This window comes from Arachis hypogaea, chromosome 13 (genome assembly GCF_003086295.3).
Source record: "Arachis hypogaea cultivar Tifrunner chromosome 13, arahy.Tifrunner.gnm2.J5K5, whole genome shotgun sequence".
Taxonomy (NCBI): domain Eukaryota; kingdom Viridiplantae; phylum Streptophyta; class Magnoliopsida; order Fabales; family Fabaceae; genus Arachis; species Arachis hypogaea.
Genome location: NC_092048.1, coordinates 19,286,947 through 19,359,035, shown reverse-complemented (window position 1 = coordinate 19,359,035; position 72,089 = coordinate 19,286,947). Strand labels below are relative to the sequence as shown.

Sequence of the window (72,089 nt, the reverse complement as noted above, 5' to 3'; positions counted from 1 at the left end):
GATTAGAGGATGTTGCAGCAATCGTCTGTTTTGTGGACCTCCATGATATAGCTGTACCACCATATGTGAACAGGTATCCTGTTTGAGATCTCCCTTTGTGTGGATCAGACAAGTATCCAGCATCTGCATAGCCAATTAGTTGTGACTTGGATCCATATGAATAAAACAATTCCATATCAACTGTTCCATGAAGATATCGAAAGATTTGCTTGATTCCACTCCAATGTCTTCTGGTTGGAGAGGAACTATATCTTGCTAGTAAATTCACAGCAAATGATATATCAGGTCGTGTATTATTAGCAAGATAGATTAGCACTCCAATGGCACTAAGATATGGTACTTCAGGACCAAGGATATCTTCATTTTCTTCTTTAGGACGGAATTGATCCTTCTCCACATTGATAAACCCCATTTTTAGGGTTTATCTTGTATTGAATTTAGAGTATTTTGATGACCTTTTCTTGCATTTAACCTATGAATTAGCATGGTTTTGTTATCTCTCCCGTATTTGTGCTTAGGTGTAAAAACATGCTTTTTAGGCCTTATTTTGATGAATTTTGATTTCTCCTTGATTCCATAAGAGGCCTTGATGTGTTTGCTAGTAATTCCAGGATTGAAATAGGCCAGACATGGATCAAAGGAAGCAAGGAAGGAAGCATGCAAGTGGAGAGAAGCACAAAAAGCCAAAGAATTGATTACGGCCAAGCACGCGCACGCGCACAAGGCGCTCGCGCGCACATTGCGGAATCAGCCAGGGACGCGCACGCGTCGATGTCTGCACATGACTTCATTAAGGCAACACGTGCCTGGCGATTTTGAGGGGTTTCTGAACCCATTTTTGGCGCCAATTGCTGATAGAAAGGAATAAAAGGATCAAGGCCTAAAGGGGAGACATAACAATTGGAGAAGAAGGAAGTGATAGCTTTAGTTTAAAAGTAGTTTTAGAGAGAGAAGCTCTCACTTCTCTCTAGGATTAGGATTAGGTTTAGGTTAATATTTCCTCTTAGATCTAGGGTTAATTCATGCCTTAATTCAATTCTCCTTTGCCAATTCTTAATCTTCTCCTCTCCCTCTCTTTAGTTATGTACTTTAATTCTTGTAATTCTTCACTTTGTTTTGGATAGATTGTTGTTTCTTTTATTCCCTTTTAATAATGCAATTTGAGGTAATTCATGATAATTGTGATTTCCTTGATTGTTGTTGTTAATTCTTTACATTCAATTGTAGTTAGAATTCATTCTTGTTGTGATTGACTATACTTTTCTTTTGTGCCTTCCAAGTGTTTGATTAAATGCTTGGTTGGATTTTTGTATAGATTTTATTCCTCTTGGCCTAGGTAGAGTGATTAGTGACTCTTGAGTTATCTAATTCCTTTGTTGATTGATAATTAGAGATTGCTAATTGATTTGAATGCCTCTAAAGCTAGTCTCTCCTTTAGGAGTTAATTAGGACTTGAGGAATCAAATTGATTCATCTACTTGACTTTCCTCCATAGTTAGAGGTTAACTAAGTGGGAGCAATGAACAATTCTCATCACAATTGAGAAGGATAACTAGGATAGGATTTCTAGTTCTCATATCTTGCCAAGAGCTTTTATAGTAGTTAGTTTATTTTCATTGCCATTTACTTTTCATGCTTCTTATCCAAAACCCCAAAATAACTCATAACCAATAACAAGACACTATATCGTAATTTCTAGGGAGAACGACCCGAGGTTTGAATACTTCGGTTTATAAATTTTAGGGGTTTGTTTTAGTGACAAACAACTTTTTGTATGAAAGGATTAGTGATTGGTTTAGAAACTATACTTGCAACGAGGTTTCATTTGTGAAATTCTAAACCGTCGAAAACCCAATCATCACACATCCAAAGATCTTATGATCATTGGGGTACTCAAGGGATGTGACGTATCCATATAAAATCTTTTCAAGATCTTCTCTGTGTATGTTGTTTGATGAATAAAGATTCTATTTTTTATATGCTCGATCTGCAGGCCGAGACAAAATTTAGTCCTTCCAATATCTTTCATCTCAAACTCTTCTTTTAGAGTTTTTATAATTGTTGGAATCTCTTCAGGAGTCCCAATGATATTTAAATCATCAACGTACACAGCAATTACAATGAATCCAGATGCGGATTTCTTTATGAAAACGCATGGACAGATATCATCATTCTTGAATCCATTTTTGGCAAGATACTCAGTAAGACGATTATACCACATTCGTCCAGATTGCTTTAGACCATATAAAGATCTTTGCAATTTGACTGAGTATAACCCTTGTGAATATTCATTGGATGGTTTAGATATCTTTAGTCCTTCAGGGACTTTCATATAGATATCCCGATCTAATGAGCCGTATAAATAGGCTGTTACCCATCCATTAAATGCATATGTAGTTTATGATATGCAGATAAACTGACCAAATAACGCAATGTTATCGCATCCAATACAGGGGAATACGTTTCTTCATAATCTATACCGGGCCTTTGTGAAAAACCTTGTGCCACAAGTCGGGCTTTATAGCGCACAACTTCATTTTCTCATTTCATTTTCTCACAAATATCCATCGGTATCCAACAGGTTTTACATCTTCAGGTGTACGGACTACAGGTCCAAAGACTTCACGTTTTGCAAGTGAGTCTAATTCAGCCTTCATGACTTCTTTCCATTTTGGCCAATCATTCCTTTGTCGACATTCTTCAACTAATCTTGATCAAGATCCTTACTTTCATGCATGATATTTAATGCCACATTATATGCAAATATTTCATTGACAATTGTCTTATTTCGGTTCCATTTCTTTCCTGTAAAGACATAATTTATCGAGATCTCGTCATTTTCACAATTTTCAGGTACCTGAACGTCTTCTGGCGTTAAAATTATATCAGAATTTTGGACAACTGCATGTGTCTTTACTATGTCTTTTTCAACAGGAATAGTATTTGCCTCTTTTCTCTTTCGAGGATTTTTATCTTTGGAACCGACAGGCCTGCCACGCTTCTAGCGTGTATTTGCTTCGGTAGCTATTTGTCCTACTGGGACATCAATTCGAATTGGGGCATTTTTCGCCATGCCACACTTCTGGCGTGAATTTGCTTCAGTGGCTACTTGTCCTATTGGGACATCAATTCGAATTGGGACATTTTCCACTGGTATATAAGATTTAGTTATCCTCTTTGTATCAGAAAATGCATCAGATAATTCATTTGCTATTCTTTGCAAATGTATAATCTTTTGAACTTCTAGTTTACATTGCCCTGATCGAGGATCTAAATGCATCAACGATGATGCATTCCAATTAAGTTCCTTTTCAGGAAGCTTATTCTCTCCCCCTAATGTTGGAAATTTTGATTCATCAAAATGACAATCCGCAAACCGGACTTTAAATACATCTCCAGTTTGTATCTCAAGATACCTCACTATAGAGGGAGAATCATATCCAACATATATCCCCAATTTTTTTTGGGATCCCATTTTGGTGCGATTAGGTGGTGCAATGGGAACATATATCGTACACCCGAATATTCTTAAATGGGAAACATTTGGCTGCTGGCCAAAAGCTAATTGCATAGGAGAGAACTTATGGTAACTCATTGGTAGGGGTGGAAAAAGGCCAGGCGGCCTGCCAGGGGCCTGTATTTGGCCTGGCCTAGCCTGGCCTGTAATAAAATAGGCACAGGCTCAGGCTGTTATAAAGGCCTTATTATGTTAACAGGCCAGGCCCAGGTTCACTAATTAGCTTGGCCTGGCCTGTCAGGTCTGTCTGGGCCTTTTAATACATAATTATATATATCAATAATTTTTTTATTATTAACAAAATAATGAGATATTTTAAATTTACTATATTTAATTATAAATAATTTTGTATATTTTAAATACTTTAAAGTTTAAAAATTCTTATAAATATTAAATATGACATATTTATATAAATATGTTTATTAAAAAATATATTTTTTTAAAATAATATTTTTATTTTTATAAAAAAAATTAGCAGGCTTTTTAACAGGCTTTAGGCCAGGCCAGGCTGAATAACAGGCCAGGTTTAGTACTTTGAAAAAAGCCTATAACAGGCTGCAGGCCAGGCTCAGGCCAATCAACTACATGATAGGCCAGGCCTGTTAAGAGCAAAGTCTGGCCTGACCTGGCCTGTTTCCACCCCTACTCGTTGGCCTCAATCGAATAAGTGCTGCGGCATGTAAAATAGCATGACCCCAAACCGAAGTTGGGAGATTTGTTCTCATAAGCAAGGGTCTAGCAATTAATTAGAGGCGCTTAATAAGTGATTCTGCTAACCCATTTTGTGTGTGAACATAAGCTACTGAATGTTCAACACTTATTCCATTAGCCATACAATAAGCATCAAAAGCTTAAGAAGTAAATTCACCAGCATTATCAAGACGAATTGCTTTGATTGGATTTTCTAAAAATTGTGCTTTTAATAGAATAATTTGAGCTAGTAATCTTGTAAACACCAGGTTGTGAGAAGATAATAAGCACACATGTGACCATCTCGAAGATGCGTCTATCAGGACCATAAAATATCTAAAAGATCCACATGGTGGATGAATAGGTCCACATATATCACCTTGAATCCTTTCTAGGAATTCAGGGGACTCAAATCCAATCTTTACTGGTGATGGCCTTAAAATTAACTTTCCTTGAGAACATGCATCACAACAAAATTCACTAGTTTTAAGAATCTTCTGGTTCTTTAGTGAATGTCCATTGGAGTCTTCAATAATTCTCCTCATCATGGTTGTTCTCGTATGACTCAATCGGTCGTGCCAAGTTATGAATTCATTTGGACTAGTAAACTTCTGGTTTACAATAGCATGTGATTCAATTGCACTAATCTTGGTATAATACAACCCAGATGAAAGTGAGGGTAACTTTTCTAATATAACCTTTTTATTTAAATCATGAGTTGTGATATATAAATACTCATGATTTCCCTCATTCATAGTCTCAATATGATATCCATTTCGGCGAATATCTTTGAAACTCAACAAGTTCCTCAGAGACTTGGTAGATAATAGTGCATTATTTATTACAAATTTTGTTCCTCCAGGAAACAAAATTATAGTTCTTTCGGAGCCTTCTATCACATTGCCTGAGCCAAAAATAGTATTAACATATTCATCTTTTTGCACAAGATGGGTAAAATATATATCACTTTTAAGAATGGTGTGCGAACTTGTACTATCCGCAAGGCAAATATCTTCAGAATATGTCCTTGCCATTTTTCTTCAAAAACAAATGATAATAATAATAAAATGAGTAGAAGTACATGCACAGTAAAATTATTCACATGAATACGTAACAAACACATACATATATCAAACTATTCCATCATTGATCAAATAGCCAATATTTCTTTCAGAATCTTTAAAGAAATTAGATACATCATAATGAGTGGTGGAATTTTCCTCATTTGAAACAAAATTTATTTCCTTTCCTTTGTCATCCTTTTTCAAGGATGCTTGATAAAGATCAACTAGGTGCCTTGGGGTATGACAGGTACGTGACCAATGGCCCTTTCCACCACAACGGAAGTATTTATCCTCAATTGATATACTTTGACCATTGTTTCTTTCTTTATCCCACTTCTGGTGAGATATTTTCTTGTGAACATAATTTTTCTTGTTATCAAAATCTTTCCATTTACCTCTTTTGGGGTTATAATTTGTCGCCTTTGCTTCAGGAAATGGGGTGGCGCCAGCTGGACGCGCTTCATGATTTCTTAAGAGCAACTTATTGTTGCGTTTAGCAACAAGAAAGTAAGAAATTAGCTCAACAAAAAAAATTTTAAATCCTTTTTCTCGATTGCTACTGCAGGAGCACATTCGAGGCATGGAAGGTCGATAAAATTTTCTCTAACATATCGGGTTTGAGTAGGTATCATCGTCTTTTGATGATTGTACCTTTCTTCAAGGTCTTTCCACAGATCTGCAGGATCTTTTAATGTGGGATATTCATTTTTCAATCATACGTCAAGATGACGACGAAAGAAAATTATAGCTTTGGCTATATCCTTCTGAGATGTATTATTTTCAGCCTTAATGGTATTTCCAAGATCCATTGAATCAAGATAAATTTTAACATCTAGTATCCATAATACATAATTATTTTCACATATATCAAAAGTATTATATTCAAGATGAAAGAGATTCGCATAATAAAAATTTGTTACCTGAAGTCTTCCTAAAATTTCGTTAGAGTTTCGTGCTGATAACGTGTTATAAAATAACTAAATAAGGAAGAGGTAACAAATAAAATAAAGAAATATAAAGAGAGAGATATTAATAGTGTAGAAAGAAAGAAGAGAATGTTTATTGTTACTGTGTATTTTTATTCAGAGGCTTAAGCCTCTATTTATAGGTACACATGATGACATTTTTCAAATTACAATAAATGGAGTCATCCTTGATAAACCAAGCAACATTGGAAATGAGCATCTACATAAGGTCTTATCACAACAATTATAAGACTATAAGTTAATATTTTATATTTAAAATACATAAAATTTTAGACTAATGCATAATCTTATGTTATTTGTATTGATTTAAATATTTGGTGTTATTAGATAATATTAGTATTGATTATAGTTATGCTTTAATTTTAGGGAATAGTTGGTTCTTGTTATATTTTTCTAGGTGAATTTTACCATGTCAAATAAGGGTTGAAGTCTTGAAAATTTGGATATTTTCACATGCTAGCTTATAAGAAGGTATTAAGGTAATGTAATATTAACGGTTCGATTTTTACCTGATTTTTATCCAATATAATCATAGTCCGAAAGTGTATAAGTTTCATTGGGTATAAGGTCGAGTTCGGATCTAATAAATAGACTCAGTATATATTTCGGATCAAATCTGAATCATATCAAACCCAATTTTACCCGATCCATGTGCAATCCTAGTTGTACTGTTGGTTGCGGGAGATGAAGGCAGTCAAGGGCTCAAGGCACCACAATATAGAATGGAACGAATAACGGAACACACACGGTGGCAAGCAAGGGAAGGAAATTAAGCGCTTAATGCTAAGTAGCAGAATTTATTTATTTTTGCTAGTATTTTTAGTTATTTATTTAATTTTTTTAGTTTAATAATTTAATAATATAATTTTGATTTATATTTTTAAAATATTAATAATTAAATATTAGTTAAAAATAAAAAATTATTACCCTCTAATATTTTTTTAATTTAATATATTAATTGTAAAAATCAATTATTATGTGTATTTAACTATATTTATATTTATATATATTATTTTAAATATTCTTTTAGTATTCAATAACTAAAATATCTAAACCTTTTACAACACGATAATTAAAATTTTAAAAATATTGAAATTCATGTACTTATGTACTCTTTATTCATAATTTAATAATAAATATAATATAATTTGATTCTATTATTTTGAAAATTTAATTATAAATATGGATTTTGTTATTTATTAAGTTTAACTATAAAAAATATAGAAAATTAATTTTTAGTTAGTCAATATTAATTAATTTTATAATTTAATTATATAATTTAGAATTTATGATTTAAGATTTATAAAGTAAAATAAATAAAATATTTTAAAAAATTAGTTGATAATGACTTAAAAAAATTACAACAAACAACAACAACAAAGCCTTGTCCCACTAAGTGGGGTCGGCTACATGAATCAAACGACGCCATTGTGCTCTGTCATGTATCATGTCTACAGAGAGACCGTTTATATGTAGGTCTCGTTTGACCACTTCATGGATAGTCTTCTTAGGTCTTCCTCTGCTTTTCGCCCTTTGGCCATCTTCCATCTCATCCACCCTCCTGACTGGATGTTCTATCGGTCTTCTTCTCACATGTCCAAACCACCTGAGACGCGATTCAACCATCTTTTCCACAATGGGTGCTACTCCAACTCTCTCCCTTATATCTTCATTCCTTATTTTATCCAATCGCGTATGACCACTCATCCATCTCAACATCTTCATCTCTGCCACACTCAGCTTATGTTCGTGCTCCCCTTTAGCCGCCCAACACTCCGTACCATACAGCATAGCCGGTCTTATAGCGGTGCAATAGAATTTACCTTTAAGTTTTAAAGGCACTTTTTTGTCGCATATAAAACCAGATGCACTCTGCCATTTTGACCAACCTGCTTGGATCCTATGATTTACATCCTGTTCAATCTCTCCATTTTCCTGTATGATGCACCCAAGATACTTAAAACTTTTAACTTTTCGTAGGGTGTTTTCTCCAATATTCACCTCTATATTGGGATTTTCCCTTCTCAGACTGAACTTACATTCCATATATTCCGTCTTGCTACGGCTTATGCGCAGACCATACACTTCTAGAGCTTCTCTCCATAACTCCAACTTCTTATTTAGGTCTTTCCTTGACTCTCCCATAAGGACGATATCATCGGCAAAAAGCATGCACCATGGCACAGACTCTTGGATGTGCTCTGTGAGTACTTCCAAGACTAATGTGAAAAGGTATGCACTTAAGGATGATCCCTGGTGTAATCCTATACCAATAGGGAATTCCTCTGTCATACCACCTTGGGTCTTCACACTAGTTGTGACCCCATCATACATGTCTTTAATTGCCCGAATATATGCGATCCTTACTCTCCTCTTTTCTAAAACCTTCCATAAGACCTCCCTTGGTACCCTATCATACGCTTTTTCCAAATCAATAAACACCATATGTAGATCCCTTTTATTACTACGATACCTCTCCATCATCCTTCTTAATAGGTATATCGCTTCAGTGGTAGATCTGCCTGGCATAAATCCAAATTGGTTCTCTGTTACTTGTGTCTCTTTTCTCAACCTCCGTTCTATCACCCTTTCCCACAACTTCATAGTATGACTCATAAGCTTAATCCCTCTATAGTTTTCGCAACTTTGTACACCCCCTTATTCTTGTAGATAGGTACCAAGGTGCTCTTTCTCCACTCATCAGGCATCTTCTTTGACCTTAAAATCTCATTAAAAAGCATGGTTAACCAGTTGATGCCTTTTTCTCCAAGACCCTTCCAAACCTCAATCGGGATATTATCAGGTCCTACTGCCTTGCCATTTTTAATCTGCTTTAGAGCCTCTTTTACCTCGAAGTCTCGAATCCTTCGATAGTAGTCAAAGTTTTGATCTTCTTCCCTTGTGCATAATCGACCAAGGCTCGGAAGAGTCTTCTGTCCCTCATTAAATAACTCGTAGAAGTAACTCTTCCACCTTTCATTAATCTTCTCCTCTTGAGCCAACACCTCTCCATCCTTATCCTTTATGCACTTAACTTGATCCAAATCTCTCGTTCTTCTTTTCCGGCTCTTTGCGATTCTATATATACCTTTTTCTCCTTCTTTCGTGCCCAAAGACTGGTAGAGACCCTCATATGCTCTTGTTCTTGCTTCACTTACAGCCACTTTTGTCTCTTTCTTAGCCGCCTTATATTTTTCCCAGTTATCTGCATTGCGGCATAAAGACCACTCTTTAAAGCATTCCCTTTTTATCTTTATCTTTTTTTGTATGTTCGCATTCCACCACCAGGACTCCTTGTCTCTTGGTCCTATTCCTTTAGATTCACCAAAACTTTCTTTTGCTGTTCTTCTAATAACTTCTGCCATCTCCCTCCACATCTCTTCCGCGCTTCCATTTCCATCCCACTTTGCCTCTTCTCCTACCCATCTTAGGAAGCTTCTTTGTTCCTCACCTTTCATCCGCCACCACCTCGTCCTTGGGTTCTTCGTATGATGTCTTTTCCTCAACTTTTGCTCAACGCGAAAATCCATGACGAGCACCCTATGTTGTGTTGTCAAACTCTCTCCCGGGATAATTTTACAGTTAATGCAAAATTTCTGGTCGACTCTCCTCAACAAGAAGAAGTCGATTTGAGAGCTTGTCATGCCACTCTTATAGGTTATAAGATGCTCCTCTCTCTTTTTAAAACATGTATTTGCGATGAGAAGATCAAAGGTTGAGGAAAAGTCCAAAATAGTTTTACCCTCGGCATTGATCACCCCGAAACCATGGCCTCCGTGAATACTCTCATATCCAGTCACTTCTCTCCCAACATGGCCATTTAAATCTCCTCCTAAGAAAATCTTATCTCCCAAAGGTATGCCTTGAACCAAACTCTCTAGATCCTCCCAAAACCTTATCTTGTGTTGTTCGTCCGAACCTACTTGCGGTGCATAGGCGCTAATCACATGGAAAGCACCTCCCTCCACCACAAGTTTGATAGAGATGATCCGATCTCCCACCCTCTTGACATCCACTACGTCCTTCTTCCACTGCTTATCCACAATTATTCCAACCCCATTCCTATTCTTCACCTTTCCTGTATACCAAAGTTTGAAACCAGAAGTATCTAACTCCCTAGCCTTTGCACCAACCCATTTCGTTTCTTGTAGGCACATAATGTTAATCTTCCCCCTTGTCATGGTGTCCACCACCTCCATGGACTTTTCTGTTAGAGTGCCTATGTTCCATGTCCCAAATCTCAACCTTCTGTCGCTTCGACCTTTACCTTTTACTTTGTGAACTAGCTTATTTACCCTCGTCCGTTCACAAAAACGCGAGAACCCTTGCTCATTTAACACTACATCCGGGCACCGATGCAGCGGCTCTTGCTTTGACACCGTACTCGAGTCATACGGCGCGTTGCTTCCGGGCAACGACCTAGCTTTAGCGCAATAATGTCTTTGATTCATGTCATGGGGGTTCGGCTATATTTTTATGTTGGTTGCCGAAGACCTAACACAACCCTCCTCCTTTATCCGGGCTTGGGACCGGCTATGTACCGCAAGTGTAACATAGGCGGAGTTGACTTAAAAAAATTAATTCCCTATTATTTTCTTTAACTATATATATATGTGTGTGTGTGTGTGTCTTTAGGACACTCTACTGTACAGATTTGAGTGATATAAAAAGAGAATATATTTTTTTATAGTTATTTTTTATTATTTTATTATTATTCAAAATGTGGATTCTACTTTTATTAATCTCTCTCTCATTCTATTAAAAGAAAAATCTGTAAACTTACATCTTTACCATATAATTCACTTATAATAATAATAATAATAATAATAATAATAATAAATGTACATCCATACTTGATGGTATACCAAATAAAATATATATGTTACATGAAAAAAAAAGGAATCAACTACGACACGTGTATATTAAAATATGGATTGATCATATACATATTTATATTTATAATTAAAGTCTATAAATATTATAATCAAATTAGATTTATATTCATAATTAAAATATGGATAAAACTTTAAAAATTTAATTATTTTACTGATCAATAATCAATTTGCTAAAAAATATATAAAATATACAAACATTTAATATCTGATTTAGAAAATATTTTTATACTTATAAAATATTTTTAATACAAAAAATACAAATATAGTTCCTTTTAATTTATTATATGTTATTACATTAAGAGAATATTTGATACCTTTATCAAATATTTATACAAATATATATTACATTGAAATAAAAGAAAAATTAAATGCTTTTATTATTTTAATATTTTTATACTCTTACAACAGTATGTTTATATATTCATATAATATCTATCTTCATTACCCAATGATAACATGACGATGACGATGACGATGATGATGATTTTCTTTAACAGCTATAATATTAATAAGGAGGGCACTTATATAAAGATATAAAAAATGTCTTTTTTTTAAGACATGTATATGTGTCATAATATGATTGGACATCTTTATTAAATCGGTTAATAAGCTATTTTTTTAATAAATCACAGTAAAATCGGTTTATTATAACAAAAATAATAAACCTAATTGTCCGTATTATAATTATTAGATTCAATTTGTTCCTATCAATTTAGACAATATAAACCGAATTATATTTTAATTTTTTTATAAAAAAATAAATATATCCTTAATTTTTTATTTTGCAGACATTTAAATTTCTAATAATTTAAAAATACAATTATATCCCTAAAAAAATTATAACCCTAATCCCTTATCTCTGCCCAAACCCAAATCCAAGTTTAATCTTTCACTAATCTATCAAATTGACCCGAAAATTAAAAAATTAAAAAATCTAGCCCTAACATCTTCTTCCTCTCTCTTTTCTCACTAAAGCTCAAGCTCTCATCTCTTTGTTCACTGGCTCAATCTCGTCCTTGCTTGTATGATTGTTGACGACGAAGAAATCGATTAATGAGTACCTATTAGCTTCTTCTCTCATTTTCTTCCGCTCCTTCCACTTCCTCTCTTAAATTCCATAATTTTTCATTTTCTTTTTGGTTAAATTATGATTACGATGGCTCTGTAATCTAGAACGATGAATAATTTCGGATTATGATACCAAGTTTTTTGTTTCAAGCACTTGCTCAAGTATTTCATCAAAATAAAGAGCCCCTGTTCATGACACAGGATTTTTAGTTTTTCAAACCTATGTCCCATCCTTTTGTTTTTCAATTCATAATTGACTGGCTTTTGTTCATCCTTTTTTTTACTTATCAAGGTTTGAGATTTGAGTGAACTGAAAATAAAGTCTCTAGAAAAATGGTATTTTCTATTTTTATTTTTTTATGTAACTATATGATTGTAACTTTCAAATACAAATTTGACTTCTTCTTTAGCCTCCAATTTTTACCGGTGAGATTTAACTATAGTGAATGCATGATTGTTGAGTTGCGATAGATATGAACAAAACAAGTGACTTTTATTATAATTAGAAGTAATACACCTTAGCTACATGTATCTATTTCTTCCATTGTGGTGGTTGTTCACTGTGATTGGATTGGACAATTGGGGTTGGAAGTATAGTTATTGAAGTTGTGGGGATAATTTAAGAATGATGAGACGAGTATGGATCTGAATTTTCTATTTCTTCTCGTGCTCGCATGGCCGTCACGACCGTCGTTGGTTTCGCAATTCTTCATATTTGTTTGGTGCTTTTCTCAAAAAATAATTATTCCTTGTCTTAGGAGCTTTGTGCAATATTAGTTTAAAATTGTTTTACATAGAAGGTATATCAAAATTAAATTATTTTTGTTTTGTATAAAGAAAGATCAACATTGTTATTTTGAGAAATCTATCCATGCTTATATTATTACTAGTGTATGTTCCCGTACCCTGTACAGGGTAATACATAAAATTATATAAATTTTTTTATTAAAATTTAAATAAAAAATATATATAGTAATTATTATTATAAATATTTTACCACTTAAAAGTATTAAAAATAATTAATATTTGTTTTAATCAACTTGGATTGGTTGAATGATTATCTTATTTGTTCGATTAAGCAAATATTTGGAGTTCGAATCTCGTCTTATATGTATAAATAATCCATTAGTTATCGACAAATTCTTAATAAATAGAGCATCAATATGTGGTGGATTAGTCATCCTCGACTTGCTGAGTTAGAAATCCGTAGAAAAAAAAATTGTATTTGTCTTTAAAATAGATTAATTTTACATTAATAGCAATAGTTATGGACTTTTGTCTTTGTTGAAATTTACTTGGAACAATTTTATTCGTTGGTATCATTGACGAACGGATTTTTGCTAGTAAAGAAATCCACAAATAATATCTCGTTGCTAGTATAGTTTCTAAACCAACAAAGAATCTTTTCGTACAAAAAAATTGTTTGTCACTAAAGCAAACCCAGTAAAATTTATAACCAAAGTATTTAAATCTCGGGTCGTCTCTCAAGGAATTGCAGGGAAGTATGATTTATTATTGGTTATGGAAAAAGTATCTTCTTAGGTTTTTGAAATAGAGAGCAGGAAAATAAACTGGCAATAAAGTAAATTAATTATCATGAAAACTATTGCAAGGTATAAGAACTGGAAATCCCATCCTAGTTATCCTTATCAGGTGTGATGAGAATTGTTTATTGCTCCCACTTAGTTAACCCTTACTAAATAAAGGAAAGTCAAGTGGACTAATCAATTTGATTCCTCAAGTTCTAGTCAACTCCTATGGAAAGACTGGCTTTAGAGGGATCCAAATCAATCAGCAAATTCCAATTTTCAATCAACAGTTGAGTTTGATAACTCAGGTGTCACCAATTACTTAACCAAAGCAAAGGGGGAAAATCTAAATTAAATTAAAAGCATCAATAATATGAATAAAAGAAAGCAATCTTAAATCAAAAATACCTCAAATTATATTAAATAGAAAATCAAATTAAACATAGGAATTCATAAACCAATTTGGGAAAATAAACAAACTAAAGTAATAGAATAATTAAAAGTAGAAGAGAACATAAATTAAAGGAACATGGAACCTGGAATTGAGAAGAAACAATCCTAAAACTAAGAGAAATCCTAAATCCTAAAATCTAGAGAGAGGAGAGAGCCTCTCTCTCTCTAGAAAACTACATCTAAAACCTAAAATTGTGAATAATGAATGTTGTTCTTCATGAATGGATGGATTCTCTCACTTTATAGCCTCTAATCTATATTTTCTGGGCCAAAAACTGGATCAAAAACAGCTCAGAAATCGTCCCCAGCGATTTCTGATACGTCCAGCACTTGGCAAAGTCACGCGTATGCGTGGATTGAATTTTTTCCAGGTCACGTGTACGCGTAATCCACGCTTGCGCGTCACCTATCTTCGGGGCAACTATGGCAAATTATATATCGTTGCGAAGCCCCGGATGTTAGCTTTTTAACGCAACTGGAACTGCCTCATTTGGACCTCTATAGCTCAAGTTATGGTCGATTTAGTGCGAAGAGGTCAGGCTAGACAACTTTAGCAATTCCTTCAGTTTCTTGTATTCCTTCCACTTTTGCATGTTTCCTTTCCATCATCTAAGCCATTCCTGCCCTATAAACCTTGAAATCACTTAACACACATATCAAGGTATTGAATGGTAATAAGAAAGGATTAAAATTGGTAAAATTTAAGAGCAACGAAGCATGTTTTCAATCATAGCACAGAACTAGGAAGGAATTGTAAAATCATGCAAATCATATGAATAAGTGGGTAAGGACTTGATAAAAACCACTCAAATAAGCACAAGATAAACTATAAAATAGTGGTTTATTATCATCCCCACACTTAAATATTAGCATGTCCTTACGCTAAACTCAAGAGAAGCTATAAGAGTGAAGAGGAATGGTAGAATGTACGAAATGTAACCTATCTGTATGAATGCAGCTAAATGCAAAATGCTTTTACATACTTGGTGAAAAGTAAATAAATCTTTCAAAACCAAATATGAACTGGATTTCACTAATTCAAATCGTAAAAATGAAGTACAAATAGACTTGCAAGAAGAAAATAGCCCATGAAAGCCGGGAACAAGGAATCGAGTATCGAACCCTTACTGGAAATGCATACACTCTAATTGCTCAGGTGTTTGAGGTTCGATTCTCTCAATTCTCTACTAATCTTGCTTTCTAAGGCTTGATCTTCTTCTACCAATCAACAAAAGTTTAATGCACAAATACACAAATGAAGATGTCTTTTAAGGGTTGTAATGGGGTTAGGGTCAAGGTAGGATCTGAATCCTTAATTAACCTAAACTTCTCACCTAACTTAGGACAATCCATGTAATCATAATATAAAGTCTAACTACCCATTAATTATGTTTTCCACATATTCATGCATCCGAATTTGAGTACAACTTATATGCAATGCTTTCACCATTTACTTTGGGGCATTTTGTCCCCTTTTACTTATTTGCTCTTTTTCTTTTCTTTTTCTCTTTATATATATATATATATATATATATATATATATATATATATATATATATATATATTCTTTTATTTTTCTCAATGCATATGGTTAAATTATTGAATGCATGAACATGTCCTAAATATTTTTTTCATATTTTCATAAAGATGTACAACACCCAATTCTTAAACCAAATATTGGCAAACCCAACTTCCAAACACTTAAATCATGCATACTCTCACTAGTCTAAGCTAACCAAGGATTCAAATTAAGGACATTATTATTTTCTGCTTAGAGTTAATGATGTGCTAAAGTAAAGAACAAAGGGGTATAATAGGCTCAACATTGATTTACAAAAGATAATGAAAGGGTAAGGCCATATGGGTATGTAAGCTTAGTGAAACAAGGTCTCAATCATGTAAGTGCATGCATACATCAAACCATGGAAATATAGAATTAAACAAGACAAAGATCACAATTTTAGAGAGAAAAATACACACCAAAATAAAATATTGGTTGGTAAAATGCAACCAATCAAATAAGCTCAAAATCTCACTGATTTTGTGTGTTCGAGCTCTAAACCATGTTCCAAAATAAATTTCTTCAAGCAAGTTTATCAAAAAATTTTCAATTTAAATTCGTGAAATATTATAAAACAATTTCTTGGAAAAGAATCCATCACTTCAACCAAGTAGTTGGTAAAATATGCACAAAATGTAACAAACATGCAATCAAACATGCAAATGCAACAACTAATTTCAAAGAAAATTTAAATATTGGTGTTGAGACAGGAAGGTACTAACCCATGGAGATCGGTATCGACCTCCCCACACTTAAAGATTGCACCGTCCTCGGTGCATGCTGAGATGTGCAAGTGGACGGGTTGCTCCAACTGATACTTTTCTCCAAAGATTGTGCAGATGGACTTGTTTGTTGCCCTTTTGAGAAGATTTTCCTTTTCCTTCTTCGGTGGCCATCCTGAAAGAAGAGAAAAATGAAGAAAGGTAATCCAAAAAATAAAGATAGAAAATAAATAAAATATGGTTGGGTCAATGCCAAATAATGAGAGTCTCAATTACATGGTAACTACAACATGTACGTGAGAAAACAATAGAAGTACATGGCATATCAATAGTGCAAAAAGTGTAACAATAGGGAAGAGATAGTAGGTAATGAAGGATAGTATAAATTCATGTCAATGCAAAAGGATTACAAGTATTATAAAGGATTGGCATTGACAGATAAGTAATATCACCCAACAGTGTAAAACAAGTCACTAAGCACCAAAATAATACCAGAAAAGGCACAACAGTTGAATAAGAATATATGACACCAATGTAGAAAGAATAACTTTAGAAAAGAAAATAAAAATATGCACAAAATTAAAATGCAATGAATGAAAGTATGCAAATTAAGTAAAATAGAATGAAAGTGAAGAAGGATGAGAAGTTAAAAAGATGAAGAAGAAGAAGAAAGTAAGAAAGGAGGAAGAAGGAAGGAGAAAGGATAGAAGAAAGAAGTAAGAATTTAAAAACGGGGCGCGACGCGTACGCGTGAAAACTGAGTTGGCCGTTCGACGTGTAAGCGTCGCCCACGCGTACGCATAGGTGGTCTGGAAGCGAAATGACGCGGACGCGTCAGGGACACATACGCGTGGGTGATTTTGTGCCTCTAGCACAGTTCCATCGCAAGGGCAGCACAACTCTCTGTTCAGGTGCTCTTTACGCCGATTTTCATCCCACGCGTACGCATCGCTGACGCTTACGCGTAGGTTGCACTTTCTGTAGGGGATGCGTATGCGTGAGATACGCATACACGTGGGGTGGCTTGTGCTTCATGCACCCCTCCCGCGCATCTCTCGCGCAACTCTCTGTCTAGTTGCACAGACACGTACGACGCGTGCGCATCGTTGACGCTTGCGCGTCGATCCCCTTTTTTTTAAATGCAGAATACAAAATACAGAATGCAGATGACTATACAGAAATTATAAATGAACACGAATAAAAATAAAATAAAATAAAACTAAGAAAAAAAGGAAAGAATATACCATGGTAGGTTGTCTCCTATCTAGCACTTTTAGTTAAAGTCCTTAAGTTGGACATTTGGTGAGTCCCTTGTTATGGTGGCTTGTGTTTGAACTCATCCAGGAATCCCTACCAGTGTTTGTAATTCTAATAGCCTCCGGGGTCCCACACTAGTTGCATAAAGCCTTCAAGCAAGTTAAAGCAAGTGACAAGGCCCCAAGAGTGTTGATTGCTAGAATGAATTCTGGGGTCCCAAACCTTGCTTTTGCACCCGTCTTCTTGTTGATCATCATTTTTCCATTTGGGTGGTGAGCAATCGGAATTCTCATGGAGATATCCAAACAACTTCCTAGACCCATTCAATTGAGAATTATACCAACCCTTATACTTCAATTTGGAGCATGCAACCATATTGAACCTTGCATGACAACTCTTACCACTAACCATATCCCTTTTACTCTTATAGCCACAAAGAGCTCTAAGTTGCCCATCCGTCTCAAGCAAAGCATATTCAAGTGGGCTAATTAAGCTTAGAGATGAAAGATTTACCCACTTGAATGAAGGAATGGATGGTGATGGCTTTGGGGGAGAGTTCTCCAACGACTTTGGCAAGGTAAATTCCAACTCCATTCCCTTGAGCTCTTCCTTGACAACTTCCACCTCTTTGCAAGCTTCTTCAGTTTCAACTTCTTCCTCTTGGTAGCTTTCTTCCAATTCAATCTCTTCTTTATTACTCACCAAGGGCATGGGAGGTTGTGCTTCTTCTTCTTTAATCTCCATCTCTTGATCAACCTCTTCAAAGTCTTTAGCCATGATATGCCTTGGAGGTTGTACACCCCCTTCAACATCAAATTCAAATGTCTTGGAAAGAGGTTCTATGATTGGACCTTCCCATGGAGGTTCTGCATCTCCCAAGTCTTCAACCGGTTCTTCCTCTTCAATAATTACTGCTTTGTCCAATTGTTTTAGTATAAAATCGTACTCATCCTTGATGATTTTCTTTCCATGACAACTCCTTTCAACTATTCCTTCATCTTCAAGGGTCTCTCCTACCTTCACCTTTAGGGCCTCCTCTTGCTCTAAGACAAAATCAGACTCCTCCTTGATATCTTCCTTCACTAATTCTTCAACAACTCCTTCGATTTCAAGGGTCTCTACTATCTCCACCTGTAGGGCCTCCTCTAGCTTCTTATGAAGTATGAATTCACGAAGACGATCCCTTCTCTCTTGTTCCATGTTAATAGCATGACTGTGATCATCTTGCTCTTGGATTGATGGATGTGGGTGCTCTTCTATGGAGGGTGGTGATGGAATGAGAAGATTATTATGTGGTTGAAAAAGAAGCGTACTAGAGTTTGAGGGTTGAATATTGGAGGTAGAGGGTTAGTTCATGTGGGATATAAGATTTTGGAGTGTAGAGGTGAGACTAATGATGTTAGAGATGTGTGTGTTGTTATCCAATGGAGATTGGGGTGGATAGGAGAGTTCAATTATTGGGAGAAAGGGCTCATAACATGGAGGTGGTTCTTCTTGATAAAGATATGGAGATGGTGAATCTTGAGGTGGTGGTTCTGGGTGTGGTTTATATGGTAGTTGGTGTGGTGGATAAGGATTAGGGTCATATGGAGGTGAATGGTAGAAAGGGGCTCGTGAGTATGGTGGTTCAAAGGTGTGTTGGGGAGATGGTTCATAAGTATATGGTGGGGCTTGTCGGTAACTACAAGGGGGTTCACCATATTTATCATCTTGGTACGCTCCCCAGAATGGCTCTTGACCATAGTAATTTGGTGGAGGAGGTTTGTCACGAAAGGGTCCACCATAACTATTGTCTTGGTATGCATCACAAAATGGTTGTTGGTTATAGCGCATTGGAGGGGGTTGTTGCCAAGAGGGTTGATCAAATCCTTGTGGCTCCTCCCATCTTTGATTCTTCCAACCTTGATGCCTATTCTCATTATAGCTTTCATTCCTTACAACAACATTGGAACCAAACTTAAAGCCAGAGGCGTGAGAATTCATAGTAGTCAGGGAAATAAAAATTAATAAAATTAAAGAAAATAAACTCCTAAAACTAGAAACACGAGCAAAGAACGAAAAAAAGCAAAATTATTTACAATAACCAATAATAAGGAACACATTTGCAATTTTCCGGCAACGGCGCCATTTTGACGAACGGATTTTTGCTAGTAAAGAAATCCACAAATAATATCTCGTTGCTAGTATAGTTTCTAAACCAACAAAGAATCCTTTCGTACAAAAAAATTGTTTGTCACTAAAGCAAACCAGTAAAATTTATAACTGAAGTATTTAAATCTCGGGTCGTCTCTCGAGGAATTGTAGGGAAGTATGATTTATTATTGGTTATGGAAAAAGTATCTTCTTGGGTTTTTGAAATAGGGAGAAGGAAAATAAACTGGCAATAAAGTAAATTAATTATCATGAAAACCATTGCAAGGTATAAGAACTGGAAATCCCATCCTAGTTATCCTTATCAGGTGTGATGAGAATTGTTTATTGCTCCCACTTAGTTAACCCTTACTAAATAAAGGAAAGTCAAGTGGACTAATCAATTTGATTCCTCAAGTCCTAGTCAACTCCTATGGAAAGACTAGCTTTAGAGGGATCCAAATCAATAAGCAAATTCTAATTTTCAATCAACAGCTGAGTTTGATAACTCAGGTGTCACCAATTACTTAACCAAAGCAAAGGAGAAAATATAAATTAAATTAAAAGTATCAATAACATGAATAAAAGAAAGCAATCTTAAATCTGAAATACCTCAAATTATATTAAATAGAAAATCAAATTAAACATAGGAATCCATAAACCAATTTGGGAAAATAAACAAACTAAAGTAATAGAATAATTAAAAGTAGAAGAGAACATAAACTAAAGGAACATTGAACCTGGAATTGAGAAGAAACAATCCTAAAACTAAGAGAAATCCTAAATCCTAAAACCTAGGGAGAGGAGAGAGCCTCTCTCTCTAGAAAACTACATCTAAAACCTAAAATTATGAATAATGAATGTTGTTCTTCATGAATGGATAGATTCCTCCACTTTATAGCCTCTAATATGTGTTTTTTGGGCCAAAACCTGGGTCAAAAACAGCCCAGAAATTGCCCCAGGGATTTCTAATACATCCAGCATGCGGCAAAGTCACGCGTACGCGTAGATTGAATTTTTTCCAGGTCACGCGTACGCGTGATCTACGCTTGCGCCTCGCCTATCTTCGGGGCAGCTATAGAAAATTATATATCATTGCGAAGTCCCAGATGTTAGCTTTCCAACGCAACTGGAACCGCCTCATTTGAACCTCTATAGCTCAAGTTATGGTCGATTTAGTGTGAAGAGGTCAGGCTGGACAGCTTTAGCAATTCCTTCAGTTTCTTGTATTCTTTCCACTTTTGCATGCTTCCTTTCCATCCTCTAAGCCATTCCTGCCCTATAAACCCTGAAATCACTTAACACACATATCAAGGTATCGAATGATAATAAGAGAGGATTAAAATTGGTAAAATTTAAGAGCAACGAAGCATGTTTTCAATCATAGCACAGAACTAGGAAGGAATTGTAAAATCATGCAAATCATATGAATAAGTGAGTAAGGACTTGATAAAAACCACTCAAATGAGCACAAGATAAACCATAAAATAGTGGTTTATCAACCATATTCATTTTTGAAGTCAAAACAATATAATCAACATTGTTACTCGTTAAAACTTCACATTTTATGAAATGATTTTTAAATTTTTGAAATTCATAAACTTGTATCATTACAAAAGTTATTAGATCGATTAATATTTTTTGGTAACATGGTATACCGAAATACCATCATTGAGTATTAGTTAGTGTGAAGAGAAACCAATAATAACTTTTGTTATTCAATATATAATTTATTCTATTAAAAAATAAATTAATATTTCCTAAACTTGTAAATACATTTTCTTCTAATTTCTTACACCATTATTTACCATTAAAAAATAGTAAATGACCACACTATCCTATAATATATACGATGTACAAAGTAATTTCTTATCTTGAAATTAATTCTGGTTAGCGAGATAAAATTTAAAATATTTTTTATTTTCTTACTCAAATTTAAATTTAAATTTAGAATTGATTAACAACTCATTCTTTTTTAATTTCAATAAAAAAATAAATTGGTTAGATACAAAATACTTAACATTTAATAATTTCAATCATTTAAATTTTAATTACCAAAAATTGGATTAAAAATTAATTATAAACTTAATAATCGATAATATATATTATATTATATTATATTATATTAGTACGTAAATAATAATATCCAATGCATTAATTATTTTTTTATGGAATTAATGTATAATTTATTGAGGATTGATTTATTATCCAAAAAATTTTTCATAAACTTTGTAATATATGAAAATAGTGATCTTATTTTTTATTATTATTTAAGAAATTCTTCATAATTTTTTAATTATGTAATTAACTTTTATTATTAATTTTATACTAAAAAATACCAATTTATACTATTTACATATTTTTTACTACTAATAAATAAATAAATATTTACACTATTATGCTTATTGTCTTAGATGATGACTTAAATTACTTATTTTGTATGTTAGATAATATTTTGTATGTTAAATTTATTAAATATTAAGATAAAAAATTGTTGAATAAATTATATAAATAATCATTATAAAAAAAAAATTATATATCATATATAATAATCCTTGATATATATATATATATATATAGTGTCATGTATATATTAAGATTATCTATTTTAATTATGTGAGTAATTATTGTTATTTTCATTTTTTTGTTACATTAGAAAATAATATTTAAAGCTAATAAAGAGATAATTAATTTTTTTAATTTGAATTAAAAAATATCTTGTAAATATATCCAACTTTTATATATACTAAGTGTTATAATGTTAAATAGTTTAGTATTTGCTATAACAATGACTCAAAATATTAATCCAAGATATATTTGGGTCTAGTAAGACCTCAATGCAAGCAAGATCAACTAAAATCCATTGTTAGGGTCCCAAATCTAACTTAAGTTCATTACCTTAAAGGCCCAATGTAGATAAAGTCCACGTGTCCCCTTTAAATTGACTCAAATTGGATCTCCATTGCTAGTTAGATATGATAATGAGTACTTAGGGGAGCGTGAGAAGCCCCTTCCCATCCCTCATTCCTATTTAAAAAAAATGCCCGCGTTCCTTCTTCGTCATTGCAAGTTTCTGTTTAATTATCCCTTAGGGAACGCAGATCTTCTCGAGTATCTACGAATATTCTTTAAAAAATTTTGAAAAAAATTAACACAAAAAGACATAATATAATAATCATAAAATAATTAATTTAATATAATTCAACACAATTTATAACATATTCGTTATGAAAAATAACATTTTAAAAGGAGAAAACATAAAAACATGTTCCAACATAATAACATAACATAATTTTTTGAGACGATATTGAGCGACATAGTGAGGGACTTGAGAGCCAAAGAAAGTGAGTTAGAGAGAGAGAGGATCGAGGCTGAGAATGAGTCTGAAAGAAAAAGAAAAAATTTGAATTGGAAGCAGAAACTAGGGTTACTAAATTCAAGAAATGGATTTATGTATATATAAATTAGGATAAATTAATAATTTTATGTTGTATATATTTAATAGGTTCCATGGAGCGGGTACTTATATCCATGTTCTCATTAAGGGTGGCAAATGGGAAAACCTGCCTTGTCTCGCCAAAAGTCCGCCATCTAGTGGGCTGGTCCGCCCCGCCCCGCCTAGTAAGGCGGTCTTGATTTCTCCCCCGTTCCGCCTAATGGTAGGCTGGCGGGATCTCCTTTTTTTTTATAAACTATTAAATATTAAACAATATATATAATTTCACAACAATTTCAATATATTTATAATTTCTAAAAACATAAAAAAATTATAATTTTTAAATTCACAAACATTAAAATTTTAATAATTATAAATATGTAATAAACATAATTATAAACAAATTTTTTTTGAAACAAAATAATAAAACCAACATTGTTCAAATCAAAACAAATATTATCCAAAATATATAATTAAACATCTTCAAGTTTATAATTAATCAAACATAAAACGTAATCTAAAATATAACTTAGAACATCTTCAATTATCATCTTCATCCTCTCGTAGATCAATAACATAATAGAAATTTGTAAAAAAATGGCTCTAATAAAATAAAAGCTTGGCCCAGCGGGGAAGCCTGTCCCACCCTGCTTTCGTCCTATCGAAACCCATGTATTAAGCAGTGCGGGATAGGCGGGCTTTTTAAGTTTGGCGGTCTCAAAAATTCAGTCCAATCCACCTTTTTTGGCGGGTTATGCGGGTCAATCCGATGGGTTTCGGCCCGTTTGCCACTCCTAGTCCTATTCTTTTTTGCATGGCAGGTCGTGAGGATTTCACGAGTCTCCATCTAGTCCTAAAACGCGAGTGATCCCTACAAATATCCATTTTGACTGTTTCTGTGATAATCAGAGTTTAGGTTATATCATTTTTATAAGGTCACATGTATCCTTGTTATAACAATATTAATAGAAGATAAATGGATAAACATTAAGCTATTGTTTGGATATAAGATTGAAAATAAGAAAAAAAAAATGGAAAGAAAGAAAATGAGAGGAAAGAAAAGTATATTTTTTTTTGTGTGTTGTTTAGATAAAGCAAAAATGAATGGAAAGAAAATAGAGGAAAAATTTTCTTTTGCTTGGATAGAAGGAAAAGTAAGAAGAGAAAAAATTATAATAGAATAAAATTATATTAATATTTTTATATATTATATATAAATTATAATTCAAATGGTAACTCTGTATTTTTACCCATGTTTGCACTTCTGCATCAGTTTTTTTCGCAATTTTGAAGAGAAAAAATTTACATGACCTCCACATACATTTTTATGTTTTTCATTTAATTTCTTTGTTGATCCAAACAATGAAAAATTGATTTTTCCATCCATTTTCTTATCCAGCATTTTATTTTCCTATAAATTCTTCTAATCCAAACAATGCATAAATAAGTCACGTTTTTCATATATATATATATATAACAATAACTAATATCACATATTAGGTTAATTTACGTTGATAAACTAAAGCCACCCTAAAATTACCTGAATCTTCCAAATTCAAAAACGTTACCTAGTTGTCTCCTTTTACATTTCTATATAAATCGAATTTAATGAATTCAAATTAGGGTAATAAGTAGTAAATCGAATTTATAGGATTCGAATTACTTGATATTGTGATTCGAAAGTAAATTGAATTCAAAGAATTCGAATTATGTCATCCCTTACTAAATCGAATCTATAAATTTCGATTTATGTGATCCATGCTAAATCGAAGCAATAAGGTTCGATTTATATTCACTTAGTAGCAATCCAACTCATTTTAAATTGAATCTCCTTCGTTCGATTTAGTAGCATAGATAGCATCCAAGTAATTCGAATCTTATAGATTCGATTTACTACGAAAACACATAATTCGAACTTCATAAATTTGATTTACATAGATATGTAAATTGAGACATGCACGTAACCTTTTTTAATTACGGGGATATACGTAAAATTGGTATGCAAATAGTTTATAAAGGTGATTTACCGTACCCCACATATTATATCTTGTAAAATCATAATATTTTGAGAAGTGATGTATAGACAACTTAAAGGTTGATAAGTCTGAAAAATTTAAAAAAAAATAAAAATGTAAAAAAAATTACATGATCCATAAGATTTTTTTAAAATAAAAATTTGTCCATAGTATATGATTAATAACTTTAAAATTATATATATTATTTATTTTATATATTTTTTATTTTATAGAGATTTATAATTTTGTTATCGGCGATGTTAGTGGTTATAGAGAGATTTTTACCTTTAAATAAATTATAGAGAAATTAAAAACAAAATTAGTTGCTATTTTTCTGACAATTTATTTAGTTTTTAGTTTAAATTAAAATTAAATTATATATTCAATTTATATTTGTTTGTTTATCCTAATGATTGTATATAATAGATAATATATTTAACCATATTTTGAAAGAAACTATTGACTTTTATATAATTGAAAGTTAACTATGAAATTAAAACTAAAATGAAGTGAAACACAATAAACATATGAAGAGTGAAAATAAAATAAATAATTAAAAATAAGGTAATAAAATAATTAAAAAAAACTAAAAAAAGACTAAAAATAATGTATGTAGTTAATAAAAATATACTGTAAAAAAAATTAGTATAATAAATAAATATAAAAGATGAAAGATAAAAATTAAGATATATTTTTATTAAAAGTTCAAGAAAAATATTGTGAAGAAGAACTTATTAATCAAGTTTTATGAAAATATTATAAAATATTTAAAATATTAGTAAATAAAATAGTAACTCCTTTGAGAGTTATTAATCAAAATACATAAAAGCACATTAAGATTCCTAGATATAGAAAATAATAAGAAAATAATTCAAATTAAATTCATTTATTTTATTTTTTATTTTTTATTTATTAAATAATTTAATATTTATTTAATTTTAGTCAAATCAGATAATATAACTGATTAGTTATAATTAATGTTGTTCACTCTAATAGTATAATTGAAATATATTAAAACTCTAAAGGTAAAAATTAAAACTAAATGTTAAGGATAAAATTAAAATAAAATTGTATCTACTATCTTGTAAATGTTTTTAATAAAAATTTTATTTATACATCTTTAAAATGCAACATTTTAATACAATGATATTTTTATTAAAAATAAAAATTATGATAAATATCTCATATATTTATTAGTAAATTATATACAAATATTTTTTGAAGCATATCACTTTTATTATATGAAAATAACTTAAAATATCTTTAAATTTGATTATAATAATTCATTAAGTATTATATTTTTTTTGCTAATTTATATTTAACAATTTACCTCTAACTTTTAATTATAATAAAAATATAAGATATGATGCACAAAAAAAAAAGTTAAAGCAACATAAATTTTTTATTAACAAAAAAAATAATTTTTTCATTTTTTAGACATGTATCTATTTATTAAAGTTATATATTTTAATTTATATAAATTAATGACAATTAAATATACAAAAAAATACTAATTAATAAAGAAATAAAATTTAAGTTAAACATGTCTTGAACAAATTGAAATAAAATAAAGACTTTTAATTATGATCGTTAATTATAATCACATATATTTACTTCAAGATTTATACTTTAAAAATTCAATATATTAATATTTTGTATTTTTATTTTTTAATTTTAGACTATCACAAATATTAGTTACTCTCCAATAATAATAATGCTTTTAAAAAATAAACATAATTAAATGATCTTAAAATTATATAATTTTTAAAATAACATAAAAAATATACAATTACCTAAAATATAATATTTGTGTAGTAACTTAAAAAATATGATGATTTTTATAATTTTGTGTGGCTATCTATATATAGAAGGTCAAAAGACCATGATTATCTAACAAAATTAATTTTATTTATTGCGTTCAATTTGAATGAGTGAAAAATAATCTTATTTTAGTTTAGTCCTTAATTCACATGATTTAAATTTATCTCAATAAATATAATTTGATTTGATTTAATTATTAATTAAAAATATCTCGAGAACCTATTTTATTCATAAATTTATTATTTTAATGATTAATTAATCTAATTAGTTAATTAATACAGATAATTAGTATAATTAATTTAGTTTAATAAATTAAAAAATACTAACAGAACATTAAAAGAAATAAATTAAAAAATACTACCAAATCAAATTGATATAAATGATGTGATATTTAAATATCTAATCAAATCAGTTAGTTGATATAGTTAATTTATCATAATAAATTATATTTAATGAGTTAAAAGAAACAAATCACTAAACATTCTTATAAGCATGTCACGTTCGTTAAGTGCAGAAACCTAATTTTTATATAATAGAATAGATAATAAATAGAATATATGAGAATATGATATGTGACATATTTTAATTATGAAATTGATATTATATAATCGATTTTTTCTGAATCTTTATTGCTTGTTCGTTGCTAATTTTTACGTAATTACTTAATAATTTCCGCCTATGCAACTATCAACTACCTAATATTATGATTTAATTAATAAAAATGATGACACTAATATTTTTTCATAAGTCTTGTTATTATTTATAATTAGGAAATAACTATAAATAAATTTATTTCCTTAATGAATGTTAATTTTGTTGTCAAATTCTATATTACCTTTAAAATTTTAGCGTAATTGAGTCCAACTTCTATATTTAATTTTGAAATGAATTTATTCGAAAAAATTAATATGTAAATCACATTATTATTATAAAATTATTTTTTTAACATAATTAGTGGTGCTTATTTGAACTATTAAATTTAGCTTCTAATGATATTAAAGTCAACCTATTTTATTATCTTGTGCCTTCAAAGAATTTACACGACTGACATAAAAATATAACAATTGAAAAAAATTCATTACAATAGATATATTCATTTTAACAAATATTCTTCTATCTAATACTATAAAAAAATACATTGGCCATTTTGAGTTGCTACAGGTCAACTTCCATCTACAGTAGTAGAATGTCTAAATTGAGATATGTTCATCAAACAAACAATCAATAAAACACTCATCCGTACTTTCTCATTTTGGGTACATTTATACATAAAAGAAATTATACATAGAGAAAAACAAAAAAGAAGAAAAGAAGAGTTGAAATAATAAGAGCGATAAAAATCACTATTCTTATAATTTTGTGTGACCATCTATATATAGTAGACCAGGCAACTACGATTATCTAACAAAATTAATTTGTATTTATTGCACTCAACTTGAATAAGTAAGAAATTATCTCATTTTAATTTAGTCCTTAATTCACATGATTCGAATTTAACTCAATATATATGATATGATTTGATTTGATTCAATTATTAGTTGAAAATATTTCAATTACCTATTTTATTCATAGATTTATTATTTTAATGACTAATAAATTAATCAAATTAATTAATTAATACACACAATAAATTTGGTTTAATAAATTAAAATAAATAAATTAAAAAATATTAACAGAATATTAAAATAAATAAATTAAAAAATACTACCAAATCAAATTGATATAAATTATAATAAATTAAATGATATTTAAATATCTAATCAAATTAATTAATTGATATAGTTAGTTTATCGTAATAACTTGTATTTAATGAGTTAAAAAAAATAAATTAGGAAACACTCTCAGAAGCATGCCACGTCAGTTCTATCATTAAGTGCAGAAATTCGATTTTTATATAATAGAATAGATTTCACCATTGGCAACCATAGATATAGCATACAGTATTTTCTCGGGCCCTTTGACTATCATGGTTACCTTAGATCAAACTGATTTAGTATTTTCGATTTGCTTTTTTATGTGAAGTTGTCTTAGACCATCTTCAGTAGGGAATTTATCTCAGTTTCTATTTGTGGCCCACCTGACATAAAAGTAACTCCACATCAGCTTTTGTGTCATAAACAATAAATAGGAACTCAAAGTATCTCTCTCTTTTCCATTAAGAGGAATTAACTTTAGTCTCTGTTATGATCCCACTTAATTAATTAATTAAAATACTTAAAATTAATGTAATTAATTTTTTTTAATAATATAATTTAAATTTATTAATTTAAAAATAATTCACTATTAAAAGATATTAATATTAAATAAATTCATATATAACAATAATACACAATATATAATTCGAGATTACACTAATTTGTAAAATTAAATAATACAAAGAAAAACATAAGTAAGCTCTATAGTTGACGACAAGCTCTATAATTTTGCAACGACTAGTTTCGCAACGGCTAATTTTAATAATGTGGTTAGTATTTTAAATTTAAAAAATTAAATTATTTAATAAATTAATTATGATTTAATTATTTAATTAATTATTATTTAAATAATTAATATAAATTATTAATTACATAGAGAAATAATTATTTACTATAATTATTTATTATAATTATTTATTTTTAATAATAACTTATCAAGTGGCAAGTTATTATTGGCTACAATGAGTTTCTCTAAGCAGAGACTCTCTCTTCTTGAACAATGTGCTGGGACTCAATAATGATATGCTCCAACGGTAGGTTCTCCAAAATGTCAGAAAAAAGTGGAATGGAACCAGCCGTTGGAGGTGCTCTTACCTCTTCCCTTAACTTACAAGTTTTACTATATTCAAAAGAGTAAGTAGCTAATAAGTATCTCTTCAATCAGGTACTATCAATATCATTATTAGTCCTTTCCATTGCAACTGTTTTTACAGACAAATCACAACGTAGTGATGGGACACCAGAGTATATTACTGATTTCCATGATTCAGAAGTATCTGCAGATCTGTCTTCAGTCGCAGCCAATTCAAATATATGATATATGATTTTGATCACTAATTGTTAGTGGGTCTCCAGCCAAGTGGGGCCTATAAGCTTTAAAACAAAAAAAAAATAAAGAAAGAATAAAGTGGCATATAAGCCATGAGAGAGAGAGAGGGGGGAAGCATGAAGCTTCATTTTTGAATGCAAAGGAAAAACGGCATCGAAGAGGAGAAGAATTTGGGGGAAAAGGGCATGCCAACCTTGATCACATTGACCTGGTAAACTTGTTCCATTTCTTATGAAATTTTAGTATGTTATTCCTGGTGTAGAGATAAACATTAGGATATAAGTTGCTAGTTGTATTGCCTTCTCTTTTGCCTGATTTGAGATACCCACTTTGTGGAGGGTTTATGTTGATTCCATCAGTTTTGATGATGTATTTTGTTGATTTTTGAGATGCCCCAGTGTCACTAGGAAGATTGTTTGTGTACCCATTATTCTGATAGTGGAAGATTTTACTGGACTAGATCCCGTGGGTTTTTTATCCCTCTTTTGGGAGTTTTTTCACGTTAAAATTTTGGTGTCTGGTTATTTAATTTCTGCCATTGTATTTGCTGCTGGGAGTATCTTTGGTGTTGCCTATTTAATCGCACAGATTATGGGAAAATTATTTCTGGTGCTTCCGCTGTTAGACAGGTACTTGTTTTAAACCTGTGTTGAGTTTTTTCCAACAAAGTGGTATCTAGAGCTTTGGTTGTTTATCTCTGTGCTGATTAAATGGAGAAAAATACTCATGGACCGAATATGGTCAAATTGAATTCCCAAAATTATTCAATTTGGAAGACCCTCTTGGAAGATATGTTGTATAGCAAGGACTTGTATGATCCTGTGGAGGGGGATAAATCCAAAGGTACTAAATCCGATGCTGAATGGAAGAAGCTGAATCAGAAGGCAGTTGCTTTGATTAGGCAATGGCTTGATCTTAGCGTGTATCCACATGTTGACACCGAAACGAATGCTGAGAAGATGTGGAACAAATTGAAGGAGTTATATGAGAGGAAGAATGTGCAAAATAAAGCATTCTTGATTAGAAAGTTTATCAATATGAAGTATACTAAAGGTAAATCAATGCCGGAGCACTTGAGCATTTTTCAGGAGACGGTGAACTAACTGACAAATCACTTTGAATGATGAGTTGCAAGCCTTGTTGTTGCTGAGCTCTTTGCCTGACAGTTGAGAAGTTCTGGTTGTGACACTGACTAACTCAGCTCCAAATGGGAAGTTGACGTTAGCAATGGTTAAAGAGAGCATGTTGAATGAAGAAGCCAGAAGAAGAGAGCGGGATTTGACTAATGCCTCCTCCCAGTCAGAAGCACTTATTTCAGAGTCACGGGGGAGAAGTCAAAGTAGAAAACCTCACAGTTCTGATAAGTCAGAGAGTCGAAGCAAGTCAAGAAAAAAGTACAAGTCAAGAAAGGAGTTCATTTGTCACCATTGTGGCAAGCCGGGGCATATCAAGAGGTATTGTAGGTTCTTGAAAAGAGAAGAATCAAGGGGAAGAAACAAAGACAAAGGTAAAGATGGTGATAAAGAAACTGCTGCCATTGTTTATGAAGATGTTCTTATCACATATGATGAAAATTACGTGAATCTTGTCTGTGATGATTCCACTTGGATTATGGACTCTGGTGCCTCATGTCATGTCACTCCGAGGCATAAATTTTTCACTTCTTATACTGCTGAAAATTTTGGCAAGATCAAATTGGGAGATAAAGGAGTGTGTGATATCATTGGTATGGGTGATATGTGGCTTCAAACCAACATGGAATGCAAGTTGCAGTTGAAGAATATTAGGCATGCGCCAGATATGCGGTTCAATCTCATTTCAGTGAAGGCATTAGATCAAGAGGGGTATTGCACTTCCTTTGGCAGTGAAAAATGTAAGATTACCAAAGGGGCTCTCATTGTTGCTAGAGAAGACAATAGTCTCACTACTCTCTATCAGTTGCAAGTAAAGTTGTGCAAAGAAGATATAAATGTAGCTGATGATTCCTCTTCTGATTTGTGGCATATACGTCTTGGTCACTTGAGTGAGAAAGGACTAAGCGTCTTGGCCAAGAAGCACTCACTTCCAGTGAAAGGTACAACTTTAAATACTTGCACTCATTGTTTTGTTGGAAAGCATGCTAGAGTATCATTTCATAGTTCTGGACCTCATAGGAGATCACATGTTCTAGATTTAGTTCACACTAATGTTTGCACTATGGATGCTAAGACACTAGGTGGTGCATCATATTTTGTTACTTTTATTGATGATTATTCTCAAAAAGTGTGGGTTTTTGTTTTGAAATCTAAAGACCAGGTGCTTGAAATCTTCAAACACTTTCATGAAAGTGTTGAAAGAGAAACAGGAAGAAAATTAAAATGTGTTCGAGCAGATAATGATGGGCAATACAGGGGTCCGTTTGAAGAGTATTGTAAAGGACATGGGATCAAGCTTGAGAAGACGGTTCCTAAGACTCCTCAACATAATGGAGTTGTTGAGAGAATGAATCGTACTATCAATGATAGAGTCAGGCGTATCCTCTCTCATGCAAAGTTGCCTAAATCCTTTTGGGGTGAAGCAATGAGAACTGTAGTAGATTTGATCAACATTTCTCCTTCTGTTCCACTTAATGGTGATGTTCCAGAGAAAGTTTGGAAAGGAAAAGATGTCTCCTATAGTCACTTGCGAGTGTTCGGCTATAGAGCTTTTGTTCACATTCCAAGAAATGAAAGGTCTAAACTTGATGGGAAGTCAAAGCAGTGTATCTTCATGGGTTATGGTCACGAAGACTTTGGTTACAGATTATGGGATCCAGTGAGCAAGAAGATAATTAGAAGCCGAGATGTGATTTTTCTTGAAGACCAAACTATTGAAGATCTTGAGAAGACAGATAAGCCAATAACTGTTAGACGTTCTGCTGATGATGAACCTAGTCCTTCCACTAGACCTCCTGTTGATGGGAGAGATGTACAAGTTGATAATGATGGTGATGATTTGCATGATGAACCTACACCTCAACTTGAGGTGCCAGATGTTGAAGTTTCACCTGAACTACCAGTTGAGTCTGAATTGAGAAGATTTACTAGAGAGCGTCATCCTTTTCAGAAATACTCTCCTCATGAGTATGTGATGAACACTGAGACTGGGGAGCCAGAGAGCTACCGGGAGGCTATGTCTGATGAGCATAAGGAAGATTGGTTGAAGGCCATGCAAGAAGAAATGAAATCCTTGCATGAGAATCATACTTTTGAATTGGTGAAGTTGCCGAAGGGTAAAAGAGCATTCAAGAATAAATGGGTGTTCAAATTGAAAGCGGATGAAAATATCTCACGGCCAAGGTACAAAGCTCGATTGGTTGTGAAAGACTTTGAGCAAAAGAAAGGTATTGATTTTGAGGAGATTTTCTCTCCAGTTGTGAAGATGTCCTCTATTCGAGTTGTGCTTGGATTAGCGGCTAGCTTGAATTTAGAGGTTGAACAGCTTGATGTGAAAACTGCATTCCTTCACGGTGACATAGATAAAGAAATCTATATGGAGCAACCAGAGGGTTTCGAGGTTAAAAGAAAGGAGCACCTTGTATGCAAGTTGAAGAAGAGCTTATATGGGCTGAAGCAAGTGCCAAGGTAGTGGTACACAAAGTTTGATTCCTTCATGGAAGGTCATGGGTATAGTAAGACTTCTTCTGTTCATTGTGTATATGTTAAGAAATTCTCTGATGGTGATTTTATAATTCTCTTGCTTTATGTTGATGACATGTTGATTGTTGGTCATGACACTAAGAAGATTGAAAGTCTTAAGAAAGACTTGAACAGATCCTTTGCTATGAAGGATTTGGGTCCTGCAAAGAAAATCTTTGGCATGAGTATCACTCGTGACAAGAAGAATGAAAAACTGTGGTTGTCACAGCAGAAGTATATTGAGAAGGTTTTAGAGAGGTTTAGCATGAGTAATTCTAAACCTGTTAGTACTCCACTTGCTAGTCATTTCAAGCTGAGTTCGCAGCAATGTCCTACAAGTGAGAAAGAGAAAGAAGAAATGAAAAAGATTCCATATGCATCTACAGTTGGCAGTTTGATGTATGCTATGGTTTGCACCAGACCGGATATTGCTCATGCAGTTGGAGTTGTTAGTCGGTTTCTCTCTAATCCTGGCAAGGAACACTGACAAGCAGTGAAGTGGATTCTCAGATACCTTAATGGTACTTCCAAAGTTTGTTTATGCTTTGGGAGTGGCCAACCTGTGTTGGATGGTTACACAGATGCAGATATGGCTGGGGATCTTGATTCAAGGAAGTCTACTTCTGGTTATATGATGACTTTTGCAGGGGGAGTTTTGTCGTGGCAATCTCGACTTCAGAAATGTGTTGCTTTGTCTACTACAGAGGCAGAATACATTGCTATTGTTGAAGCTTCTAAAGAACTCTTGTGGATGAAGAAATTTCTAGAAGAGTTAGGCATCAATCAAGAGAAGTTTGTGCTATTCTGTGACAGTAAGAGTGCTATCCATCTCAGCAAGAATCCGACGTTTCATTCCAGATCGAAGCACATAGAGGTGAGGTATCATTGGATACGTCAAGCGCTTGAGATGAAGTCATATGCACTTGAGAAGATCCATACTGATGATAATGGTTCAGATATGATGACTAAGAGTTTACCTGCAGTGAAGTTTGATTCCTGCAAAGAGAAAGCGGGTTTGGTGGAGCAGCATATCCCCACTTGAGTTGGTGAGGGAGAGATTTGTTAGTGGGTCCCCAACCAAGTGGGGCCCACAAGCTTTAAAACAAAAAAAAGAAAATAAAGAAAGAATAAAGTGGCATATAAGCCACGAGAGAGAGAGACAGGAAGCATGAAGCTTCATTTTTGAATGCAAAGGAATAACAGCGTCGAAAAGGAGAAGAATTTGGGGGAAAGGGCATGCCAACCTTGATCACATTGATCTGGTAAACTTGCTCCATTTCTTATGAAATTTTAGTATGTTATTCTTGGTGTAGAGATGAACATTAGGATATAAGTTACTAGTTTTATTGCCTTCTCTTTTGTCTGCTTTGAGATACCCACTTTGAGGAGAGTTTCTGTTGATTCCATCAGTTTTGATGATGTATTTTGTTAATTGTTGAGATGCCCTAGTGTCACTAGGAAGATTATTTGTGTACCCATCATTCTGATAGTGGAAGATTTTACTAGATTAGGTCCCGTGAGTTTTTTGTCCCTCTTTTGAAAGTTTTCCCACGTTAAAATTCTGGTATCTGGTTATTTAATTTTTGCCACTATATTTGCTGCTTGGAGTATCTTTGGTATTGCCTATTTAATCGCACAGGTTGTGGAAAAATTATTTCTGGTGCTTTCGCTGTTAGACAGGTTCTTGTTTTAAACCTGTGTTGAGTTTTTCCCAACACTAATATGTATCTTATATTTAAGAATTGTGCTAATCGATGCTATTTAACCCTGTTTCATGACTGCATTGCTAATATATGTTTTTTCCATCTAAAAATTGTGATGAGTGGATATATTTGCTCATTGACTTATTATTAACTATTTGGCTTATTCTTGCTAGAGGGTTATCAAACTTAGATGTTGGTATTTACTATTTACTTAGAAGATGTATGGTTCTCTGACATTAATCTATTGAAAAATTGATAAATTACAGTTTTTTTTGTACCTTCACAAATAAGTTATACAAAAATCAAACCAACTCTTGGAGGCACTTCTGATTAACCAGCTATGCCATGCTACTTCTATTTCTCTGTTCTTAATGTTATACATTTCGTTTCTTGAGCACTTAAGTTGTTACTATGATGTGATGTGCGTAGTTCCAACAATATGTCAAGATGTTTTCATAATTCTATTTCAAATTTGGTTATTGGATGTTAATGCAGTTACAATCATTCTGTGATTTATTGTGGCAGAGTAGATCTGTCCCTTTCTCCTATCTTGAGAAAAAAAGAGCAGGACAAAGTATTAATTTCTCAGCAGTTGTATTTTGTCTCTTTTCAAAGTGCTATGTTAAAAAATGTAGAAAAATTAAGTCTGGTGTACTCAATTTTAATATTCATCACTGACTTTTGAAGTTCATACTTCTAGAATAGTGAAGTATTAGATATAGTGTGAACATGTTTAATGTGTGACAAGTGTCTAATTAGGAGACTAAAAGTAACATTCTGTTAGTTTTCCTCTTTTTTATTTATATCATGTGATTTTAAAACTTTATTTGCTTGTGTAATTATATTTATTTAAATTAATTAATGAAAGATAGAGTTGGGCCTAAATCTATTAAACTTTTGATATTGTTGGTATTAGAAAGTTAAATAAGTAGACTTCATTGTATTGAGTTATTTGGTACTGAAACATGTATTTAATCTCAAAATTTCTTCAACAAAAAGAAAAAGAAAAATTGAAATTCAAGAAAAAAAAATCAATTTGACTTATACATTCTTATTCTTCTTGTAAGGGAATATATCTTTAAATTATTTTTCGTTAGCCTAATAATTACTTATTTCATATTACTTTTAAATTCTTTAAGATTAAGTTATAATTAGTTGTTTAATATTATTTTACACATACTTAAAAATATCTTTTAAAATTCTAAAGTCCATATTTAATCTATGTTTATAATTTTGTGATTCTCATATTTTATAATATGTAATCAATGAATTATTTATTTATTTATTTATTTTTTACTATGAATTATTTATATTAAATTGTCAACATTTCTTTCTACTAATTATAAATACGCAACTACCAAAAACAAAGTAAATATGAGAATGAAAACATTAAAAATATACCAAAGATAATAGCTTGAATCAAAACATTTTAATCCTTTATAAAAAAAATCCAATAATTTAACCAAACAACAAAAAAAAAAGGTAATTTACATCAATAAATTAATTAGAAATCAATTTTACACAGCTATTCTAAATAGAAATTGGTTATACGTCTGTTCTAAATAGATCTATAAAAATCAAATAAAGCAGATTCGATTTAAACATTTAGATAAAAATCGAATTAGCCTGATTAGATTTACTACTTGTACAACATATACTTAGTAAATTAAATCAACCTGATTCAATTTATTATTTGTACAAATTATTGACATTTTTTACTTTTAAGTTAATCATTAACTTTAAAACATAAATATAAATAAGAAAATGTCTCCCATTTATATTCAAATAAAAGATAAAAAATATCAAAATAAATAAAAAAAAAAATTTATATTTTGTGTTTTAGTTCAAATTTCAAAAAATCTATATTTTTACAAACTTATTAATTTAAAACGAAATAATAAATAATTTTTAAAATTCATTAAAAATCATTCTTAAACTCATTAGCATCCAAAGAATCATTACTTGGACTTTTGATGTTAAAAAATTTATTGTAAAGTATAACCCTCTAAAGTGACATAGAAGTTAAAACTTTAATTTTTTTAGAGTTAGAATAAATATTTTATTTGAATCCAAATAGAAAATATCAATGATCTGTATAAATAATAAATTAAATCAAGTTGATTCGATTTATATGTAAATACTTAAATCAAGTTTTTGTTTGATTCGATTTATATAACTCTATTTAAGACATGCATATAATCAATTTCTATTCAATATATCTTGGTAAAAATTAATCTCTAATAAATAATTGATATAAATTATCCCAAAAAAGCTCACCTATCAACCCCATAATTAGGGTTGCTAAATTAATAGTATTGAACCAAAATAACATACCACTTTAAAAAATTCATTACGTGATATAAATAAAATTGTTTTGTATATAATTATCTATGTATGCATATTCATATATTTATTTTATTTTTGTTAGTTAAGTATTTATAATTAATAGAAAGAAGTTTTGACGGTTAATATAAATAAATCTGGTAAATTAAATGAATAATTGATAAATTGATATATTATAAAATGTAAGGATGATAAATTTATAGCTAATTTAGATACAGGTTAAAAATTTATTCTAGACTTTTAAAGGACATTTTTAAGTAGATGTGAAATAATATTAAATAACTAATTATAACTCTAACTTAAAGAATTTAAAAGTTGTATGAAATAAATAATTATTAGACTAATGAAAACAATTTAAGGACATATTCTGTTATGAGAAGAATAATTAAATTGATTTTTTTTCCTGGGTTTAGATTTTTTTTTCGTTGAAGAGATTTTGAAATTAAATTCATATTTCATTACCAAATAATCTAATACAATAAAACTTATTTATTTTGTCTTCTAATCCAACAATATCAAAAGCCCAACAGACTGAGATCAAATTTTATCTCTCATTAATTAATTTAACTAAACCTAATTATACAAACAAACAAAAGTTTAATGTCACGTAAACAGTGGCAATAAAACAAGCACAGTAGAATGTCATTTTTGGTCTCCTAACTAAACACTTGTCACATATTGAATATATCCACATCATTTCTACACATGTAGAAAGTAAATAACTTCTACATGATAGAACTTCCCTTCCATCCATTTATATAGTTGGTAGCTTTAAGGCAATTGTTAGTTGTCATTTTAGTTTTAAATTGATTTTTTTGACACAAGTTCTGAAATCCTGGCCAGAGTTGCCTTAATAGCAATAGCATATTTACTTGCATATTTCTTGGTGTCTCATGTTGCAACAGACCATAATTTAGTAATGTTTATGCAGAATCAATGACGATGAACTCCACAGATTTTACTCAGCTTGTAATAATGACGTTTCAAGCTTCTTTACAGCAATCAAGAAGACAATTCAATAGCGGGGGAGTTACAAAATTTTGTCAGAAGAAGAACTAGATAGTTGATTAAGTTTGGTGTTCTGACATGTGTTTGATGTGATGCAAAGACCTTGCCCTATTATAAGGTTTGGCCTAACTTGTAGATCATTGGTGTCTCGTGATAGACCTCAATTTAATTTTTTAATTTAAAAAGAAATAATTTGTATAATTATAGCATAATTTGTATAATTTAAAAAAGGTATAATTAGTAATAAATAAAAATATTATCTTTCTCCTAATAATATAATCATATCAAATATTACCATTAATTAATTTAAAATTCACGTTCTTTCCGTAAGTATAATATTATTTACGATTAAAAAAGAAATTATTGATTAATGGTATAATAAAGAATATCAAAATAAAATATTTTTAAACACATTAGAAAACAAAATATTAACATAACCTAATATAAGTATCTAAAACTAACCAATTAAAATATTTAAATTCCTTAAATTAATTTTAAAATGTTGTTCTATTCTCAAAATTAAAAAAAAATTCACTTTATTATATTAATTTTCGTAATTAGAGTATATTCATTTAACTATAATGCTTTTAAAATTAGAGAATATATTATTAATTAACGATATCATAATTTGATTCTTTAGGCTAAGAACAAATAATTAAGTATAATTGTAATATAACTAGTATTAAATTAGAACAATTTTTTGGAGATTAAACTAATCAAATCCTAATATTAGAATTCAGTTATTTAAATAATATCTATAGTATTGAATTCTAGACCTTAGATATTTATACATTAGCATTGTTTTTGCAACTACAACCAATAAAAATACTCTGACCAGACTGAATGTACAAAAATCACGTAAATTCAGACCATCTTCTTGATTACGATAGAAAATTAACAATTATAATATGTTTATAGAAAAAAATAAATAAAAAAAGAAGCTAAGGATATATTTGTGTACTTACACAAAAATATTACTAGTTATAAAAAGATAAAGATAAGAAATCCAAGATATTATAAATAGTTATAATATTATATTATTTTACAAAATATTAATAGTATATTATAAAATACTTTCATTTAAGTAAAAAGGTTTTTGGAAAGAAAAAAATATTAATAGTATATTAATACTTACAAAAAAATTTGTTACACCAACTATTAATCCAAGTAGCAGAAGAAAATTAATTTCTTTAATTTATTATTTTTTTGCTTAATGTTATTAGTTAGGCTACTTATGATACAATATTATAGTGTTAAATAAATTTAGATAATATTTTTAATCAGGAACAAGTCTAAAATAAAATACTAACGATTTAATGCAACTTTAATTTAGTATTAATATAGTAGTGACAACTTAAATTTGATTCGTTTATAAATTTGTAACTGAGTCAAGACAAAGCGTTATTGTAATATGGTTCGTTAACAGTTTAATAAGTTAAGGTTATGATCTTTGGGATGGATTTTGAACTATAATTTGAACTCATTTATTAATGTGAATTTAATATGGTACTAAAAGAAAATAAAGATCTTTTTTTATGACATTAAATAAAGTCAAAGTAAGAAAAGAATAAATTAAAAAATAATACAAGGTAACTAAAAAAATAAAAATTAAATATAACATGGTATATAACAATTTGTATTAAAAATTTAATATTAAATATAATAAAAATAAAAGAATAAAAAAATGCCCATAAATATGATTAAATCTAACAAAAAAAAAAATGAAAGGATAAATTGAAAACAAAAAACAAGGTTCTTCAAAATAACAAAAAATATGAGTATTATCTAGCGTATATGTATTCTATCAAATTTTGTTTAGTTTTACTTTTATTTTATTTTATTCTATATTTTTGTGTGGATTAAAAAATAATATTCCTAATATATGAATAATGTTAATACATATTAAACTAATTTTACAAAGGAAAAAATTTCCGCTGCTATAAAAGATGGGTGTATAAATAAATACTAACGTACCTATTAATCCAATTTTCAAAAATATGTATAATAATAAATGAGATGTTAACTATTATGATGATTATTTCATATTTTGATCAAGAGGTTTTGGAATTAAGTCTTACAAACAAAAAATTGTACCTTTTCATAAGTTATATAATTAAGGTTATTTTAGAAAAAAAAATTATTTTGGAATAGTAAAAATATTTGGGATAAATCATAGACTAATTTAATATATAGACAATAGTTGTATACTAAATGTTAAAATTTTTCAGTAAACATTTGAAATTTGTTTGAAAACTGATGCAATTTCAAACGGAATTTACAAATGATGTTATTTTCGTCCCAAATCTGTGGGCAAAAATTTTAGCTACTTCGAAAGGTTAGCTATAGTAAAAGCATTTACGACTAATTATAGACAAATTTGGGATACAATTAAGATTTTTTTAAAATACGTCCCAGATCCGTCTAAAGTTATTGCGCATATTCAGATGGAATACGGACGAATTGTTTTTTTTTTTTCAAAATGTGTTGCTAATCTGTATGAAAATTTTGGCGCCAACTAAAAAAAATTTGTCGCCAAAATTTGGGGCAAAATTTAGACAAATTTAGGACATAACATATTATTTCAATGCCTCCACCAAAAGTTGTTTGACATTTGTCTTAAATTTGTCTGAAAATAAAAAGTCATTCAGACAAAATGAATTTCGTCTGAAATTTGACAAAAATCATTGTAGCTCTTTTATATTTGTTTAAGTGACATTAATTTCTCTTTGCCAAAGATAGTGGTATTTTGAGAGATTTTATTTTTTAAATTTGTATAATAGTTAAGGAAGTATAGATAAATACTTATGAAATTGGACTATCTTCATAAATGTTTTTTCGATGTATCTTCCAATTTAGTATAAAAAGTCACTGGCTCTCTCTCAAAGTGTTTTTAACTTAGAGTTAATGTATAATCGTAAGCTCCAATGATTTTATTATGCAAAAATGTGCAAAGTTGCTAACTTTTTTATAGAGATGTTTTAGGTAAAAAAATTTTAACTAACTTTCATAAAATAATTGCATAATATTTATATTAATAGGAAAAAATTATTCATTAATAATACAATAATTTGACTTTATAATTTAAAAATAAATAATTTGTAAAATTATAGTATAATTTGTATAATTAAAAAAATATATAATAATAATAAATGAGAATATTTACTTTCTCCTAATAATATAATTATATATTTCAAGAAAAATGCTAAGAAAAATTTTTTATTTTTTAATCATTTACTAAGAAAATAACAAGACGTGAATGTCCATACGTTTTTTATTTTTTACTTGAATGATAAACAATTTGAAAACATAAAATTGATGTGAAATAGGCTTTCATGTCGCAAAATGGACACGCATAAGTCCATTTGTATTTATATTAATAAAAAATCCGTTTGATTTGTGTTATTAGAGAATCTGGTTTTTAAAGGAAAGAGTATTTGACCCCCCAAAAAAAAAAGAAAATATAATAAATAAATAAGAAAAAAAAGAAAGGAAATAAGAAACCACAATAACAAATATAAAAACTACTTACCATCATGACAGAATCTTTAACTCTAAAAGTTTCCAAGTTTGAATTATTTTAAAATCAAAGACCAACAACGATTTATTCTAAGTTTGGATTAACGTAATTATAAAGTAAGACATCTTTATAAAAAAAAATACTAAATTGAATTTAAATTTAAATTTGAATATCAAATGAAAAAATAAAATATCTTAATTATTTGTTACGATATCAATACAAAAAATTGGATTTAATTTGAATCTCTTGTTTGTCTTTTCAAGTCAGATTTTTGTTCTAGTGTTTGGGTCCAACACCAGACTTCATTCATAGTGTCATGGAAAGAAGGACCATCTTGAGCTCCTAAGAATACCATCCACGTAGCTGCCACTGACAATGCGCCATAGCGCATTAAAAATTCTCTTTCTCTGTCTTGCGTAGTGCCTCCAGCAGAACTTTCATCCAGATACTTCTTAGCATCCTTCGACCATCTTTTCAAAAGAAGTCTATCTGGCAACTTCTGTAAACCTACCCTTTTCATTGCACAAAACATGTGGCTGCAAGGAATGCCTTCACTACTCCACCGACTACATTCACACTCCATATGCTCAGTATTGCGATCATAAAGTACGTTATAAATATGTTGCCTCCTGTCACACTCCTTAACTTTTAACACAACAGTGGTTGATATGTTTTCCTCATTTATTACATCTAATGCGACCACTCTTTGAATCTCCTTTTTTACTTCTCCAAGAATCTCCCTTGTGTAAAAATTGGCAGCAGAAAGCTCCAATGCTTCTAGCCCAGTAGTTAGAACGGGCTCTCCATACAGCGTCTTAAATTGAGAAACTAATTCATTGTTTCTATAGTCCCTAAGAGCATGTTCAAGATTTTGGACCAACTCTAGAAGACTTTGGTGAATGCAAATAAACCTCTTGATGAAGTTGTTTATCGCCTCACACCTTGATGTTGTTCTAAGTCCAGCACAGAATTTATCCCTCAAGTAAGCGCTTGCCCAACTTTTCCTCTTCTCATATTCATTTAGAACCCATTCATTTTCCTCCAACCCATATTTTTTTATCATATTCTCCCAATATTCTTCAAATTCATCCGGATGCCATGGAGTATACAAACATCTTTTGAAGTCGTTGGAAAATTTTTTGTTTTTTATTTTTGCCGTTACATTCTTCTGAATGTGCCAACCACATAATCGGTGAGTTGCATCCGGGAAGATTTCTCGAATTGCTGCCTTCATTGCTTCGTCACCATCTGTGACCACAACACTGGGAGACTTGTTCAGCATGACTTCTAGAAAGTTTTGCAACAACCATGTATATGTTGCTGTCCGTTCGTCCTCTACCAAGGCAAAACCAAATATACATGTTTGGCGGTGATGGTTATAACCTGAGAAGATTACCAACGGCCTTCTGTACTTATTCTTCCGGTAGGTTGTATCGAATGCAAGCACATCTCCAAAGCACTGATAATCGGACCTACAAATGCCATCTGCCCAAAATAAACTTGCCAGCCGACCTTCATCAGTAGCACTGTACCTTACCATGGCCATCGGGTCGACATCTGCTTTCCCAAGTAGATAGCTAATCGTCGCATTGGAATCCCCACCAATGAGCTTTGCACGACGAGTTCTTTGAAAGTGATTATCTAGGTCCTTCTTTGTGAACCCGACATTGGCATAACCACCGGCTTGGCCTACCATTAGTCCCATTATTTTAGAGGTTGGAAGACCATGATCATGCATGGTATTCGCCTGAGCTTTTTGTGGCTCAGTCAACCCTCGATGGTTTGGAATTAGGTGTACCAAGCATTTTGGGACAAGATCGTGGTTGTGCTTCTCAACTAATTTTTTAACCCTCCAAGTCGAAGTTTTAGTGTCAAGATACACCGCAAGCATGGCTTCACAACCAGTGCGAGTCAGCGCTCTATGCTCCCTCTTCCTACTCAAACTAGATATGTATTTCTCGGCTCTCTTTCCTTCCTTGCTGCAAAAAAACCTCCTTCTGCGCTGTGTTCCATCTTTTCCACGTGCTGTATCACCCTTGCGAACTCCAAACCCGAGACACCTCGCATAACGTACATACAAGTTATAAGCTGCATCCGATGTTTCAAAGGTCTGGTTTATAATATCATCGGCCGTCACAGACACACACTTACTACTGCTGCCACCGCAATCACAAGTGCAGTTAACATTTTCTTCCACACCATTCATCATGCAATCTTCGACGTTCTCTTGTGAACTGAGTGGTTCCGAGTCAACATCCATTGCACCCTAATGAGATGAATTAATCAAAGGGCAATAAATAACAGTTTTCGATTAAATGCTATTAGTATTAATTAATTAAAACCTTTGAAAGTGACTGACTAATGCTCGTTGTTATAATTACAAGTAATCCCTAACACTAAACCTGAAATCAATAAAGCTAAACAAAAATTTCAATAATGATTTATAAAATTTCAATTATGGTCTAGTAGATACATGAGCAATATATATATATATATATGCGGAGCAATGCCTAATATTATTTGAACTCATATTTGATGCAAAATATAAAAGTTTTGGTTAAACTAAATTTCTTGAATATCCATGAGTGATGCTTCTCCAATCAGAACTTTTTACCCACTTAATGAACTTAATATTTTGGTTCTTATACATACAGCTATGTACATGCAAGTGGAAGGCAAAGCACCTTTCAATTGAATCTAACTTGCGAACGTATTTGTAGTAGCTAGAGAAAACTATAGAGTAGTCTATATATATTCTAATCATTCTTTGATGCATATACACCTCTGGACACTTTGTTTTCAATAAACAATAATATCACTAATAATTAGAAATTATGAAAGGTAGTTTTCAAATAACAGAGAAATTCAAGTCTTTCAGACTATATATCGACCCTGAAAGTCCATTTTAATTTCATTTTACCAGTTTTTTGCATAGCCCATTTAAATCTGTTTGATCCCAATTATACAATTATTAATAAAATAGTAAAAATCCCTAATTTTGGCTTCAGTTCATGTTTTTATGAATACCCATGTGCCCATATTCATGATCTTCACTCAATGTGATTATTTTCAGCAAAAAAATCAAACACAGCAACAAAACACAAAAGGGACGAACAGGAAAATTTGTAGGAACTCACCAAATTGGGACCAGGTTGTGCGAAGGAAGCCGAGAAGCTGCTGAAGGCGAGGAGGAAGTCCGGGGACCTGCTGCTTCTGTCTCCGGCGTGGAAGACTTCCACCCTCCTAGGTGGATATGCTAAAGCTGCTGAAGGACAATAATACAATGCAAGTGTAATTATGTTTTCACTAAAACTCATCTACAGTATTTATTTCCAAAATTAAGTGCATTCCCTTTTTCATTCACTCAATCTTGAGAAACAAGATAAGATCACTTCAGCCTCATTCAACAAAATTGTTGTACCACAAGTTGGTGAATAATCATGGTCTGCATATCTTTGGTCATGTTTCAGGTAATGACCATGGATATTTGAAGAAAAAGGTAGGAATTGCAATTGGTGCGACTATTTTGGGATTAATCACATCTGTTAGCATAGTGATAATAAAAAAATCAGGTAAATATTGTCACAAATATAATTTACCTTATGTCACAGTCCCCAAAAGGAAAAAAGTACAAAGTTGTTTTTTTCATGATCTTACTCACTGTTGTTTTCTAATCAATTAGGAGTTGCAAGAATAATTCAAAGAAACAGACAAGGACAGAATGTCACTGAGCTACCAATATTTGATTTCTCAGTCTTAGTTAAGGCAACAGAGAACTTTTCAAGTCGTAACAAACTTGGAGAAGGTGGTTTTGGATCAGTATACAAGCTAAAATAAAAGCCATTCATTCAAGTACTTTTGTTTTTATTAAAATATCTCCAAGTGACTAACAATACCAAATGATTGTTTTTCAGGGCACACTAACAAATAGCCAAGAGTTAGCTGTGAAAAGGCTTTCAAAAAAGTCTAAACAAGGTTTAGAAGAGTTTAAAAATGAAGTGGCGTTGATAGCCAAACTTCAACATCGTAATCTTGTAAAGCTTTTTTGTTTTTGCATTCAAGGAGTAGAAAAAATATTGATTTATGAATACGTGCCGAATAAAAGCCTAGACTACTTTGATTTTGGTAAGACTCACTCACTATAAATTCTAAAACATATGTTGCAACTATAGTATTTCTTATGTTGCTTGTATACTACAAGTTCAAGTTATATACTAAGCATATCTGCCTAATTGATAAGGTGAAGCCAGAAAGAAGATGCTAGATTGGCTTAAGCGTTTCAACATTATCATTGGTATTGCTCGGGGACTTCTTTATCTTCATCAGGATTCTAGACGGAGGATTATTCATAAAGACTTGAAAACTAGCAACATTCTGTTAGATGCAAATTTGAATCCTAAAATATCAGACTTTGGCCTAGCTCGGACATTCTTAGGCAATCAGCTCGAGGCTAACACGAACAGGGTAGCTGGAACATAGTAAGTAATTTTCAATCTAATCACAACTCTTTTAGATTTCATTTGTATTTATCTTAGTTTCATATTGGACTTTGAGTAGTTATATGCCTCCCGAATATGCAGTACATGGACAATATTCAATGAAGTCTGATGTTTTTAGCTACGGTGTCATACTACTAGAGTTGATAAGTGGGAAGAATAATAGAAAAATTGTTTTAATCCCTTGATACAGTCTAGTAGAAATTAAAGAACCTTTATACTCATATATATATTCCCATGGTTCTGTTGGTTCTCTGATTTTTCAATTCGGGATTTGTCCCTTCTAATGTTTTGTTTATTCTCAATGAAAAAGTAGGACGAAAGGACACAGAAAACCTTTAATGCGTATACAAAAGACAAAGAATTCAACACATAAAGAATGAAATACCAGAATATTAAGACCTTATCATATATATAGCTATATATTCTCTATGCAATTTGCACCTCTGCAATTATATATATATTTTTTTTATATTACTGTTTCCCTTTCATCACTACTTCTTATTTCAAAGTCCATTTTAATTTCAGTTACCAGTTTTTTGCATAACCCATTTAATTCTGTTTGATCCCAATTATACAATTATTAATAAAATAGTAAAAAACCCCAATTTTGCCTTCAATCATTCATACAGTTCATCTTTTTATGAATACCCATGTGCCCATATTGGTGATCTTCACTCAATGTGATTATTTTCGGCAAACAAATCAAACACAGCAACCAAACACAAAAGGGACGAACAGGGAAATTTGTTGGAACTCACCAAATTGGGACCAGGTTATGCGAAGGAAGCCGAGGAGTTGCTGCTTCTGTCTCCGGCGTCGACGGGCGCAACGACGGCGCGAGACTGACTGCGATGCGGTGACAAGACACGGAGCGGCGACGACGTCCAGTCCCGGGAGCTGCTGCTACTGCCGCCAGCGACGACGAGGGGAGGGAAGGCGCGCGAGACCGGAGACCGACGACGAGCTTGTCGGGGAGACCGTGAGAGAGACCGATGCCTATAGAGGGAGAGAACTAGGGTTCGCATCAGCAAGGCACAGAGGCACAGTGAGAGATGAGAGCGCTGCTGTGACACAGTGACAGTAATTGAGGGAGGAGAAGAAGATGTGAAACGACGTAGTTTCACAGATTTAAAGGGGAAAAAAAAGACCAGAACCGGTTTATTTAAACCGGACGAATCGAACCGGATTTAACAACATATCTAGTTTGATAATAAATTTTATTGACCGGTTTTTATTAAACAACCAATCATAGAATAACACATCAGCAATTTAAAAAAAAGTTGTTTTAAGGATTTTTATGGGAGCATCCCCCAATTAATAATCTAGACAAAAACTTACACACATTATGGAGGGTAGGAAAGCAAAAGATGAATAAAAAACATAGCTGTCATAGTGTCATGACTGTCATTCCATTTATTTTTTATTTGTTATTTTTTGTCAATATTTCTCTTTTGACTTTTAACACTTTGAATACATAGTTGTCTTTTTCTTCTTCATTCCCCCCTCCCCCCCTCTCTCTCTCTCTCTCTCCTTTGATGCCCCTTGGCCCAGCTCCTTCCAAAACACCAGAAATCCTCGAATGAACAAAATCTTCAACCATCCAAATTTTTGCACTTGAATAGCAAATTAACATTCACTTTTTCAATTATCAACCAACAAAACACAAAAAGCACATTCATACCATTGCATGAATTGGTTTACATTCATTCAATTGGTTTAACTTTTTTCCCCCAGCTAGACTTTATATTATTAATCATACATATATATCTTCTTCACCCTTATTCTGCTTCATCAAATTCTAACACTCGTTTCATGTCCATGTGATTATACATTATTGTATAGTCACATTCCAATAACCTATTCTATCTTATGTTTCTATGATCCAACCTTCGTGGGTTTTTGGAGAATCTTGAGTAATCTACGAAGGTTGGAGATAATTAATTGATACATACATATATTTCTTTGGAAATTATAAAGCCTAAAGCGTATTTGAGAAAGCGCAAGTTTGTTGTATAATTATTATTTTTTTTTCACGTCCAATGAGAGATAATAATGAGAAAAAAGTTTTACATGTTTTGGATTGGTGAATTTGGAAGAAAAAATGGAGTTGACAAGACCTGGCTATGCCGTAATTTATGTCATTCTACTTTGCGCCTTGGCACAAGGGGGCTCAGAGGGGAAGAGGGGCGAGGACGATGATTTTTCTCCATCATCGTTACTTGTACACACAACACAACAGGTTTTGAATTGTTTCTCTCTTTAATTTGTTTATTCATCATCATATCATGCATGATTTTTAATTCCTTGCTATTCATCATCATGAATATCGCATTAGACTATATATTTCATGTGTTTAATTAAGAACAATATTGAGTTTTGATGTTTTAGTATTTGGCTAATTTCACGCCAACTAGGTCTTGTAATAGGAAACTATGTTTTTTATTTTCCCTGCATGCTATGATGTCAATTTCCTTCACAACATGATTTTTAGGGGTATTATGTTCTTCAAAAACATGATAGTATATATCTTGTTATAGATGGTGATTATTTATACAATAAATTGTGAGACCTTTCTCTTCTGTAAAATCTCACTTACTAACATCAGAGTATTTGTCCATGTTATGTGCTATTAATTATATGACAACTTAGTTGAAGGAGTTTTGAAACATGATTAATTTTAGAATAAGTATTTTTCTTTTGTACAACTAATTCATTATAGTATTTTGAATGTGTAATCATCTTTACACACTTATGTCTTATATCTTCTCAATCATAGATTTTATTAAGTGTAAAAATTGATCACATTAATTTAAGTCTATAACTATCATTGGCCTTTTATACATATAGGGTTTAGTTAATATGTGTTTTAAGAACACATGATAAGATTATTATTAGTGAAAAATTTTAAATTTTTTCTTTTAATAAATACTTGAAAATTTAACTTTTTTTATATTTTCAATGGTTTATGCAGGCCGAGATAGTGCCAAAACATAGAAAAGAATTGACAAAGAACATTGAAGCCAAAGAGTTGGACTTACATGCAAAAGAAGAGAGCAATGACATTAGGCCAATACTTTTCAGAGAAAACAACACACACAAAGCAACCAAATCAAACCAAACTATTGATCCACCAACACCACAACCACAGTCACCGCCACCGCGACGATCTCATCGACTCGTTGCCGCTTCTAGATCTCTAACAGAGAGTAGTGATCCTGTAACTTCTCCTCCACCTAATAAAAATGAAGATGACAAACAACCAAAAACGACGGTTCATGGTGCTGCTGCTGTATCAGGAATTCTAATGGCACTTGGGGTGTCCTTTTGCTATAGACAGGTCAAAACCAACAAAGAGGAAAAAGAAGATATACTAATATTAACCTCAAAGGATTATGCTGGCGGTATGAAACCTTATGCTTAACTAATTAGCTTTTAGGAAAAGGGTTAAATCATCATTTATCCTCCATTAAACTTAGTTTCATATGCAGTTTACTTTCCAACTTTGATTCATATTTTATTAGAGTCACATTGCAATTTAGTAAAAGATATCATTTGCACCATTTGATAATATTAGAGTATCACATTGCAGTTTCTCAGTAAAAAAGAAAGAGGTATGATACTTGATTTTTACACCAGTTCTGCATGTAGTAGTTTATTTTGTAAAATTTCTTCTTGTAACTAACGTTACAAGATAAGTTTATTCCGACATATATGTACAAATTTCCTATTATACAGTATATATTTTACTGTTATTGAGATCGAATATTTAAGTTCTTTATTCAATCTAATTATTTAGGTTCACCAAAGATTGTTCGTTTGGGAGATAATACTGAACTTAACAAGCATAATAAGGAAGAAGAATCTGGTACAGATAACAATGAAAAGAAAACTTCTGATGATGATGCTATAAGTGGCTCAATTGATAATAAGAATGAAGGTAGCAACGCTACCTCAGAAGTTGAGACAACAGCACCATTACAAGTTGTGGAACATGTAGTTGAATTTGCACCAGGCCCACCACAACCACCACCACCGCCACCAACTCGATCAGCTCCACTACCTCCCCCGGCCCCACGGCCCCCTCCACCGCCGGTCCCCCCACGGGGCAACGGTCCGCCACCACCACCGCCTCCAAGGCTACCCGGTCTGGGCCCTCGGGCGCCACCGCCGCCGCCTTTAAGAGGAGGGCGAGGAACAAGTCATCCTCCACCTGTTCCTTCAAGACCATTGTCTAAAAGATTTAGAAATGTTGCTAGAGTAGATAGCTTTACTGAGGCCCCTGATCCTGCAAAGCCTAAACTAAAGCCATTTTTCTGGGACAAGGTTAATGCAAAATCTGATCAAGCAATGGTGTGGCACGAAATCAGCGGAGGTTCATTCGTGTAAGTAACATTACCCAGTTTGAAATAATTTAATTTGGGGAATGCTAGGAACAATGAAAATTTTGAACAATATAAACAACCACCAATCAAATGAAAATACACTACACCCTAATTTAATGCTATTAATTAAATTTACTCTTTTAACCTTATTAATTCACATTTTACACATTATTCAAAAATCTTGTTAGTTACCTATACTTTTCCATTTAATTTTGATCCACTTCTACAAAAATAGTTACCTTTTGTATCAACCGCATGAATGATCATTTAAAAGAATTGATATGATTGGACAGACAGTGTAAATATCAAAATTAAAATAAATTAAAAAAAACAAAAATATATTGTTTCTATGTTGTTTTGAAAATAGAATCTAAGTGCAGGCTAAGTGATTAAAAATCTATTGAATGAGAAATTTTAATCACTTAGAGAAGTCATGTGAGTTTATGCTTTAATTTTGACCATTCATGTAATATTAAGGGTCCAAATGTTAATCATTTCAATCTCAATATAAATAATTGATATCATGTGATACTCATTTTTCATGTGTACTAATATGATCGTACTTATCTTCATGGCAACTTACCAGATTCAATGAGGAACAGATGGAGTTTTTATTTGGTTGCACAAACCATAACAAAAATGAACGCAAAAAGGATTCACCACAAATTGATTCAGCACAGCTTGTTCAGATTATTGACAAGAAAAAAGCACAGAATTTGTCAATTCTTTTGAAAGCTTTGAATGTGACAACAGAGGAAGTTGTTGATGCCATTAAAGAAGGTGAATCAACTTCTTTTGAATGAGACCTAAGTATACCTCAGAATTTATCATTGCTTCCAAGTAAACGGAATTTTGAAACGGATGGAGTGTTAAAAGTTAAATGCATAAGGAATTCCCTTCTGAATTGATTTAGCATTAAAAATATAAAAATAAACATCAAAAGAATTTATGTTTATCATTAAACCATACTGACTTTTTCTTTAACAAAAGAACTCAACACAATTAAAGTAGAGTTTATTACAATAAATCATAATGATCTATAGTTCATAGCAAAAAACTAGTTATAATAATATGTTGGTTGAATCAGGTAATGAGCTTCCTATTGAGCTCATGCAGACACTGGTGAAGATGGCTCCGACATCCGACGAAGAATTGAAGCTTAGGTTATATACAGGACCCCTTTCTGATCTTGGCCCTGCAGAGAAGTTTCTCAAAGTCTTGGTAGATATTCCATTTGCTTTCAGACGCATTGAATGTTTGATTTTCATGTGTACCCTTCAAGAAGAGTCCTCAACTATGAGGGAGTATTTCACAACATTAGAGGTGAACTTGACTACTTAAGATTCTTTTCTTTCATTTTGAATTTCAATTTTTATTTTAATTTTATCTTCTTAGCTTTATTATAAAGTATAATAGCTATAAGCAGAATTCAAGTGGAATGAAATGTGATGTTTATAAATTAAGATTTCTGAGTTAGAGAAGTTTGTGAATTTGATTATTAGTTTCAATTCAAAGACTAGAAATTAAGCATTGCACTTCATGCTTTTATGATAAGACTGAATAACATTTAGATTGTTTTTAGGTCAAGATAGATTGGTTTGAATTTTTGTTTTCAGTTTCTACATGCTTATCTTATGATTCTTGCAACTGAATGGCAGGTTGCTTGCAAGAAACTTGTAAAAAGTAGGCTATTCTTGAAGCTTCTAGAAGCAGTTCTTAAAACCGGCAACCGAATGAACGACGGAACATACCGCGGCGGCGCGCAAGCATTCAAGCTGGACACACTCTTGAAGCTATCAGACGTGAAAGGAACAGATGGGAAGACGACGCTGCTGCACTTCGTTGTTCAAGAAATCATTCGATCCGAGGGAGTTAGAGCTCTAAGAACGGCGAAAGAAAGCGGAAGCATGCCAAACTTGGAAACAGAGGATTCTTCTGAAGAAAACTACCGAAGCCTCGGCATTGAAGTAGTTTCAGGCCTAAGCGCTGAGCTATTGGACGTGAGAATGGCGGCGTTAATAGACGGCGATTTGATCAGTTCTACGGTGGCGAAACTCAGCCACTCGCTTTCCAAGACTCGAGAGTTTCTTGACACCGAGATGAAGAACGTTCAAGAAGACGGCGAGTTCCGATCTTGCATGGAGGGATTTCTGGAGAAGGCGACATCGGAAGTGGCTTGGTTGATTGAGGAGGAGAAGAGGATAACGGAACTTGTTAAGGGAACTGCAGATTATTTTCACGGTAATTCAGGGAAAGAAGAAGGGCTTAGATTGTTCGCCGTTGTCCGCGATTTCTTGTTCATATTGGATAAGGTGTGCAAGGAGGTGAAGGAAACAAACATTAAAGAGGCAAAGATTAATGCTGCTTCAAAGAATTATAATAATAACAATAATAATCATAATGATAATAACAATAATAATAGTAATGTTAAAGAGTCTTCACCGTCAGTGACGCCGTCTTCTACCACGGAAGCTCAACAGCAAAATTCAGGGCCTTCTGAACTTCATAGGAGATTGTTTCCTGCTATTGTCCAGAGGAGAGTGGATGATGATTCTAGCTCTGATGATGACTACGACGATGACGACGATAATAACAAAATTTCTCCATAACTTTGGTGTGTATCTAGTTATATATATGTACAGGTGCAACTGGTTTTGGTTTGAAAGTGGATTGTGCTACTTTCTGTCAAGAACTATCTCTCCCAAAATTTTAACTAGAAGTGGGTTTTATATCTGATACAATTCTTCATGCAAGAGCTTCTTTGCTTGAAACATGAACAATGCACAGGTCCATTCATATCTCTGCTGATATTCTTTTATTTATTTATTTAACTTAAAAGAATGAGAATGGTAAAGATCAAATTCTAGATCTTTTGGTGATAAAGACTTTAATATCAATTATGTACCTCTTACTAATAGTTAAGCTTTGGGAGAGATAGTTCTTGATGATGTTTTTGTTTTTTTTTTCTTTTTTATTTTTGACCGAGAGTTGTTTAGAGTGTGTTTGATATGAAGATGAGAATAGGAAGGAAATTTTCATAAACTAGATATAATCGATGAAATTTCAACCCCATTTTGTAGTGAAGTACCAAACACGACTCAATACTGCCTCAAACTCATGGCAAGGAAACAGAAGCCCTTGAGTTGATATATAACGGAATTTCTATGTGATATAAAATTTTTTAATTTAAGAAAGGGGCATGTATTTTGTCATTGTTTGTTAAGGTGAATATCCTGATCAATTTTAGTTTTGTAATGTCTATTTTCTGTAGCAGTGTTCCTTATAAAAATGGTTTGAGCATTGTGGGGTTTCATTTTAACATTTAACGGAGAAGAAAATATACATATAATTAACAAAAATGTAATTTTGATGTATTATAAATGTAAAATATTTTATATATGTATCCAATTACATAACAATATGTGAGCAAAAATAACTACTTTTTACATTATTCGCGTGAATAGGGTTGGCAATGAATAGATAGGGTAGGGTTTGGACTCTACCATAATTCTATCCGCAGATTAAAATTTTTTTTAAAATTTTATCCTATCCTACCCGCGTGTTAAGAATCTCTCAACCCTAACCCCACTCTAAGGTTCTAAATCTTATCCTACCCGCAGAAAATTAAATTTTTTCAAATAAATATAAAATTCAATCATTTTAAATTTCATACATATTAATAAAAAATTGAGTAAATCTAATTTAAGAAATGGTGTTAGAATTTCTGAATTCACTTGGTGTAATATGTGATATCTCAATATGAATTTTATTTTTATTTTAGGCTAACTTTATAAAAAAAATAAATGTATTGTGTTATGAAATTAAACAGCTAGCTTAATAGTTATTACAAATTTGGGTTAAATACGATTTTGGGTCCTAACGTAGAGGCCAAAAATTTATTTTGTCTCTGGCCTTTTTTCGCAACAAAATGATCCCGAAAGTTTTAGTTTATTTTAAAATCGTCCTTTTTACCAAATTTTTTATTTTTATTACCAAATTACCCTTAATAAAAAAATTAAAAAAAGAGAGAAAACGTGTAAAGGAAAAAGGGAAAAGAGAAAACGCAAAGGGAGAAAGGGGGTTCGAGAAGAAGAGAGGGAAGGGAATGGGAGGGGTCCTCGCCGCCGCCGCTGCCGCTCCTCATCGTTCGGTCCTCGTCGTCTCTAGGGATGGCAACGGGTTCCCATGGGGGCGGGTACATGCCCCCCACCCCCCGCCCCCGCCTCCGCCTCCAAAAACCCTCCCCGTCTCCACCCCATCCCCGTGACGGTTAACAGGGACCCGTACCCGTTGGATATTCGGATATCCACGGGTTTAGAGGAAACAAATAAGAAAAAAATAAAATGAACAAAAATCTAGTGAACAATGACATCTCAATCAACTCAGTTTTATAATCCAATCTTCAAATCTTCCAATTTTACGGTAAGAATGAAAACCCTAAATTTAGTTTTACAGCAACAAAATCTAACTCTATACCCAAATTTTTAACAGAATCCAAATCTAAACCCAATTTCACATTAAGAGAATCCAAATCATAATCCTAAACCCAATTTCCATTAACAGAATTCAAAACTTAATTCCAATTTCATAGCAATTTCATCAAATAAAAATCAGAACATATATTCTCAATTAATAGAAAAACAGAAATATCCAACTTATTGCAAGGTGGCCGGCTACGGAGTAGAGTCGTCATCAACTTTGTTGAGCAGAGGCGATGCAGAATCCTCATGGAGCAGAGGCGTTGCTGAAGTAGAGTTGCCGTCGATGACGCAGAACTGAGGTAGAGACGTCACGAAGCAAGTCGCGAAGCAGATCTGCGGCAGAGGCATCGCGAAGCAGATCTGAGGCAGTGGCGTCACGAAGCAAGTCGTGAAGCAGATCTGAGGCAAAGGCGTTGCGAAGCAGATCTGAGGCAGAGGCGTCACGAAGCAGAGGAAGCTAAGAGGCAGCGAAGCTATAAGTAACCAACAGTGAGCGACGAAGTGAGCGGCGGCTGTGACGGAGGAAGGTCAGGGACGATGATGTGAGGAACTTAGAGGGAGGAAGACGGCGACACCGTGAGAAGGAAGATTGGAAGGACTAAACGAGAAGGTGGCAAGGTGCTGGAGAGATCGAGTGAGGGAGAGGCTCATGTGATAGAGAGGGAAGTGAGAAGAGAGGCACGGAGACGTATTTGGGGTTCGGGGCTAGGGTTTCAACTTTCAGCATATCATATATATATATATATATATATATATGGATATTTTTATAATTTCAACTTTACGGGTATTAAACGGGTACCCATGGGGCGGGTACCTCGCTCCCCGCCCCCGCCCCCGCCCCATTTGTTACACGGGTACCCGTACCCTCCCCCCACGGGAAAAAATTACTCCCCAAACCTGCTCCCCGGCGGGTAAATCCTCGCGGATACCCGCCCCGCCGAGAGAAATTGCCATCCCTAGTCGTCTCCGCTGGATCTCACCGCCAAATCTCGCCGCTGCTCCTCTTCTTGGCTCGACGTCGACGACAGCAGATCCGTGAAGGTGGACGTCGAGCGCCGCTCGCCATTTCTGCTCCTCCTCTTCGCTCGGTCGCCGCTCATCGCTGCTCCTTGCTGGTTTCTGGTTTCTTCTGGTTCTGCTGCTTCTGCTTCTGATTATCAGTTCTTTTGGTTTTTGTTTTTTTTATTATTGTTCTTTTGATTCCATTATCCATTGTTTTTTATGAGTTTTGAGTTCTGGGTATTTTTCTGAGTTCTGGGTTCTCAGATTCTGAGTATTGATGATGATGATGATTTTCTGAGTTCTGGGTTCTTGTTGTTCTTTTGTTGTTGTTGTTCTTGTGCTTGTAGCTGCTTTTGTTGTTGTTGTTCTTTTGATTCCATTGTTGTTCTTTGTTTCTGGTCATTGGTATTGCTTCTGTTCTGCTTCTGCTTCAACTTCTGCATTTGGTTGATTTTGGGGAAGAAGGGGGAAGGAAATTTTCGTTCGAAGGACGATTTTAAAATAAACTAAAACCTTCGGGACCATTTTGTAGCGAAAAAAAGATCGGGGACGAAATAAATTTTCGGCATCTACGTTAGGGACCAAAATCGTACTTAACCCTACAAATTTTTATAAAGTGGAGGTTGTGGGTTCAACACCCACTTCTTTCACTATATAGGAGTGCGGGACCCATAGGCAAACCTGCACTATTCTCTACCCTACCCGCAGCGAGTCGGGTAAACTATCTTATTCGAACGGATTAGTCCGGATTGAATATCTACCGGTAGGATATATTTTGCCAATTCTACGTGTGAATGGCTTATATGACTAAGTAAAATATTTTATATAAAATTAAACACTAATTAACAAAGGGAAAATGTTTTGGAGTTGATTTGTATGAAAATTTTGTTATAGAAATAAGGACGTGTGACAACTGAGAAATTGTTAGATGCTTTGTAAAAAGAAAAAGATGCCATAGTAGTATAATATTCAATTAATTACACATTTTAATTTGTAAGTTGTGTTTATGATAAATGATTTATAACATAGAATGTAATGTAATATTAGAAGAGTAAACTATAATGTTTTGCTAGGGTTTTCTGTGCTGTCGTTGCTAGGGTTCAGTCTTACCGTCGTTGCTGGGCTTGCACTCTGCTGCTCTCTCATCGTCTCTATGCATCAGTTTGCTTTCTCTCCAGTGTTGCGGGGCCTAGGCATGGGTTCTCTCCCTATGCTTGCTGCACCCTCGTCACTGGGCAAAGGTTCCACTGCTCCTCCATCGACGCTATTCACCCGCTGCCTTCTCTCTACCGTCGCACGTCCAAGGTGTTGGTTCTCTCACCGTCTCGGCGTTGCACTATTTTCTATTGTGCTCTCATAACTGGAGTTTCAACTACTCCTGGCACTTGCTCTACCTTCCCTTTACTGTTGCGGGTCCAGGGATCTAGTTCTCTTCCCGTGCTTCTTCTCTGATTCTCTTTAGAAAGAAAGAATGGGAAGTGACCTGACAATTGCGTTAAAGGAGAACTCTTTCCAAGAGGAAGACCTTTTCTACGAAGCATCAAGAAGGCCAAACCAAATGAAGATGAAGCCTTGCCGGATGTAGAGACTGAGCCTATAGAGGCTGGGGATGCTGAGAATATGTAGGTGGAGAAAATAAACTTTACAAAAGTTGTGATGGATTTGGTCACCGAAGAGTATATACCAACTGTAGTTGCGAACAAAACAGGTACTCGCACTGGGGCGTGCTTGTATAAGGATAGCTTGCTTCGAGATGGAACTGGAATGGTGCTATCACAGGAAGATATCTACCAACTAGTGGCCAAAGATTATAACCAATGTGAGACTAAGGATATGCTGTATGAGGCACAGACGCCCTTCGATTCAAAACCTATAGTGGAGGTGTCATTAGAAGAGTACGAGAATTAGTGTAGACCATGGAATTTCTCACTAATCGTTAAATCACTTGGAAAACCCTTGGTTATCGGGCAATAGAGTCCTGGGTGAATAGAGTTTGGTCTCGGAATGGAGAGGTATCACTGAAATTTTTTTTTTTGTTCGGTTTACGAATGAATGAGATTACCGACATACACTATTTGAAAGATCTTGGTAACTAGCAGATCATTATCTTTTGGTGCAGCGTTAGAGACTCTTATTTCAACCGTCTGAAAAGCCAGTTAGGAAATTAGAAAAAAAATTCAGTTATCGTCGGGGTTGACTGAGAAAGCCCCAATTGTTTATCCTCAACTGGAAGGAGTGGATAATTCTAGTGTGGTTCAAAATTTCTCAAATTCAAATGCCCAACTATAAGGACTACAGATGCAAATTCTGAAAAATCAGAAGCCGGAGTTAATACAAAGATAGCTGAAGTTTCTAGTACGTTTGGGCCATGGATGTTAGTAAAAAAGGCTTAACAAACGCCGACTCGCAATAAGGTCACTACGGACCTAGGACAAAAAAAGGCGCATAGCTCTGGATCACGCTTTCAAATTTTGGAGAATGAGGAGGCTTGTGTCTCAGATTATGTTCAAGCACCAAAAATAGATAGAGGGGCCAAATAACCTCAAGCCAATCTCCCGAATGGATAAGAGAAACAACCTCCCCAAAAAATGGGCCTTGCTAGTAAAAGCCAACTTCAGGTCGGTCAAAAGGAAAGTAAAGGTGTAAAGAATAATAGCATAGATGTGAGAAAAGGAAGCACTCAAAGTTCAGAGGTTACAACAAAGAAGGACAAGGAAGTGGTTACCTCTACTCAAACAGAGGTTTTGAAGAAAAAACAAGACTATTGGGTGACACTGAAAATACTTAAACATGAAAGAAATTGAGTGGGAGATGATGCGTTAGCTTTGGGAGGTATCCCGTATGTTCAAACATATTTGTCATCCCAGGAAGAGACTAGCAACGCTTTGCGAATTGTCTCTTAGGATGTGGGTTGCAAGATATGGGGTTTCAAGGCCAACCTTTCGCTTGGCAAAAAGGGGTAATTAGAAAAAGACTAGATAAATATATTGTAAACGATGCATGATCCCAAAGATTTAATTAGACAGTGATGAAACACTTTCCGAAATTAAAGTCAGACCATGGTCCAATTCTTTTTCATTTTGGTGAGCCAACTGGCGGATCTTTTTCTTGGCCTTTTAGATTTATTGATGCTTGGCAAACACATGCTAAATTTAAGAATTTGTTGAAAAAGTAACTGGCAGAAAAATGGGCCCTTAAATGAAAATATTTCAAAGTTTATGACGATAGCCAAGCATTAGATCTGAGATGTATTTGAAAAATTGTCAAAAGAAAAACACAGCTATTTGCTAGATTGGATGGCATTGTTGTTGCTCTTTAGTTAGAGGTAAACCCTTCCTAGACATTTGCAGTCCTTTCTGTGGAAGAAACAGGAGACAGTGTTTATTTAAGAAGAAATCTACTAAAAGCAGTGCTCAAGATGAATAACTATGAAGACAAAAATACCTCCTACTTCCATGGATTACAACTTCTAGAAGGAGGAGAAATAAAGTGACTATGTTGAAAAATAATGAAGGGGTATGGATAGATGATTCCCAACAACTAAGATCTTTTAGCACAACACTTTTGTAATTTATACACAGAGGACATGCCTTACAAGAAGTTAGAGGCTCCTAGTTTGTTTCCTTCGCCGACTGATGAGGAGAGAAGTATTCTAGACATTATGGTTACTGATGAAGAGATTTCTTCGTCCCTCTTTGCTATGGATGCTTGGAAAGCTTCAAAACTCGATAACCTATCTCCGATGTTCTATCAGAGCAACTGAAACTCAATTAAATGGTCATTTGCAGAGTGGGTGAAAAAAGTTTTCATTGATCATGAAAAAATCAAGACAGTCAATAACATATTCATCTCCCTTATTCCAAAAAGGGACAACCAAAAATCTTTCAGTCAGTTCAGGTCAATTGGATTATGTAATGTCACGTACAAACTGATCACCAAAATAATTTCTCACAGGCTCAAAGCAATTATACCGAAGCTTATTAGTCCTTCTTAGTACAATTTTGCCCCAGGGAGGTAGAGCACGGATAATATTTTAATTTCTCAAAAAGTTATTCATACGACGAGGACAAAGAAATGCCACGTTGGATATATGGCAACCAAGATTGACCTAGAAAAGGCATATGACAGATTAAATTGGCAATTTATCAAAGATACTCTCATTGAAGTTGGTCTGCAAGAGAAGTTGATTAATCTTATTGTACAATGCTATACTTCAACAGAAATAGAAGTCCTTTGGAATGAAACCCCAGCTAGTTCCTTTCTTCCGACTAGAGGTATCAGACAGAAAGATTCTATGTCCCCGAACCTATTTGTATTATGCGTGGAGAGATTATCTCAAATCATCTCGGTAAGAGGCACAATGTTCAATTATAAAGAATCTTAAATGGTAGAAATCGAGACAAATCTGAATCTCTCTTGTTTCTAAAATTATGTAGATGTGCTGCAATACAGTTGGATATTTTGTCTTCTCTTCAGAGTAGATCTGAACTTTTTTCTGATTTATAAATGTCTTCATTGATAGAAAATTTTTCTCCAAATTTCGATCTTCCAGATCTGTCACAACTAAAACACTCATAAAAGGGGACACCACAAAAAAAAATATTAACCACTAGAAGGTTATTAAAAATTAGATCTCTAAAAACAAGACTGAAAACATAAACAGAGATAAGAAAAATAAAAACAAAAGAAAAAAAATAGAAAAAAAATGATAGAACGAAAGAGCAAAAATGAGGTAGGAAGAGGAAGAAAGAAAAAGAAATGGGTGAAAAGTGAAAACTTTTAAAACAGATATTAAAAATGCCAAAAGAACATTTAAAAAAAAAGAAAAAGAGACAAAAGAAATAAGTGAGAAGGTGAGAGATAAAAGAAAAAGAGCAAAAAAAATAGTGGCTTGAAGGAGAGGAGAGAGAGTAGAGGGCCACCGCTATCAAGGTACGAGTGGCGACGACAGTCCTCCTATAGCGGTTGACTGTGTGTTAGCAAGAGAAAGAAAAGAGCTTTTACCAACAAAAAAAAGAGAATTTTTTTTAATAAAATGATACACATTGTTTAAAAGAGGTTTAAGTTGATTCTTCATTTTAATCTAGCTCTCATTTCTCTTTTTTTTAACCCTAGAATAGCATTCATTCTTTATAATGTTTGTACCCACTCCGTTTTTTTTTTTTTTGAGTTTTTAATTTGAATATGGAATTAAAGAAAGTGTATGGGAGGAGGGGTGCTTCACCTCGTTGTGGGATCAGAGGAAGCAGAACTCGGATCCTGCGAGTTGTGTCTCTCAGAATGTAAAAAAAAAATTACCCAGAACAAGAAAAATGGAGGATTCGAATTCCACGTTTCAGATTTCAAATTCCATCAGCTGCAAATCGGACCATGCGATTTGTGAAGCAAAATTTTATGACCAAAGAACTCGCATGGTCCAAGTTGTGTACTCTGAGTTTTTTCAATTTTTTTAACACAAATCGGACCCTTCCATTTGTGTAATCTAAATTTTTTTCAACTTTTTCGAAAATGGTCCGATTTATGTACTCCTACAATTTTAAAAAATACTAAAAATTACCATGTTAAAATATATCATTTATTTTGCTTCCATATCAAAATTTTTTTGCCGTCTTTTTTGGCCATCAAATAGTCAAGTTCTTTATCCTCTGTTCTTATCCTCACTCACATATTCTATGTTCATCATTATGATACTCCTTTTTCATCTCATCTTGCTTTTTCGTTTTGCCTCACTCTTCTCTGTCATCATCTTCCTCCTCCCCCACCACGTGTTTATACTTCCAATTTTCGAATCTCACTGCATTGCTACATCCTGTTTTGATTTTGTTGACAATTATTTTGTCTAGGACTACACCATCGTTCTACTCTTCTTTTTATGGTCTCACTAAGAGTGTAATTGGTCAGTTTTGATTACAAACCAACAAATCAATTGACAACAAATATCAACTAAATTAATTCTTATTTTATAGTTCAACTAAATTTAACTATAAAATAAAAATACACATCAAATGCAGAGGATAATTTGGTCATATACAAAATGGTTACCTTCCATGTTCCCCTTTTTTTAGTACACTAAGCATTAAAGTCAAGATACATTTTCTCTAAAGCTACACTTCAATTAAAAAAAAAAAAGTGTAAAAAAAGAAAAGAAGAAAGAGCCAAACTACTACAAAAAGCACTAAAGCATGAGTGAATGAGTGTGAGTGAGTTCCAGATGTTTTTCTTAGTCACTAATTAAACACTAGAGGCAGTGGCAGAAACGTAATATGCAACACTGAATAGGCCATGAACAAAACAGAGAATTCCTCCAATTGAAAGGAAATGATGGTGTGAGAAGCCACATGAACCGTCTGATCTGTTGTTTGACATAGCCCCTATCACCAGCATAGACATTCCAACGGCCAACACAACCCTAATCATGATCAACTCCACATATCAAAAAAGAAAATGGTATAAATATCTATGAAATATTTGGATCTGAAATTCGCTTACAACCCAAATCATGTCTTAAAGGGAACAAATTATGCTTTGAGTTCAGTTTCATACGCTTAACCAAAAACATATGTTTACACTAACTTTATTAGATGAGGTGATACTATATAAGTGACACCCCATATTTATTAAGGTGATTGATATCACATTTTATTAAGGTGAATATTTTTATGATGATATCTTTATAAGATAATATTGTGTACCATTAGATGAATTGATATGTTTGACTAAATATATTTATATAATCATCTAAAGGTTCACAATATTATCTTTATATAAAGATATCATCATATGAGTATTTTTTTTATTAAATATATATAAAAATACTAAATGTAATGTAATATAACTTAAATCTTAGAAAAAGAAAAAATGTACATTTATTTTTATAGATATTCTATTTGTTTAATGTATTATTATATGAAAAATGTTAAGAATCATTAAAATTTATTATTTTTAACTATTATTTAGTTATTAATTTAATTTTTTTAGTCTAATTTTTTTATTTTAATAATTCAACAACATACTTTTAAATATTGATAATCAAAAATAATAAATTCTGATAATCTTCTATTTTATATATATATATATATATATATATATATATATATATATATATATATATATATGTATTTAATTTTACCCTTTAATATCCTAAATAGGGCTAAGTACCCAAAATATAAAGCAAATAGTGAAGGAGTTGTTTTTGGTCTGGAAAAAAAAAGTAGAAGCATGTAGGAAGAGAGAAACATTACCAAGTTAAAATGAGGCAAAGTGTTGAGAGTTGGATATTAGAGGAAGCCTTATCATAGTCGTGGTGAGAGCAAAGGCAGTTGCATCCACCTAACAAATTGGCTATGGCATGTGATAGCCCCAAAAGCACTGCAGCACCCAACCCCATCATAAACGCCTTATGGCTTGGCTCTCTACACTCAAAGATCCACACTCTCATGTGCTTAACCTGTTCATTTATTTCTTCTTATTATTACTACTATGAAGTTGTATCTTAAATGTGCTTTCAAAAAAGAAAAGCAAAAATAGTTAAGAGTTATTTAGGTGCAACGTGCAAGCATATATATATATATATATATATGTACCTTGTTTTGTGCTATTTCAGCCTCAAAGCCGAGAATCCCAGCTCCAACATCCATGATTAGAATGAGAAGACACAGACAAATTCCTCCTACTCTAGCCATGTGAGGGAAAGTTCTTGTGTTGTTGCTTTGCTTTAATTAACCACTTCTAAGATGAGAAACACTAGTGGGAAGGAGGATTTAATAGAAGTATACATATATAAATAATGATTATAAAAAGTTTGTAGAATAATTGAGTAGGAGGTGAGAAAAGAGGAGGCTAATGGAAAATGTCTAATTCCTCTTTTATAAGTTCTATTATTGTATCTGTATTGTTTATTGATTCATTGTAATTCGTGTCGATATTTATTTTATCACTTTTAAATTTTTGTATGATTTTATTTTAATATTAAAATTTCTTTTTATTTTTTTTGTCTTTTTCTTTGAGTTTATTGTTGAATAATGACAGATTAAGATATAAATTTTTATGGTCAAATACTATTACTGATTTTTATACCTGAGATTATAAGTGTGAAAAACTTTAAAGTGTACTAATATATTGATATTTTAGTGATTTTTAATTGTTAATTTTAATTATAAAAAATATATAATATATATAATTAAAATTAACAATTAAAATTTATTCTACGGATATATTTAAAAGCTTTTCTACAAATTTCTAGTTTTCCATAGTACAAACTTTAAAATTTGCTTTTCTGGCTCCTTCTCTGCTTTTTTTTCTCCACTCTTTGGATTCCTTTGATGATTAGGGTGAAGGGAAAGCTCCGTATGAACTATGAACCAGCTCACTGTAAAGTCACTAAAGTCTAAAGGTATTTAGGTTTCTGCATACTTTGACTTGTAATGTGAATTGATGAATCGTTTATTTCAGCCAAATATAAATGCTTAAAATCAAAATCTTGCTGAAAGTAACAATTTTATTTGTCTTATAGTAAGATATTCTAGGACAAGACATGTTATATATTTTAGAATTGGGAAAAGTATTATTTTTGTTTTTAACATTTGAGTCGAATTTTAATTTGGTTTTTAACGTTTTTAACATTCTATTTTAGTCTTAAAAATTTTTAAATATCCTATTTCAATCCTAAAAAAATTTTAAGCGGGTTTAATATTGTCCCACTATTAAATTTAGCATAAACAATTCGCATATTAAAAGGTTAATAGCATTTAATTTTAGTATATAAGTAAAATTGATCCACCAACGATGACTAATATAAAAGTTTTTTCTTTAATTTTGAAGTGCAATTTAGAGTTTTGTAAAAAAAAATTGAGAAAAAAAAAAGTGTTACAAGAAAGTTTCGGTTAACACATGGAAAAAGATATGACTTAACTAGTAATGTTATTAACATTCACATCACTCATTCCATTAACTATTAGTGTTAATTTTAACAGTAGGACCACATTGAACCTTTTAAAACTTTTTGGGACTAAAATAGAACATTTGAAACATTTAGTATCAAATTAAAATTCGATCCAAATGTTAGGAACCAAACTAGTACCTTACCTAAAAATATTTTTGCAATACATATTAAAGATAATTGTTTCAAAGTGTTACCTGAAATCCATTGTTGTCAAACTCCCGAGTTAACTCGTAAACTTGTACAAGTTTATGAGTTTAGATATGGAAATGAGTTGACTCGGACATAGACTCTATCCTGAGTAAACTCGGCTAGACTCGGTCAAACTCTGAGTTTAGGACCGAGTTAGTGAGTTTGTGTTTTTCTTCATTTTGAAACAAAAAAAAAAACACTTTTTTTATTAGGGTTACGATAACACTCCCAAAGAATGAAAGAAAACCCACTCACAACTCACTCATCTGCATCATTTCTCTCAAGTCTCACTTTCTCCATGTTCTGTCGCAGTCGCTGTTCCCCGTCGAGTTGCCGCTGTTCGCCTGCGTCTACTACCTCTACTCTGATTTGCGCCATTGTCTTTGTGAATTTTACCTATGTTTTCCTCTACTTTGTATTTCTTCACATCTCCACTATCTGCAACTCCATCATGCTATCACCATTCATGAATTCGACTACTTTTCCTACAATCCTATCTCTGCTCTAATTTGCACCGTCGTAAAATCCATGACTCTTTGTCGCCGTCATTTCATGCTGCTGCTGCACCCTCATCACCGCTACCTGCTGCACCCTTGTCTTCGATCTGCTATTGCTGCGACTCTGCCCCTTCTTTTCTTCTGTATTCTCTATTTTTTGTATGCCTTTTGTCCTTTTTTGAGCATTTGTTTCTTGATTTAGTTTTTTTTTTTTAAATTTTATTGCTTCTAATTTTAATTTATTGCTTATCGTTTATGTTAGATGGCCAGATGGTTTATCCATTTATGGCTGATTAGTAATTAATTATTTTGATTAGAGTTAATTTGATTATTTGATATTGTTCAATGTTCAATTAAAGATTTAGTATTACATATTTAGAATTTTTAATTTTGTGTGTTCTATGTTGTATTTGTATAAGAATAATTATAGAGGATTTGAATGTGTATTTTAAAATATTTGTTATAATGTATGCTATTATTTTAATTTATTATGTGCTTTAAGATTGATATTATTAATTTTAAAGGGTTAGAATTGAGTAAATATACATTATGTATGAATATATATATATATATATATATATATATATATATATATATATATATAAACTTCATAACAGGTGAACCATATGAGTCTACGAGTTAACTCACGAGTCTAGTCTAGGTCAGCTTCACGAGTTTACTTAGACTCGCGAGTTCGACAATTTTACTGAAATCAGATAAGAATTTGAGTTTGGACGTGAGATCCAAACGCTTTTGAATGATGGTTCTAACTTGTTTGACGAGACGAAAGTTATTACAATGTTCTTCTCTAGATGATAGTAAGAATATCTATAAAAAATTTTGATATTTAAGTTAGCAAAAGTTTTAATAAATCTGAATAAAATTGGACTGAAAAACTAGCTGATTGTTGATATATTTATAGAATAACAAAAATGACTTAGTCATTCTTGGAAGATAATTTTAAATGATCATAACTGGTTATTATTTTATAAAGTAAAAAGTTATCTCATATTTGAGGTGGTTATCAATTTAATGATAATAATCGAAGTAGTAAGCATTTAACTTATTTTTCAAAGTCGAGTCAAATATGAGTTGTGGTGATATGTATCTTAGTTGATCTGATTCATCCATGCATGTAGGCATGAACTTGATTTATCATTGTTGAGCCGAGTTGTAGGTAGTTGTCCAAATTAAAAATTACTCCTCACTAAATAAGTTATTGGACTGGACTTATGTCCTTACACTCAGGTATGAACAATAATTAATATAGATTTTTTTTTATTAAAAATAAAAATTTTAAAATTTTCTACACTTTTATAATGTATTTTTTTAAAAATGTTTTTTTTTACTATAAATAATCTTAAGAAATACCTTTTGCAAAATCCCAAATTCTTAATCTCAGAATCAGGTAAATCTTGGTTTGTGTAAGACGTACTCGAAATGAAATCTTGGTCAGGGGAACTAAATACTAGATTACTTAAATCAATGAAGCATTAACCAATGAATCGAGAAAATCAAACATGAACCAATTCACCGTTGTGACTAGCATGCATGTGAATGCCATTATATGATGGTGGGAATAAATAAATTTATGAAACTATATAGGAATTCGTATCCCAGGGTTTGAAATTGGTACCAAAGGAGATGTGTACAATTAGAAATAAATGATGATACCCATATGCTCCAATTTAAGATTATCAAAGGGGATTATCAGAGTCTAACTAGGAATCTAATTTTTTAACTAATTATAGTCCATTTTGTAAATATTTTTATTAACACTTTCTCTTCTAACGTCTTTTTTCTTTTTTGTAAAAAAAAATAAATGAATTTTTGACCTTTTGATCTACGAACATTTAGATTTTCAAAAATTTAAAAATATATTTAAGTTCTTAATTTTTTTAAAATTTGGACATATCAATCTTTCATATTCACTTGGGTCTGTCAGATCCAACGAAAAAATCAAACGTATCAAACGTGACTCCTATTGTACTGACCTAGTAATTGATACGAATGCACACATGAGAGTTTTAAAATAGGACAAATTAAACCCAAGAATCGATATGTTCAACTTTTAAAGAAGTTTAGAACTTAAATAAATTTTTAAATTTTTAGAGACTTAAATGTATACAAACCAAAAAATTAAAAATTAATTTATCTTTTTTTCTTTTTTTTATTAATACTATTTTTAATATCATTACAAATTTGTCTCTTGTCATGGTCAACCACCCACTCCTACACTCTAAACTTTAAATTTTAAATTATAAATCTTAAATTCTAAATATTAATTTTTAAATCTTAAAATTTAAATACTAAATCTTAAATCATACGCTTTACATTCTAATTCTCCAAATAATTATAGGTAACTAATAATTTTAACATAAATAAAACACTGATGAGTTTGAAAAACTTCTAATTAAATTGATGATGATCAAACATTATTAATATAATTAATTACAAAAATTATTAATTTAAATTCTAATTCATATCTGCTAATTAATAATTTTTGTTGCTTGCAGATTTAGCTTTCAGCTAAAAGAAAATTAATAAGCCCAATTTGGAATCCAAAATTCAGTTTTGATACAAAAATGGTTTCATTCATATGACTGAATTAGTGATGAACCAATTGAGCCAAATTTAAATGTATAAGCCTAAATCAATTGTTAGTGTATGCCCAACTAGCTTGGTCCGAAATTAAGAGAAATTGGAGCACTATGATTAAGTTATTCTTTTAATATAATGAAACCCAATACCTTGATACATTGCTGCATGCTTCCACGGATACCATACTTTCTTTCTAGTGGAATTCAAATTTTCATTAAGTGGAGTTAATGCAAGCATTGGAACCATGAGAGAGAAAATAGCAATTAATTGATTGCTATCATTAGTGTTACACGCTACTCAGCAAAGAAAAGTGGGAAACTTAATTCATTTTATCAATTCTATTGATTATTGTTCAAATTTCTCTTTCTTCTCTCTTATCTCTCTTCTTGCATTCAGTCACTTCACAGAGAAAGCATGGAAACTAATGCAAGTTATCAGAAGCAAAAAGAAGAAGCTAGAAGCAAGCTTGAGGCCATAGTGATGATGGCATCAAGAAAAAGAAAATCTGAAGTATGTTGTGGCTGAGATTTTCACCACAAATGGTAAGATTTGGTGAAGAGATCTCAAGCTCTCCATATCCTAAAATGGACGTAGATCCATTCGGTCAGAGGAAGAAGATCCTTGGAGGGATGACTTGTCTCAGCTTTTGATCAACCACCACAGGAGGTAGCTACTGTAGCTACATGGAGGATGAAGCAGAAGTTGGAGCAGAAAAAGCTGTCATCATCAAGAACTCATCAAGGGTTAGGAATCCTTCTTGGAGTGCAAGTCAAGATGGAAGGCCCGGATTGATGAAGTTTGGTGTAAAGGAAAGACACAGAGGTAATTGCATGTTGGGTTTTACATTCGGTTTCCTCTCCTCTCTCTCTAGCCAAACCAGTTTTGCTTGAAGAAGAAGAAGTTTAGCTTGGTTCAACAGTTTCAACCGTGGAGGCTTTCCCTTCTATAAATAAGGGAGAACAGCCAGGGCTTGAAGCAAGGAGTGAGAGTGCAAGGCACAGAGTTCTCATAGCTACATAAGCTAACAGAAGTTCTTCTCCTTCAATGTTCTTCATTTTGTATTTTTCTGTTTAATTTTATCTGTCTTGAGTCTCATGAAAAAAAGGCAAACAGTGAGATTTGTATGAAAAAGTCATAGAGCGAAAAAGGCAGAGAGTGCAAAATTAAAAGAAAAAGCCATAGATGTCCTTAGAGGTCCTTTGTACATTTGTGTTGTGTTTCATGATTCTGTGGAAATCTCCTTGCAAATTGGATTAGCACTTAGCAGTTGAAAGCTTGGTAGGTGACCAAGTCAAGTTCAGGATTTGAGTTAGATTCTGGACTTGTACCGGATAGGAAGGGTAGTTCTTAAGGAGAATTAGTGTATGTAATCATGATGATTATAGTGAAATTCCATCATTGTTGTGATGAAGACTGGATGTAGGCTGCATTGCACTTAGCAGCTGAACCAGGATACATCTTGGTGTGATTTTCTCTCTCTTCTACTCCATTTCTATTTTCTGCTGCGTAGGAGACAAAACTGAAAAATATCTCTTGGCTGGTTACGAGACAAAAATAAGAAATATCTCCTCAAGTGTTCTGAAAAGACAACAAGTGTTATTAAAAAAAAAGGGATTAAGATTCAACTCCCCTTCTCTTAGCCACTGATAAACCATCAAACACATTAGCTGATATTAGTTATAAATAATTAATATTAAATAAAAAGGTTAACTAATATTAGTTAATATAAAAATTAATTTTTTATACATTTTCTATCATAAATTAAATTATAATTTAACTGTTTTCTTTTTTAAATAAAAAGGAAAGTTTTTAAATCTTTCTTCATTATTGGTAATCTAGTTTCAAAGACAGAGAAAATTAGACAGAAAAACAATGCATGGTCCCTAGTCTAAAGCAGCACAGCCAGCCCCTAATAAGAAATTTTTTTCTCACCGAAAATTATAAAAGAAGAACCTAAAAAGTTGAATAAATAAATTAGTGCCCATTGTAAGGGAAACAAAAGCAGAATCCACTCATTTGCATATACATGACAAATTAAACTCATAAAGTATCTTCACCTAAGTAGTAAGTACATATACATAAAGAACGCTTTTAAATTTTGTTGCTTCTTTTGGGTTATTGTCATATGCATCAGAACTATTGCATTATTATGTGCTTTTAATTAAGAGCCAAAATTCAGTGCTAAAGAAACCTAACTCTTTTAATTATTTTATTCATTGCGAGTCCATCGTATCATATTCATGGCTTGCGGAATGCTGAATTGGGTTATAATGATAAAAAGAAGTTAAAAATAATAATAATTTGTGCCTGATTCAGTTTTGAATATTTAATTCAACCATAATTATTATGAATACGTAAAAAGTTAACTATTTATATATAACATATCTTATAATATAATATATTAAAAATTTACAAGATGGTGATTAATTTTTAATGTATATATATTTTTGTAATTAATTATTCCAGTCTGTAACAAGTATAGTTGATTTTTTTTAAAATTTATTTTTCTTTGTTTGGTAGACTTAAAAAATCAAAAGTATTAGTTTAAATGGACTTATTTGAGCAAAAAAAAAAATTATTAAAAATAAAGTATTTTTATTAAATTTTAAATATGTTTAGATATATCTTTTTAAAAAAATAATTTTATTAAGAAACAAAGTATTTATTTTTTAAAAAAACCAAAAATATTTAATTTTAAAAAATTTATTCAAATATAAAATAATTTTTATTTTACTAAAATAATATTTTTAAAAATAATAAAAAAAAAATAAATATTTTTTCAAAAATCAATCTTTTGTAACAAAAAGATACTAGTATAAATAGTGTTGCAAATTTCTCCGACGTGACAATACATCCAAAGTCCTAACGTTAGTTTTTCCATCTCATTTCACCGAAAGTTTTCTTTTTGGCTATGAAGTACGGATCTTTTGTGAGTTGCCGTCTCCGCGTATTGGATATATTTTGGACATCATATTAACTGACACTTATTTGATACGCATGTTTGCTGTGTCTAACGTGTCTTAATAAAAAATAAAAATTTTTTCTTCGAACACGCCTGAACACACTTAAATACCATCACGTGTCAGCGTGTCCAGTCTATTC

At 32.2% G+C, this 72,089-nt stretch overlaps 3 protein-coding genes across 4 annotated transcripts; 1 reads left to right on the top strand and 2 right to left on the bottom strand.

Annotated features, from left to right (window-relative positions):
• Window positions 1–42,521: 42,521 nt before the first annotated feature.
• On the bottom strand, window positions 42,522–47,997 carry LOC112737573 (protein FAR1-RELATED SEQUENCE 5). 2 transcript variants are annotated; one of them, XM_025787534.3, is made up of 3 exons: window positions 47,653–47,997; window positions 45,533–45,660; window positions 42,522–44,661 (listed from the first exon to the last, which is right to left on the bottom strand). In XM_025787534.3, exon 3 carries the CDS (start codon window positions 44,653–44,655, stop codon window positions 42,628–42,630), a length of 2,028 nt encoding a protein of 675 aa, XP_025643319.1. In that variant the 5' UTR covers window positions 44,656–44,661; window positions 45,533–45,660; window positions 47,653–47,997; the 3' UTR covers window positions 42,522–42,627. The 2 variants fall into 2 exon arrangements, with proteins under 2 accessions (XP_025643319.1, XP_025643320.1); XM_025787535.3 differs by having other exon boundaries at window positions 45,533–45,657.
• Window positions 47,998–48,400: 403 nt separating this feature from the next.
• Window positions 48,401–54,328, top strand: LOC112737572 (formin-like protein 10). The gene is made up of 6 exons (XM_025787532.3): window positions 48,401–49,133; window positions 49,866–50,295; window positions 50,691–51,276; window positions 51,863–52,056; window positions 52,364–52,599; window positions 52,935–54,328. The coding sequence occupies exons 1-6, from the start codon at window positions 48,996–48,998 to the stop codon at window positions 53,883–53,885; spliced, it is 2,535 nt and encodes an 844-aa protein (XP_025643317.1). The 5' UTR covers window positions 48,401–48,995; the 3' UTR covers window positions 53,886–54,328.
• An 8,449-nt stretch (window positions 54,329–62,777) lies between these two features.
• On the bottom strand, window positions 62,778–64,672 carry LOC112737571 (protein VASCULATURE COMPLEXITY AND CONNECTIVITY). Its single transcript, XM_025787531.2, has 3 exons — window positions 64,343–64,672; window positions 64,001–64,206; window positions 62,778–63,168 (listed from the first exon to the last, which is right to left on the bottom strand). Exons 1-3 carry the CDS (start codon window positions 64,439–64,441, stop codon window positions 62,991–62,993), a joined length of 483 nt encoding a protein of 160 aa, XP_025643316.1. The 5' UTR covers window positions 64,442–64,672; the 3' UTR covers window positions 62,778–62,990.
• Window positions 64,673–72,089: the final 7,417 nt, after the last annotated feature.

Excerpts from the sequence above, each read along its gene's own strand:
- LOC112737573 (XM_025787534.3), bottom strand. The coding sequence starts at position 44,655 with ATGGATGTTGACTCGGAACCACTCAGTTCACAAGAGAACGTCGAAGAT.
- LOC112737572 (XM_025787532.3), top strand. The coding sequence starts at position 48,996 with ATGGAGTTGACAAGACCTGGCTATGCCGTAATTTATGTCATTCTACTT. Across the intron at positions 49,134-49,865 it reads TTGTACACACAACACAACAG|GCCGAGATAGTGCCAAAACA; the intron begins GTTTTGAATTGT and ends TGGTTTATGCAG. Across the intron at positions 50,296-50,690 it reads CTCAAAGGATTATGCTGGCG|GTTCACCAAAGATTGTTCGT; the intron begins GTATGAAACCTT and ends CTAATTATTTAG.
- LOC112737571 (XM_025787531.2), bottom strand. The coding sequence starts at position 64,441 with ATGGCTAGAGTAGGAGGAATTTGTCTGTGTCTTCTCATTCTAATCATG. Across the intron at positions 64,207-64,342 it reads CTGAAATAGCACAAAACAAG|GTTAAGCACATGAGAGTGTG; the intron begins GTACATATATAT and ends ATAAATGAACAG. Across the intron at positions 63,169-64,000 it reads CTTTGCCTCATTTTAACTTG|GGTTGTGTTGGCCGTTGGAA; the intron begins GTAATGTTTCTC and ends GATCATGATTAG.